Source organism: Oryctolagus cuniculus, chromosome 13 (assembly GCF_964237555.1).
Source record: "Oryctolagus cuniculus chromosome 13, mOryCun1.1, whole genome shotgun sequence".
Taxonomy (NCBI): domain Eukaryota; kingdom Metazoa; phylum Chordata; class Mammalia; order Lagomorpha; family Leporidae; genus Oryctolagus; species Oryctolagus cuniculus.
In genome coordinates, this window is record NC_091444.1 from 89,404,476 (window position 1) to 89,476,564 (window position 72,089).

Consider the following 72,089-nt stretch of genomic DNA (forward strand, 5'->3'; position numbering starts at 1 on the left):
AGTGGGACAGGAAGTGGGATGGCAGGAACTCGAACTGGCACCCATGATGTGGGCCCTGCAGGCTGTGGTTGCACCCCCATGCCACGGCACCAACCTTGATAAACCTTTCTTTAAAGTGGAATTAGGGGTAAAAGTGGTCTGAGGTACACATGCGGTTCCATTGTGAAAGGGGCTGAGGCCCCGTGGGTGCCCGGGGGCCAACAGGAACACCTGCAGCCTTGGCCCGCAGGTCCTGTGCATCTCCCCTCTGCTTCTGCCCCACCCACGGGCCAGGCCCAGGACCCAGTGGTGCCTCAGGGATTTCTGCCCTGAACTGGTCACTTTAGGTCACTTTGTGATCCCTGACCTCTGCCCAAGGAAGGAAGCAGGAAGTGGCCCAGCAGGCTTCCCCTGACCTCTGGAGCCCCATGTTGCAGTGCCGGCCCATGACCCGGGGAGCCCGTGACCATTCTGGGCCAGCCACTGGGACCTGCGACCCCCGACCCTGGGCCCCAACCCCTTCGACGTCACCACCGCAGCCTGCTATTTAGCTGGTTCTTAATCCTCAAGAAGGGATTTAGGTCAATGTTCTATTCTCATCAAAGACCTTGATGTTTAATAAAAGATTCTGTTAGTAATTTTAACCCTGGGTCGTTCTAAAGATGTGCTGTGACTTAGGTTTAGAAAAGAGCATCTTCCTTGCCACCCTCATCTCAGCTCTGGGGGCTGTCAGTTCTCCCTGCACAGATTCAGTAATGCATGCTTCTTCTCTACTACAAAGATCTTATGTTGGTCATATTTCCAGTTACCAAAATCAAATCAACTCACACCTGGACTCTGAGTATTCAATGACATTATTTATCAAAATAAATGTATTCAAATATTCAAAGACCACTTCAAAGCTTAGCTGCCTTCAAGAGTTTTTGGCACTTGGAACAGCCACTGTGGTTTTCTACACATGAGCACTCACTATTTTAAATACCATTTAACAATTCAAACATCACTTCCGGTTCAGCAATACACAACAATAGAATGGATGATTCTACATAATAAACAAGTTACATTAGTTTGGACTTAAAACCTAGAACTAAAACCATGTGGTGACATGGATGGATTTAAGGAAAGATGTAGAGCTAGGTAGCTAAGGCCACAGAATCCCAGACCTATTGATTTTAAGTGAGTCTAGATCAACAGCATTCCATTGCATTATCTTCCATCTCAGAGTCCTGCTTTTCCAGCGAGACCCACCCCACTCAGACCACATATTTCCTGCCTGTGTCTTCACGGTGTTGGAAGCTGTTCTGATACAGGTATCTCCTGGAGAGTCACCAGCTTCCTAATTTACTACCTGAACTGGAATCAACAGTTGTGAGGGATGTTTTTCAAACACCCAGGCTGAATTGAATGTCAGTCTCTGGCAGTCAAAATCTTCTGCCTTAGGAAACAGAACATGTACTCTACTCTGGGGCTCCTTTTTCTTCTCATGGGGTTCTGTGGTGATCTGTGGTTTTCAACACAAGTCCTGGTAGCATTCTGACTCAAAAGAAAGACCAGGGATAAGAGTTCTTTCTGGGGGCTGGTGCTGTGGCATAGCAAGTTACACTGCTGCTGCAGCACTAACATCCCACATGGATGCCAGTTTGACTCCCAGCTGCTCTACTTCCCCAGCTCTTTGCTGGGTAAAGCAGCAGAGAATGGCCCAAGCGCTCGGTCCTCTGCCCCCACATGGGAGACCTGGAGGAAGGGAGTGAACCTCTGTCTTTCCCTCTTTTTTTCTCTCTGTAACTCTGCCTTGCAAATAAATACAACTTCAAAAAGTTATTCTCCATCAAGCAATACACCCTTTTCCAGGCAGCTGTAAAGCTGGGAGTTGTAGCTTCTTGTATATTTTGGATAATAAGAGTTTTGGTTTGAAAGCATGTTCATCTGAAACAAAGATCACTCATTATCCTTTGTTAGAGAAGGGGGCTCTGCTCTTTGAAAGTGAAAATCAGAAGCTGTAATGTGTGATGAGCTTCACCTGCCAGGTAGGGGGGATACTTATTTGAAAGCCAGGACACCAGGAGAGGAAGCTTTTCAGATTCCCTGGCCCTTGCTTTAGTCTTATGCCTTTACTTCCTCTGTTGCTTCTTGATGTCAAGAGTGTACACTTTATGCTGAAATGAGGAATTGTGTCTTACCTCTTTTGGGCCTTTTTCTAAGAAGAGTGCATATATTTATCTTGGATATAAGGATAGCTTCTGGGGTGGGTGGATTTTTTTGGAAGTTTTCACAAGCCAGCCAGTAGCCTATATTTTCTTCACAGAATTCAGTTTTTAGAAAAGCCTTCAATACAGCCAGACCATCTGTAGGTAGGGAAGAGAAGGTAGGGTAGAAAAAGAAAAAGAAACATGAGGAATATGAGGAAGCTAATGATCAAATAATCCCTGTGCTTTTCTAGTACTAGGATTAGCTATTCTCTAGTTTTTACTCAATCCTGTAATCCTGCAGATTTAGCTCTTTAAAGACAAAGGTGCCAGTAGGCAAAATACTTAAGTTGGTTCCATACTACTAAAACATAAATACTTCAGTTTGTTTTAATGCCAAAAATGTATTTACAGGAGAGGCATAAATCCTCAGGGAACTAAGTCTCTTGCAAACACTGCATGCAATGAAAAGCATCCTCAGCCTCAACCAAGAGCACTGCCATTGCAGAGCTGAAGGGTGATTTATCTTCCCCACCTGGTGTGAATATGCTGAGGAATAAATGGAGATAAACAGAACTTCTAGTTTAAGTCGAATTCTCCTTGGTGAGCTGCTCATTTGAGGACACAGCCTTTCTGCACTCTTGTGATACTTGCAATGGATTAAATTCAAGTCTAATTCACATTTGCTGGCCAGCAGCTCCTGGAATGCTTCTGACCACAACAGTGCTTCCTTCAGGGAAGGTCTGCAAGAGCAGTTCTCTAATGAGTTGTGATCAGAGCAGTTGCCCTCCCAGTTCAGCAGAGAGCTGTTCAGATTGCAAACACAGGAATCTCAACTTACTTGATGAAAGCTTGCTACCTGCTTTTCTTGCCAATTGTGGCCTTCCCAGGAATGGTGGAGTTTTGCCATAGGTAGCTCAACCCAGTCTTCAATACTCTTAATCTTAAAAAAAAAAGATAATTCACTAAGTGGTCATCCTTGAGTACACTACTGAGCCTGAATGCATTTTTACCAAATAAAGTCACCTAATAGCTATAAACCAAAAGCCAACAACAGGCTTACCCACCTAATATTACACTCAGTCCCGAAGTACTGAGCAGTTTCATCAGTTCCTCAGAATGTAACTACACTGTGAGGACTAAAGATAGGACTGCCCAAATTTTAATTATCAATACACTGCACAGCTAATAAAGCAGATGCTGTCTCTGGCCCACAAAAGGAGACAGTTTCCCTGCAAGGTTTACCACAATCGGGAGACATTTTGCTCCTGATGGAACCCGCAGCGGGACTGCCTTGAGCCGGCTCCTCTGCTTCCCTTTCCACCTTCGGTCCTGGATGGGCCAGAGACCACTCACAGGAGGTGCCATCAGTCACCCATGTCCCCCTGTCCACCTGCAATGCTCCTGGGAGGCAGATGCCACAGAACAGTGATTTGTTCCATGATTGTCACTGTGTGAGATCAGCCCATCATGAGAAAATGACCATGGACTCGAATGAGATATCAACAGCAGAAGCACTGCCCCCAGCAGCAGTGCAGGAGGGTGGATGATGGAAGCACAGCACAGCCAGGATCTCTAGGGACCCCGCAGGACTCTGCTGCCCTGGATGCCTACAGCAGGCAGCTGCAAAAGGGCCCAGTGCGCCTCCAGAGCCCTCCTACCAAGCCCTTCCCCCTGTTTGCCCATGCAGACCACACAGATGCTGCGTCAGTGAGCAAATCAGCACCGCACACTTGGTTTTCCTGCTAAGACTCAGCCTTCATTGCTTCCCCAAGTGCAGCACGTTCTGCAAGCCTCAGCCAGCAGGGCTGGCAGGAGAGGTGGGTGGTCACACTCACCAGGTCTGTCTCTTCTTCTCCTGCCCCTCCTGACTCTCAGGTCACCACCTGCATTCTAGCCCCAAGGAACAAAATGGACAAGAACCTAACACCACCCACGTCACCCGCACACACTGCAACTACCATATGCCCACCAATGACCACCACCTTTATAGCCAGCCCGGCATGGGGCGCATCTGGCAGCCCTGGTCCTGCCCCAGGGCAGTGAGGATTGGCCCAAGGCCCCCCGCCAGGTCGAGCCTGAGCTGCCCTGCAGCAGATTCTGGAAGCAAGGGAGCTGCTGATGGCTGAGGCCCTGACTCAGAGCACACTTAGGGAGACCCCATGCCCAGCAAGGGCACTGGGGCCCTGGACTTTCCCAGGCTGCAGTCCTAGGGTGGAGGCTGGCTCGGCCCTTCTTCCCCCAGCCCTGCCTGCAGGTGGAGTGGGGTTCCTATGGGGGCATCTTCCTTTGTGGGAGAGCGGGTGAACCCCAAATGCCATGACTCCCGGTGCTGGGTGCTGGCCTGCAGCCTTCCGGGAGGGAGTAGGAGACAGTGACTTTGTGGGGAGGTGACACTTGAGCTGGGCCTGTATTTTGGTTTAGCTCTGGATGCACATCCCAGTGCGCCTGGACCTGCAGGGCTGCTGCAGGCCTCCTGGAGGCTCTGGGAGCCGGGCGTCCTGGTGGCAAGGGCAGGAGGGCAGGAAGTCAAGGCGCTGAGCTCCTGTTGGGTGCACCAGGCACTTTGGAGCTGTTCAGAGTAAGGAGTCGAGGTCACCTCCTGAACCACTCCTGGTCCCAAACTCCTGGTTTGGGGTTTGCCAGAACCCTGAATTAGGGGTGTGGTGGGGGTGGTAGTGGTTGGCTTCAATGCACTGTATTTGTGAATTCTTCAAACACAGCTTCTCCCTACTCCTGCAGGCTTTCAGGTGATTGACAGGACAGTGTCCCTCAGCTGCAAAGTGACTGAATTTTGGAAACTACGTCCAGAACTTCACAGTGTGTATTCAGTTGGTTATCCTTCAGGCCTGCAGGTGGACAGCAAGAGCAACAGTAAGATATTAATCACTATAGACACTCTCCTTTCTTTCTGGTAGACCCACCAAAAGAGAATGGGAGATGAGTACTTGAACATTGGAACCAGTCACCATGCTAAGGTGAGCTGCCAGTACTTGGAGCTTAGGAGTGGACATGGAGAGCAAAACATGCATTGCTACTAAAGAGGACAGCTAGGTATTTTACTGTGAAAAGGAAAATCATTTAGATGTGAGCAAGACACCTTAAGAAAATGTTTTTATATTTATTTTTGTTTATTTGCAAGCAGAGAGAGCCCTTCCATTTACTGCTCATTCCTCAAATGTCTGCACCAACCAGAGCTGGGTCAGGCTGAAGCCAGGAACTCAGTGTGGGTCTCCCACATAGGTGGCAGGGACTCAAGTACTTGAGCCATCAGCTGCTGCCTCCCAGGGTTCTGTTAGCAGGAAGCCAGAAGCAGAAGCAGGGCTAGGGCTTGAGCCCCGGGCATTCTGACTGGGGTGTGGAAGGCTTTCCCACTATGCCAAACACATGCTCCAGTAAGGTGTTTCAACACATTTGCAAAATTTAAGAATGTGGTTTTAAATATATGCTCTTCATCTTAAAAATTTGCATAATCTTATATTCAGTTTCATATGATTCAATACTTATTATTAAATACAAGTAACATTTAGACACATGCTTTACTCACCAATACAAACCTCAGTAATTTTTTCACTTAGAACCTTGAATATTAGCATTCATTCAGACTGAAGTTCACTCATAGGCTGGGAATTCTGACAAAGAGACAGTAGGGGAAAAAATCTAGATGTGTATCTGATACCTAATAAGATTCTGAACCTGACTGATAGAATCTGAGTAACTGTTCAGAGAGTCACTTCATACCTCTCCCCTCAGTAATGAGAAGACTGTGTCCTTTGGCCACTTTCACATGATGTTATGTAAATCTTACCTGAAAAGCCTTTTATAAATTCTGAAGTACCATACAGAAGCATATTATGCATTTCCATATGTGTGAAAAAAGGCAATGTCAAAGGCATAGCTATTCCAGAGAGAAGTTAGGAGGATTAGCTCAGTTTGTAAGTGTGTAAGTACCATTAAATACCAACATATTTGAAACAGATTTATAGAGTGTGAAGTTCATGATAGATATTTAATGAATGCACTCTGGATAATAAGCAAATATCAGAAATAATGCCACACCCTCAGTGTTTAAACTCTTCAGACAGCTCCATGCCAGGGAAGTGCAGTGATCCCTGTAAATTAACAAAAATCAATCTGTATATACCCATGGAAGCAACTGGTTTATATGCAGCCTATACTAGAGGTTTTTGTGTTTAGTAAAATTACTTGATTTTTTTAATGAATGCTTTCAGACTGATACCTGATACTGAATGGCAGACAATTTTTTCTGAAAAGTATGTGGTTGCAAAATATAAATATAAATCAGTTTATAATTTTTGTGTCTGAATATTTTTATGCATTGAGACAATACCTACAATAATCAGAAGACTTTTCCTCAAAAAGTTGCTATATGGATGCATTTTCATTTATTTATGTAATGTATGTTTAGGTAAAAGGAAGAGAGAGAGAGAGAGAGAGAGAGAGAGAGAGAGAGATCTCTGTCTTTCATCTGCTGGCTCACTTCCAGATGGCCACAATAGCTGGGGCTGAGCCAGGCCGAAACCAGGACCCTGGAACTCTGTCCCAGTCCCCCATCTGGGTGCAGGAACCCAAACTCTTGGGCAATCTTTGCTGCTTTCCCAAGCAAAGAGCTGGATGAGAAATGAAGGAGGTGAGTCTCAAAGCAGTGCCATAAGGCATGCTGCTGTTACAGTTGGCAACTTACCCCTTTGTGCCACAATGCTGGCCCTGGATTGATGACATATTTAAGTGCTGCCACTGGCTTTTGGCTAAATAGGATGACTTAACATGTTTTCCACTCTGTGGAAGAGGAACAAATAAGGCAGTTGGTTGTAAAAGTTGCCCATGGAAACCACAGCCTGAGAAGGATGAATCAACTCACCTTGCATTTTCCACGTTGCATCTACACCACCCTTTTCTGGACAAACATCTGATTGTATGCCCTTGTGATGGAGGTTCTCAGGGTGCTGGAACTTTTTGTAATTTTTTGAAAATATAGATTAAGAAGAAGGCAAATAAACAAAAAATTATAAACTGCTGCCAATACCAAGAAGAGATTATTGAGAGTAAAAGGTCACCTGTTGGAGCCAGCACTGTGGCACATCAGGTTAAAGCCCTGGCCTGAAATACAGGCATCCCATATGAGTGCTGGTAGAGTCCCAGATGCTCCACTTCCAGTCCAGCCTCCTGCTAATGCACCTGGGAAAGCAGTAGAGGATGGCCCAAGTCCTTGGGCCTTTTTGCCCAAGCTCCTGGTTCCTGGATTCAGATCAGCTCAGCTCTGTCCATTGTAGCCATTTGGGGAGTGAACCAGCAGACAGAAGATTCTCTCTTCTCTCTCTCTCTCTCTCTCTCTCTCTCTCTCTCTTTCTCTTTACCTCACTCTCTACCTCTCTATATAACTTTTTCAAATACATAAAATAATTTTTTTTAAAAAAGGTATCCTGCCATACTTCTTTCTTCCCTGTTAATTACTAGGAATTAAAAATTGTTACAGGGCAGCACTGTGGCAAAATGGGTTATACCAGCACCTGCAGCACTAGCATCCTCTATGGGCACCAACTGCATGTTCTACTACTGATCCAGCTCCCTGCTAACATACCTGGGAAAGCAGAAGAATATGGTACAAATCCTTGGGTCCTGCACCCAAGTGAGAGACCTGGATGAATTTTCCCTGACTCCTGGATTTCTTTTAAAGATTTGTTTATTTGAGTTACACACACACACACACACACACACACAGAGAGAGAGAGAGAGAGAGAGGGAGGTCTTCCATCTGATGGTTTACTCCCCAAATGGTTGCAATGGCTGGAGCTGCACTGATCTGAAGCCAGGAACCAGGAGCTTCTTCCATGTCTCCCACTTAGTTGCAGGGGCCCAAGGACTTGGGCCATCTCCTACTGCTTTCCCAGGCCATAAGCTGAAAGCTCAATCAGAAGTGGAGCAGCCAGGTCTTGAACCAGTGCCCTTATGGGATGCCAGTGCTTCAGGCCAGGGTGTTAATCTGCTGTGCCATAGCACTGGCCCCTACTCCTGGCTTTGCCCTGGCCCAGCCCCAGGTTTTCAGTAATTTGGGGAATGAACCAGCAGATGGAATACCTTTCTCAAGTAAATAAAACAAATCTTATAAATATATAAATATATTTATGTAATAATCATGTTCATGGTTTAGAAATTTAGGGACTAAAATATATGCTTTTCTGTATATTGCTCTTTTCTTTGATTTTTTCAATCATTAAGATGTTTTAGGTCCTGAATTTATCAGTGCTGTAAGCTTCTTTCTTGTATACCTTTGAAAGCTTAAGTGGTTTTTATTTTTATTTTTTAAAGGAAGATTCATGCATGTATTTGAAAATGTAGCAGAGTGGAAGAGAGGTTATCTATCTGCTGGTTTACTCCTCGGGTGGCTGCAGTGGCCTGGGCTGGGCCAGACTGAAGACAGGAACTTCATCTGGGTGTCCCATGTGGGTGGCAGGGCCCCAGTTATCTTCTGTTGCTTTTCTGGGACCATTAGCAGGAAGCCAGTTTGGAAGGGGAGCTGCAGGGACTCAGCTAGCACCCATATGGAATACCGGCATTGCAGGCAGCGTCTTACCTCATGCTACAGCATTGGCACCAAGTGGTCACATTTTACCTAGGGAAAAGAAAAATTAAAACCTAGGAAATTAAATGTCATGGGAAAAGGATGTGGTGAGTGGAAAAAAATGAAAACTTTTAGTACCTAGTGGTTGGTCATATGAAAGAAGTGGGACACTTACCTATATTATCACCTTTAGTCCAGTTTGAGTTTCTTTAATTTTTTTTTACTTAATTGGGAGGCAGAGGGAGAGAGAATGAAAATGCACTCTGATTCTCTGCTTTACTCCCCAAAATGCCTGCAACAGCCAGAACTGGGTCAGGCTGAAGCCAGGAGTGTGAACTCAATTTTTTTTTTTATTTATTTGACAGGTAGAGATAAAGATAGTGAGAGAAACAGAAAGAAAGGTCTCTGTCTGCTGGCTCATTCCCCAAATGGCCACTACATCTGGCACTATGCCAATTCAAAGCCAGGAGCCAGGTGCTTCTTCCTGGTCTCCCATGAAGGTGCAGGAGCCCAAGCACTTGGGCCATCCTCTACTGCCCTCCCGGGCCACAGCAGAGAGCTGGACTGGAAGAAGAATAACCAGGACTAGAACCCGGCACCCAAATGGGATGCCAGTGCTACAGGCAGAGGATTAACCAAGTGAGCCATGGCGCCAGCCCATGAACTCAATCTTAATCTCCCATGTGTGGGCAGAAACCTGAATACTTGAGCCATCAGTGCTGCCTTATAGGATCGGTATTTGCAGGAAGCTGGAGTTAGGAACCAGAGCTAGGCACTGAACCCCAGTACTCTGATGTAAGACTTGGACATCTTTTTTTTTTTTTAAATATTTATTTATTTATTTGAAAGGCAGAGTTACATAGAGAGAGAGAGAAGTCTTCCATCTGCTGGTTCACTTTCCAGTTGGCTGCAATGGCTGGAGCTGGGCTCATCCAAAGCTAGGAGCCAGGAGCTTCAAGGTCTCCCATGCATGTGCATGGGCCCAAGCACTTGGGCCATTTTCTACTGCTTTCCCAGACCATAGCAATTAGCTGGATCAGAAGTGGAGCAGCAAGGACTCGAACCAGTGCCCATATGGGATGCCCATAATGTTTTCTTTAATTGGAGAAATGTTCCTTTGATAGAATGAGCGTATGACCCCACAATATTCTCTACTTACTCATAATAGGGTCTGAGATGTAAAAGTCATGATTAATTTCTTAGAATAAAATTTACATACCCAGAAGCAAAGAGAAAATTAACCTTTTATTTTTCTCATGAATGAATCAAAGTTTAAAAACTAACACTTAACTTGTATTTTAGAGGAGTTAATGACTTAACCAACTCTTCTATTAGAAATACTACATTGTGGCCAGTGCTGTGGCACAGCGGGTTAAAGCACTGGCCTGAAGTGCCAGCATCCCATATGGGCTCCGGTCCTAGTCCCTGCTGCTCCTCTTCTGATCCAGCTCTCTGTTATGGCCTGGGAAAGCAGTAGAAAATGGCCCAAGTCTTTGGGCTGTTCTGAGGCTCTTAGCATAGTGAAGATATCTTAGATTCTCATTAGTGAAATCTTTAGAAATGTCAAAAAGCATGTAACTTTCTTTAACGATCTGAAACAGAGATGAGATCCATAAGGGCAGAACTGCTCAGCAGCCACACTTCAGGAATATGTATCTTTCTGATGATATCTTCATCTGCTTCTTGCAGTTGCAGCCAGTCTATGAGCTCTTGGTCTGTTTCCTGCCCTTGGGAGGGCCTAGGGTGCTCTATATTATCTGTAAGGATTCAAAATTTGTCGTATATTAGTGTCTAATCATAAAATTTCCAAAGTGACAAGCTGGATGTAATAAACTAAGCCGGAATGCAAAAAAAAGAAAAGAAAATACAAACATGGTGTACTGTCTATAAAGTACAGCGGTAAATCTGTATTATAGAGATACACATCTCTACACAATTCTCTGTTTCTTTCACTCTGAAAGTCTACATTCAGCTCTTGATGTTATGATTACTTAGGAATAGATTTCATATACTTTCATAATCACTGAACTCAGAATTATTATTGTAGTATTGAGGATTGTACTGACTAAAACACTATGTTTATTCCACGTTAAATAACATCATCGTATCTTTGGATTCCATTTGTCCTGCTACTGATGTATTCACAGGAGAGGGGAGGTGGGAGGAAAACCCAAAATCCATCAGGGTGGAGGAGGAATGTCAGAGGCTGTGGTTCTATTGTACTGCAGCTTTGGTTCTGGAAGAACACATTAATGGACCCAGATGGCTTGAAGCTAACTGAGGGCCTATGTACTGTACGCTTGTCTGTGGTACTGCATTTTCATTTATGTAAAATTTATTTTCTTCAAATAATCTATTAATTTGGATGGAAATGAAGATGTTAAGGAATTTTCAGAATGGGTCTGTTTCACCCTCATTGGCTTTGTTTTTAGTCACTTAACTCAGAAAAGATAGAAAAATACATTTTGGGTTCTCTTCATCTCTACCATGGCACTCTTTGGTTAAGATTTGTCATTTTGTCATATTTGATTCTCTAGACTCCCTGAAAAATCCCCTACTTCATTAGATGGAGTCCGTGTCTCACCATGGCAGTGAAAAGTTTAAAATGTTCCAGCTTTGCATTTAGCTAGGTCATGGACACATGCCATGGCACTTGCCAACCAATTGTGTCAGGGACATCATCTGAATCAGAATTACTTGCATGAAAAAAAGGAGTTGCAGATTCTTCCAGTGAAAGTGGAGAGGAGCAGAAGCTGCAGAACACTGCCAGGGGTGAGTGTGCCATGGGATGCCATGTGGTGGCTGGTGTCTGGGGTGCTGGTTCTACAGAAGATAGGGCTTATGGGGACTGGTGCTCTGGCGTAGCAGGTAAGGCTGCCACCTGCAGTGCCAGCATCCCATATGGTCACCGGTTCGAGTCCTGGCTGCTCCACTTCCGATCCAGCTGTGCTATGGCCTGAGAAAGCAGTAGAAGATGGCCCACGTCCTTGGACCCCTGAACCCACATGGGAGACCTGGAAGAAGCTCCTAGCTCCTGGCTTTGGATCAGCTCAGCTCTGGCCATTGCATCCAATTGGGAGTAAACCAGCAGATGGAAGATTCTCTCTCTCTCTCTCTCTCTCTCTCTGCCTCTCCTCTCTCTGTGTAACTCTGACTTTCAAATAAATAAATCTTTTCTTTAAAAGAGCTTATGCTTACGGGTAGTGGTCATGGAAAATGTATGGGACATTTTGCAGCAAGATTTTGGATGAATTTTCCAACTCCTGAACCTCCTAGAGATTAGAATAGACTTCTAATGCATAACTTCCTCTTATGCTTAATTAGGTTTTTGTTTTGAATTGTTTTGATGAAAGAGCAAGGGATTCTGAGTTATAGACTTCCTATTTCAGAGACAGGAAAACACTGATGCCTGCATTATAATTAAATAATGCCTATCACCCTTTCTTAAGCAACAAATGATCACAGATTCTCTCTTTGCTGCTAATTAATGAGCATGGTGATTCTTCCCACCGTAACCACCTTCCCACCTACACTCCCCCCCTCTTCCTCCTCCCTCTCCTAATGACATAGAATGCCTTACATAGCTAGGGTGAACATTTAACCCGCTTGGCCCTAGGTATTCATACACTTCAACTCTGTGTAATTATTAATATGCCCTTTTTATGACCAAGCTTATGTCAGAACAACAAATTATATATTCACCTAATACTGAGAGTCATCAAATTGATTTCTATTTCCTTCTCTATTAGGCAGTTATTGAGAGGCAGAAATATTTATTTTTATATCATTTATTTATTCAACTAAATGACTGTCAAGATGCTGAGTTTTAGTGTCAAAGCAAATATGTTTCTAGACCCCATGAAGTTTACAGTCTGGCAAGAAAGAGCAATCTACCCAAAGAATATTGTTTAACATAGTGAATGCTGGTGTGAAGTCAGTGGATAAAGATTTAAGCATTCTTAATCTAGCACCAACTCTAATCCCATGATCTCTAATTGAGAGAAGTAATCAGAAACACAGAACTCCATGTTACCCAGTTATCTCTTTGAATTTCTGCTTAAAAAATAAAACATATCAAACAACACAAATACCTAGGAGTGCGTAATATTTATATACCACCTTGATATTAAAAATAAGAAAAATAACCATGAAATAATAGCAACTTTGAATCTCCTTTGTTTTCTAGACGTTATAATCCTATGTGGTTCTTTATGGTAAATTATTACAGTAATTATAGTAAATCATTACAGTAAATTATTACAGTAAATAATTACAGTAAATTATTTTTAGGTACTCTTCATCTCTCTCACATTTTTCCCTTTGAGAAATCAGATTTTAAAAACTGAGACCCAAGACAAAAGAAAGATTTTTAAGCTAGTATTATATGTTGATTAGCTCTCTAAAAAAGATTTATTTATTTATTTGAAAGTCAGAGTTACACAGAGTAGAAGGGGAGAGAGAGAGAGAGAATCTTCCATCTTTTGGTTCACTCACCAATTGGTCACAATGGCTGGAGCTGTACTGATCCAATGCCAGCAGCCAGGAGCTTCTTCTGGGTCTCCCACACAGGTGCAGCTGCCCAAAGACTTGGGCCATCTTCCACCACTTTCCCTGGCCATAACAGAGAGTTGGATTGAAAGCAGAGTAGCCGGGACTCAACCTCCACCCATATGGAATGTCAATGCTGGCGGTAGCTTTACCTGCTATGCCACAGTGCTGGCCCCTTGATTGGCCTTTAACTTAGTCTTTTTAATGATATTAAAAAACACCATGTTTTTCTAATCTCTTTCCATTCAGTTTCTACTTTGTAAACTCCAGATAATACTGTCCCCAGAATTAATCTAAGGTATAAATGATATGATATAAGGCATTTAACCCCTTAACCTGTCTCCTTGAATACTCAGCTATGTAAGCTCTGTGTCCATTCTTCTGTCTCTGTACTAGATGAATAAAAAGACAGTGTAAAATGATTTGAAAAGAACTATAAGGGGTCGGCGCTGTGGCGCTGCTGCCAATTGGGGAGTGAACCAGTGGATGGAAAACCTCTCTCTCTCTCTCTCTCTCTGCATCTCCTTCTCTGTAACTCTGACTTCCAAATAAATAAATAAATAAATCTTAAAAGATCTATAAACATCAATAAAGCACAAATGAAAATTGTATTCTCAAAACTGGATATTAAACCGTGCCTTCTACACCTCTGTTAAAAGTTACATTCTATCATAGCCATTTATGATTTCTAGGGCCAAAGTAGTAAATAAGATTTTTCTGGAAGAGACAGAGGTTATGAGGGAGCCAGGATTTGGGGTCAGTTAGCAGCAGTGTCACTCTTTAAGATTTGATTCAGGAAAGGAAGAACAGCAACTGATCCTTGAGATTTTGGGGTGGGAAGGAAAGGAAGGAGGGACTTAACAAAAGCAAATGCCCTCTGGTTGTGGACACCCACCCCAGACTGCAGCCCTTGGGGAGGGCCAGCTGGTGTCTCTAGGGATGCTGCGGCCTGGACTCCATTACCCAGAGTTCCCAGGAGCTCCAATGTATTCTGCCTTCCGAATGCCTGTGTGCATGTGCGTGCTAGTGCCAGTCCATGGGGCTCTGAGTTGGACCAGAGGGAGTTCATTCCCTGCTCAAGGTCAGCCCTGGGGGCTGTGCTGCTCCTTCTCTGGCATTTACTGCATCTCCTGCTCTGCACATGCGATCCCAGGCAGTTTCCGAGTGCTCACCCCAAGCCTGCCTCCTGCTGCTTCTTCCCTCTTCATCCTCCGCCTGTGGGTCCCACGTGCCAGGGACTCTCTTCCCTGCACTCCCCGCTTCACTCCCCGTGTGTCCACAAGAAAGGGTACCTGCTCCCAGGACTTTCTGCTGCAGGTTTGGCATGCAGGAAGGGGCGGAGATGCGTGTGGGAGAAGGGTGGGTGCCTGGGCACCAGAGATCATGGCAGTTTCCCCCGAGGTCAGGGCTGGGACCCGGCTGTTCTGTCTCCCACCTCTGCTTCCCAGGCTCCCAGCGCCCAGACTCTCCCCTGCAGAACCTCACCCAAACTGTCCCTAATGTACTTTATTTAGTGGTTACAGGAGAGAAAGGGCACCGTTCTGGGAACCTGCACATGCAGAAAAGGAAGGCAGAAAGATTCCGCTCTCCACAGTTAAATAAGCCGGGTTCCCACTGTGGGTGGTCTCAGAATGCAGTCTGGCCAGGTCTCTTGATGTTTCCTGGGCTGGTTCCTGCAGGGTGGGGCTGAATGGCCTTCAGCAGGGAGCCTGGGGCAGCAGAGGGGTGGGAAGGAGGATCTGACTAGGATCTGCCCCACTGCTCTCATTCTGCACCTCATCTTCCTGGTGGGGTCCCTGTGGACACACCTGCCGGGTGTTTCCCTGAGTGTTCAGATTTTTCCCAGAGGGAGCAGTGTGAAGCATGAATAGCTGCTTTGTGCATTGATCCCTCTCAAGTATTAATTATCAGATTTTTCCAATCTGGAATTTGAAGCTGTTACAGAAACCTGGGGTGGGAAAACTCCCTTCTTTCAAACAGGCACAGAGACAGTGGAGAATCCAAGGAGTTTGTATTAATGGCCCTAGGCTCAACTGGAATGATTTCCTGAGAATTGAGCATCAAATTCAAGTTTCTAAGCTGTTACAGCATTGGTGAGTTTAAATGGCAGCCTACATGACTTAGGACCACATTTCCAATGGTCAGTGGGTCCAGTATGTTTGTAAAAGAGATGCCAGGGACAGATTTATTAGGACAGATTTATGACTGGAGTTTACAGAAGCAGAACTTAGGACATCTTCCCTCCCTAGAAAAGATTTCAGTGGGCAGCTGTTTCACTCGTTAATTGTGAGCATCCACTTTTAAAGGTTTGTGTTGGATGGGGTCCACTTCTCTTTCTTTGATGATTTATTTGGCTGCTTTTCATTTTCTGTCTTCAACTATTTCTTCTCCTGTTAGCAAGGCTGTCAACTGTTTTTACCTGCCACTGATCCCTTTGCAAAGTGAGAAGGGAACTAAAATCAATGCAAGTCTACTGTGTTGTCAATAACTGGAGCTACTTTTTTGAAGATTTATTTATTCATTTGAAAGAGTTACACAGGGAGGAGAGAGAGAGAGAGAGAGAGGTCTTCCATCCGATGGTTCACTCCCCAATTGGCTGCAACAGCTGGAGCTGTGGCAGTCTGAAGCCAGTAGCCAGGAGCTTCTTCTGGGATGAAGCTGTTTTTTAAAATAATTATTTATTTATTTGAAAGGCAGAGTTACAGAGTGGCAGAAGCAGAGATAGATGGCTGGAGCTGTTTGGATCCAAAACCAGGAGCCAGGAGCTTTTTCCAGGTCTCATAGGTGGGTGCAGGAGATAGGGGATTTGGGCCATCTTTGACTGTTTTCCCAGGCCACAGCAGAGAGCTGGATGGGAAGTGCAGCAGCCAGGATCCCAACCGGCACCCATATGGGATGCTGACACTGCAGGCAGTAGGTTTACCCACTATGCAACAGTGCTGCCCACTAACTGGAGCTCTTTTAATCTGAGTTTGCATAAAGTGGAGAATTACAGCATCATAAATACAGATAAGTAACAGTTTTCCTCTGCCCAGTACTTTACAGTTACCCAGTGAGCCACTGAGAATCTTACATTCCACACTGTGTAATTAAGAAGGCCAGTTACTTGTCTTATTTTGGGTTCTGTGTTTAAACCCATAACATTTTTGACATGGGAGGATATTAGTTCTACAATTTCATAGAGACTTGTCTGTGGAAGCATCTATAGAAGTTATAACTGTGAGAGTGGTAAGAAAGAAGAGGGGAAGAAATAAGTGCCCCTTTCCCCCCACAGAGATGTCCGCAAGTGGAGTAGAAGATGTGCCCTTGAAAACTATGGCTGACTTTCTGGGACAAACTGTGTTTGAATGCTTCACATGTTCTGATAGAAAGGTATTGCCACCAGGTTATTACTATATTTATTTAGTTAGTTTTTAAAGATTTATTTATTTATTTGAAAATCAGAGTTACACAGAGAGAGGAGAGGCAGAGAGAGAGAGAGAGAGAGAGAGGTCTTCCATCAGGTTCATTTCCCCAATGGCTTCATCATTGTGAACTTTGCTCAGTTCCTGACCTATACCTTTCCTTTAACCTAGTACTTTGCCATGTAGTAGCCCATGAAAACTGCAGACTGCATAAATGAATGAATACTTTGAGGGTTGTGATTTCTTAGAGGAACATCATGAGACAGAAGGAATAAAACAAAACAAAAGTATCCTCAGTATATAGAAGGTATACTGGTTTTGCAAGCCACAGAGAAGAGGAAGAAGGAAAGTAGTGAGACTGGAAAGTATGTGGCAAAGGTAATAGGCACTGGTCAAGAATTTAACAAGCCCATTAGGAAAACATTAAGGTTTCCTTACTTCCATGTAGACTCTGCCCTCTAATGGTGAACAGGGTCCTCTAAACCCACTTGTTGCACAAATGAAAACCCAAGCATTGTCTTCTCCCACAGATGGAGTCTGCTATTGGTTTTGGTTTACATTTCCCTAATGGCTAGTGATATTGGGCATGTTCATATATGTCTTGACCATTTAGATTTCTTCTTCTGAGAAACATCTATTCTGATCATTGCCCATTTCTTAACTGTACATTTTGCTTCTTGTTTGGAGTTTTTCCAGTTCTATATATGCATGTTCTGGCTATCAATCGTTTGTCATATTCAGAGTTTTCAATGTTTTCTGCCATTCTGCCCATTGTATCTTCACTCTGTTGATTACTTTGTTGTGAAGATGTATCTTAATTTGATATGCTCAAATTTGTATATTTTATTTTTGTTACTTGTGCTTTTGGAATCTTACCCAAAACTGTTGTCTATGCTAATGTTTTACAGTTTCTCATATGTTTACTTAGTTTTTGGTTTTATATTTAGACTTTTAATTCACCTTGAGTTGCTTTTACATAGTGTATGAGGTATTGGGGCATATTTTCAGGCTTCTACCTATGGATAATCACTTTCCTTTAAACCATTTGCTAAAGGGATTCTTCTTTCTCCTGTTTGTTTTATTTCCTTTGTTAAATAGGAGTTGCCTGTAGAAAAGTCAGTTTATTTCAGCTGCCTATTCTTTTCCATTGAACTATGTGTCTGTTTTTCCAACAGTGCTAACACTGCTTCTATTTTTTTAAGATTTATTTATTTATTTGAAAGGCCAGATGCTTCTTCCAAGTCTCTCATGTGGGTGCCAGCACCCAAGAACATGGGCCATCTTCCACTGATTTCCCAGGTGCATTAGTAGGGAGCTGGATTGGAAGTGGAGCACCTGGTCTCCTAGCAGCAATATATGGGATGCATGCACAGCAGGTCAAGGCTTTAACCCACTACACCACAGCACCAAACCCTTCCTCATTTATTTCTGCTGTGATCTTTCATTATTCACTTTTTTCTACTGCCTTGCAACTTGACTCATTCCTGTTTTTTTCTGGGTCCTGGAGGATGGTAGTAGGTTGCTTCTGGGATATCTTTTTTGTGTTAGTAGATACTTGGTAATCTAAAATCATAGTTTTTAGTTTCTATGTGTGTCTGCTAATCACGAGGACCTTCTAGATGACAGCAGAACATGCTGGCAGAAATGAGGATATATTAATTTGCTAAGAAAATACCACAGAGAATATGATTTAAATCATGGAATTTTACTTCTCAGAGTTGTGAGGTTGAAAATATCAGATCAAGGTCCTAATAGGCTCAATTTTTCCAGAAGACTTTCTCCAATGAGGAAGACACATCTATCATTTGATCTGCTTAAAAGCACTTTCTTCAGGTAGAGTCATGTTGGTGGTTAGCACTTCAGTGTTTGAGTTTTAGGGAGGCACATTTCAGTCTATAACAGCAAAAGGGGGCCCTGTGGTCTACTTCAATGACAGCCATCTCTGCGGAGGACAGAAAGTATGAAATCAGCGTTAGGATTTCTCACAGTATTACTGTCAGTGCTATCTCCATCAAATGTGCATTCATGTACACACAAACAAAACTGCCTGTACACATAAACACATTCAACAGTGGAAATGCCTGATGGTTGTGTACAGGTAACATCAATATAATAATCCATAAGATGGCCTATTAGCAGACATTAAAAAGAGAATTAGAAAGAATGACAACAAAATCTGCAGTTACCTATATTTATGTATATATGTATGATATTCAGTATTTATAGTTGCTAAAAGATGAATACTGATGTGTGGGAATAAAAGCTAAACCTTACCTTGCAATATTGCAGCCTAGTCTACATGAAAGATGTCTTCCTAAAACCTTTCACTGGGCCCACTCTGTGGCATAGTAGAGTAAGCATCCACCTGCAGCACCAGCATCCCACATGGGCACCAGTTTGAGTCCCTGCTTCTGCACTTCCAATCCAGCTCTTTGCTAATGGCCTAGGAAAGCAGTGGAATATGCCCTGAGTGCTTGGGCCCCGGCACCCATGTGAGAAACCTGGAGGAAGCTGCTGACTCCTGGCTTCTGGCACCTGGCTTCAGATCGGCCCAGCTCCAGCCATTCTGGCCATTTAGGGGTGAACCAGTGGATAGAAGATCTCTCTTTCTCTTCCTCTCTCTATCTGTAACTCTGCCTCACAATAAATAAATACATTTTTTAAAAACCTTTCACATTTTAAATTTCTTAATTTTTTTAAAGATTTATTTATTTATTTATTTATTTACAAGTTGAGTTACAAACAGAGAGGAGAGCCAGAGAGAAAGAGAGAGGTCTTCCATCTAATGTTCACTCCCTAATTGATTGCAACTGCCAGAGCTGTGCTGATCCAAAGCCAGGAGCCAGGAGCTAGTTCCAGGTCTTCCAGATGGGTACAGGGGCCCAAGGACTTGGGCCATTTTCTACTACTTTCCCAGGCCATAGCAGAGAGCAGGATCAGGAGTGGAGCATCTGAGTATTGAACCGGCCCCCATATGGGATGCTGGCACTTCAGGCCAGGGTGTTAACCTGCTCCACCACAGCAACAGTCCAACATTTTTAATTTCTGATACTCTAAAGTAGCACAGGACTGCATTACATATAGGAAAGATGCATTTAAAATTATAAATCTAGTGCATTTTAGCAGAAGTTTTAACAAATACTTCTGATTTTCTCAGCATTATGTACTAAATAAATGATATAATGAGTCACTGTCAGATTTTTAGCTCTTTGACAGCCACTTATAATATTTAACAGCATTTTGAAATTTATTGCTAGTGTGTTTTTCTCAACACATGCACTGGATTTTACGTTTGGTGAACATGGAGTTGCCTATTATAGGATTTGCATTTTAATGGGTTTTCATGGCACATGTAATCAACATCTGCAAAGCCTCTAAAACACATAAATAATAACATGAATCAGGTTTTTTTTTCTTAAAGATTTATTTATTTATTTGAAAGAGTTGCACAAATAGAGGAGAGGTAGAGAGAGAGACAGACAGACAGACAGACAGAGACAGTGAGGTCTTCCATCTGCTGGTTTACTCCCAGTTGGCCGCAATGGCTGCTCTGTGTCGATCCAAAGCCAGGAGCTTCTTCCAAGTCTCTCACATGTGTGCAAGGCCCCAAGGACTTGGGCCACCTTCTACTGCTTTCCCAGGCCATAGCAGAGAGCTGGTTCAGAAGTGGAGCAGCCACGACTTGAACTGGCACCCATATGCCTTGCCAGCACTGCAGGCAGCAACTTTATCTGCTATGCCACAGCGCCAGCCCCGCATTGCATCTTTTTAAGATGATATGGATTTAAGTACATGAAAAATTATTAGCAGAGTGGGAACTGATAGATATGGATGAAGCAGGATGGACTTGTTAGGAATGGTGATGTTAATTTTCTTATAAAATAAATAAATAAGAAATTAAATATGGTCAGACATAAATGAAGACTAAATTTTATTAGTGGTGATCCAGAAAACATTGATCTCAGGTCTTTTTCTTCTAGTGTTAAGTTTATATTTTTAAATGCATATTAAGTGAACAAATTTCATGTAATTTATATATACAGATTTAAGAGCAAACTGATAACATCCTACCCTATCTTCCCTTGGTCTCATATTTCCAACTCCCTCCTTCTTGTTTTATTTTCTTTTAATTTTTACAGCTGCATGCTTTGATTTTATTTTAGAATCACAAGCTTTAACCCTCTACAAAATAAAGAATTCAGCGAGTAGTAGCAGAAATATCAATGAGTATATGTTGTATACTCTATCAAAGAGTACAGAAAAGTGCTATGAACAATATTCAAATCTCAAAATGTCAATTTAACTCCTATGCTACTTTTTGTTGTCTATATATTAATTACCACCAGCCAGAGAAAACATATGGTATTTGTCTTTTGGGGACTGGCTTCTTTCATGAAGCATAATTGTTTCCAGTTCATCCATTTAGTTACAAAAGATAGGATTTCATTCTCAATTGTGGCTGAGTAGTATTTTACACTGTATATATAGCTCATATTCTTTTTCCAGTCACCAGTTGATGGACATCTGGGTTGATTCCATGTTAGCTATTGTGAATTGAGCTGTAATAAACAAGAGGGTACAGATAACTCATGCCTATGCATATTCTATTTCATTTCATGTGGATAAATTCCCAGGAGTCAGATGGCAGGATCATATGGTATGTTTGTTTTCAGATTTCTGAGGAACTTGTATACTACCTTCCATAATGGCTGTACTAGCTTCATTCCCACCAACAGCAGGTTAGGGTACCTTTTTCTCTACCTCTCCACCAGCCTTTATTGTTTGTTGACTTTTTCAAAAGAATTATTTATTTGAACGGTGGAGCTACAGAGAGGGAGAGGCAGAGGCAGAGGCAGAGAGACATAAGTATTTTCTCTCCTTGTTTATTCTCCATATAGCCCAACAGGTGGTGCTGGTCCAATCAGAAGCCAGAGTTAGGAGCATCTCCCTGGTCACCCAAGTGGGTGCAGGGACCCAGGCACTTGGGCCATCCTCCACTGCCCTCCCAGTCCAGAGCAGAAAGCTGGAAGAGAAGCAACCGGGACCAGAACTGGCACCCATATGGGATGCCGGCTCCACAGGTGGAGGATCAACCCAGTGTGCCACAGCACTGGCCCCCATCAGGGATATTTTTCTATAGTTCTCTTTCTCCACTGTATCTTTTTCTAGTTTAAGAATTAAGGTGCTGCAGGGTCAATAGAAGGAGTTTGAGAGGATTGTCTCTCTTTCAATTGCTTTGAATAGTTTGAGAAGAATTGGAATTAGTTCTTTAAAAGTCCTGTAGAATTCAATAGTGAGGCTGTCTGATCCTGGACTTTTCCTTGTTGGGAGGGTCTTTATTACTCATCCAATCTCTGTCTTGGTTTTTGATTTGTTTAGCTTTTCTATGTGTCTTCATGACTCAATTTTGGTATATTGTGTATGTCCAGGAATCTGTTGATTTTTCCTCTAGGTTTTCCAATTTGTTAGCCGTCACAACAGATGCCCACATCCTATATTGCAGTGCTAATCTGAGTTTTGGGTACTCCACTTCCAAATCAGTTTCATGTTAATATCCCTGGGAAGCAATGGATGATAGCTCAAATTCTTTCATTCCTGTCATCTAATTTGGAGAACTGTAACCTAAATGGGGACTTGAGAACCTGGTCTTGCACAGTTGTAGCCATATAGAAAGTGAACCAGCAGATGGGAGATCTCTCTGCTTCTCTTTCCTTCTTGCTTTGTCTCTGTGTCTCTCTGCCTTTTTTATCATATTAAAATATTTAATTACTTATTTGAAAGAGTTACAGAGAGAGGGAGAGGCAGAAATCTTCTACCACCTAATTCATTTTTGAGATGACTTCAATAGCCAGAGTGTGGCCAGGTTGAAGCCAGGAGCTTTCCTCCGATGTGCGTGGCAGCATCCCAGGCACTTGGACCATCTTTCACTGCTTTTTCAGTCCATTGGTAAGGAGCTGGATCAGAAATGGAATAGTTGGTACTTGAACTGGTGCACATACAGGATGCCAATGAAATAGATAGCAGCTTTGTCCACTTCACCACAACCACCAGCTCCTCTTTCTGCCTTTCCAATAAATAAATCTTTTGAAAAAGAACTTAAGATAGTAAAAGTCATCATGACTGAGCAATGGCAAATTTATTGAAGTGATCTACTTTCTAAAAGATCTATTTAAGAACTTGAAAGGCAGCACTAGAAAGAGAGAGTGGGAGAGATTGATCTTCCTCCTGGTTTGTTCACTCCTCAAATGGCTGCAATGACTGTGGCTAGGCCAGACTGATATCAGGAGCCAGGGGCTTCTTCCAGGTCTCTCACATGGGTGCAGGAGCCCCAATATTTGAATCATCCTGTGCCGCTTTTCCAGACACGTTAGCAGGGAACTGGATCAGTTTGGAGCATTAATGTCTATGATACTCTCCTTGCAGTTAAAGGATTTAGAATCCATTTCATTTATGGGTGGGCCAAATACAACAGCTTCCAATTGTCCAAGGTTTGGATTAGATGGGTTCTGAGAAATTTTATTAAAATAGTTATTAATCATAACTCTCAGTTTAAGCTTTTCTTACCAAATTTTCATGTTTGATGATGTTTATATCTATGGGAAAATTGGGTCCTGGATTACAACCAATGAAAGCATCCAGACTAACAGTAATAAGGTCAACAGTCAGCAGAATGATGTCCAGCTGAACTGAAATAGCTTTTCTTATTTGGTAGAGGGGTTACCTCCTGCATTATACTGACATACAGACATAGACAGTAGATATTGGAGCCTGTCCCTTCTGCCAAATGGAGAATGCCACATTTTGGTCCATCATATATATATATATATATGTATGTATATTATAATATATTATATTATATAGTTCTTTATATAATATATTATATTACATTATATATTATAATATAATATATATTATAATATATCATATTATATTATGTGTTTCAATTCTGTTCCATTGGTCTATCCATCTGTTTCTGTAATGTTTTTTTGGATTCAGTCCTGTTAATTTCTTCTCTGATTTTAATTATTTCTCTTCTTCTACTAGATTTGGGTCTGATTTGCTGCAGTTTTTCTAGGTCCTTGAGATGCGCTGAAAGCTCATTTATTTGGTGCCTTTCCAAATTCTTGATATAGGTCCCTATTGCTATAAACTTGCCTCTCAATACTGCTTTTACCGTATCACATAAGTTTTTATATGTTGTGTTGTTATCCTCACTTACTTCCAGAAAGTTTTTGATTTCTCTTTTGATTTCTTGAATGACCCAGCATTCATTCAGGAGCATATTGCTCAGTCTCCATTTGTTTGCATACTTTCTGGGGTTTCCTGAGTTGCTAATTTCCAGCTTCATTCCACTGTGGTCTGAGAAGCTGCATGGTATGATTCTAATTCTTTTAAATTTGCTGAGACTTGCTTTATGACCTAGTATGTGATCAATCCTAGAGAAGGTTCCATGCATTGCTGAGAAGAATGTAAAATCTTTAGATATAGGATTGAAAGTTCTGTAGATATCTGTTAGATCCATTTGGGCAATAGTGTCGATTAAATCTGCTGTTTCCTTGTTGATCTTCTGTCCGGATCATCTATCTATTTCTGAGAGTGGAGTATTGAAGTCCCCCAGTACAATTGTATTGGAATCTAAATCTCCATTTAAGTCCCTTAACATATCTTTTAAATAGACCGGTGCCTTGTAATTAGGTGCATATACATTTATAATAGTTATATCTTCCTGTTGAATTGAACCCTTAATCATTATATAGTGCCCTTCTTTGTCTCTCTTAACAGTTTTTGTATTAAAGTTTATTTTGTCTGATATTAATATGGGTACACCTGCTTTTTTGGTTTCTGTTGGCATGGAATATCTTTTTCCAACCTTTCACTTTCAGTCTGCATGCCTCTTTGTTAGAGAGAGATGTGTTTCCTGTAGGCAACAAATAGTTGGGTGTTTTTCCTTAAGCCAACCAGCCAATTGGTGTCATTTAACTGAAGAGTTAAGTCCATTAACGTTTAATGTGACTATTGATATGCAGTGACTTTGCCCTGCCATTTTCCCAGAGATATTTTCTAGTATATGCTTTGAGCTTCCCATGCTCTTTTACTGGTAGGTGTTCTTCCTTTACCTTCTTTCATATTGATGGCTGTGTTTCTGTGTTTCTGAGTGTAGTATCTTTTGCAGGGCCGGACGACTGGCGGCAAAGTCTTTCAATTTCTGTTTGCTATGAAAGGTCTTTATTTCACCTTCATTCACAAATGAGAGCTTAGCAGGATATAATATTCTGGGCTGGCAGTTTTTCTCTCTTAGCACCTGTGCTATGTCTCGCCATTCCCTCCTAGCTTGTAGGGTTTCTGATGAGAAGTCTGCTGTGAGTCTGATTGGAGATCCTCTGAAAGTAATCTGATGTTTCTCTCTTGCACATTTTAGGATCTTTTCTTTATGTTTCACTGTGGTGAGTTTAATTACAACATGTCGTGGTGAGGATCTCTTTTGGTCATGTTTATTGGGGGTTCTATGAGCTTCCTGTACTAGGATGTCTCTGTCCTTCTTCAAACCTGGAAAGTTCTCTGCTAGTATCTCACTAAAAAGGCCTTCTAATCCTTTCACTCTCTCCATGCCTTCAGGAACTCCTAGAACTCCAATGTTGGTGTTTTTAATAGTATCCTGTAGATTCCCAACAATATTTTTTAGATTTCTCATTTCCTCTTCTTTTCTTTGGTTTGACTGTATCGTTTCCTGTTCTCTGTCGTCTAAGTCCGATATTCTCTCTTCTGCTTCACCCATTCTGTTTTTAAGGCTCTCTAATGTGTTTGTCATTTGATCTATTGAGCTCTTCATTTCATTTTGATTTCTCTTCACTATCACACTTTCCTGTTCTACTAGTTTCTGTGTTTCATTTTGATTCTTCCTTAAAATTTCATTTTCACGAGAGAGATTTTCAACCCTGTCCAATAAGGATTTCTGTAGTTCAAGGATTTGCTTTTGAAAACTTCTAAATGTTCTTATCATAAATTTTTTGAAATCCATATCTTGCATTTCTTCTATCTCATCATCTTCATAATCTTGGCTTGGGGTGTTTTGTTTATTTGGAGGCATCATAGTGTCATTGTTGATCTTGTTCCCTCGATTTCTGTGTTTATTGCTTGGCATGGTTAATTCTTTTTCCCTCACTGTGAGGTGTTTTTTTTTTTTATACTATGTCCGTGTTAAGTGGACTGCCTGCTGTTGGAGGAGCCTTGGAGGCTTGAGATGGGTGTGGCCTGAGAGCTCTGCTTGGTTCTTCAGGGTTACAGGTGTGCAAAGGTGACACCCTCAGGTTATGCATGGTAAATCTCTCTTTATTTATTTATTTATTTATTCATTTCTTTATTTTATTTTATTTTATTTTTTATTCAGGACGTAAGTAATACTGCAAGGCTGAGCAGAATGGATGGTATTTAGCTTCCGATCTCTGGCTTCTACCCAAAGAGTCTGTGCAGGCTCCATTTCTCCTGCAGCTCCCACTGGGTTGCCTATGCTACTGAATTGTAGCCTTAACTCTCCTCTTTTATTATGTATATCCCAGCTCTTTGTCTCTTGCTTGCCTTTGCAAGGTTGGGGGAGAGAGGAACTTGTCTGTACCAGTACACCCCCACCTTTTTTTTTCCTTCTCTCCTGTAGTCAGTCTGTTGAACTTTCCCGCTTCAAAGCCTGCTTCCCTCTAAAATTCTGTCCGCCGTTTCCCCGCCAATGTCTCCGGTTACTGAGCTCACCTCCGCTTCCAGCACTGATGTGTGGACTCGGAGCCCTGAGCGTCCCTCCTCTCCCCGCTGGTGTCTGTGTCACATTGACCCCCCTTCCCACACTGGCGCTCAGATTCTGCGGCTCCCACACTTTGGCTTCCGTGCGGTGGGTGACCCTGCTGTCCCAGTAGGTCCTCTGAGTCACAGCCACTAGCTCCGGAAGAGTTTCCTCTGCAATTTTTTTCCTGATCCTTTTTCTGAGGCTACTGTAACTCTGCTTTTATTAAACTAAATTTTCCCGGACTATCGGTGCACGCCCTCACTATTCCACCATCTTGGATATTATCTGTTTATAATTATTATATATCAAAAGGAAACCTGTTAAAGTGAAATGAACACTATGAGAAATGGTGACTTGATCAGCCCTTGCCCTGACTGTTGCTGAACAACTTAACACGTTATCCCTCTCAGTATTTTTGTTGTTTATTTGTTCTACTTAATATTTTTGGTTGAATACTGTAATCAATACACAGTTATTCTCAAGTGTTGAAACTTAACTGAAAAGTGATCTCTGTTAAATATAAGAGTGGGAGTAAGAGAGGGAAGAGATGTGCAATTCGGGACATGCTCAAGCTGACTTACCTCAAACGATAGAATATATATGAATATATTTATATACATGCAAATATAAATAAATGTACACATATATATATAAAGAATTTATTTATTTATTTGACAGGTGTACTTACAGACAGTGAGAGGAAGAGACAGAGAGAAATGTCTTCCATATGCTCATTTACTCCCCTAATGACTGCAATGTCTGGAGCTGGGCCAATCTGAGCTAGGAGCTTCCAGGTCTCCCACATTTTGGCAGGGAGCAAAGCACTTGGAACAGCTTCTACGGCTTTCCCAGGCTATTGCAGAGAGCTGGATGGGAAAAGGAGAAATGGGGACTAGAACTGGTACACATATGGGGTACCAGCACTGCAGGTAAAGGATTACACCACTGCACCACAGTGCTGGCCCCAATCTATCCTTTATTAAGGAGATCTCAGTAATCATGTTCAGGTATTGCTGTCCTATATTCATGGCCAAAGTCCTAGCAGACAACATGATTTGGAGAATCAAAAGCACAAGGTGTGTAGGAGACTTCATTTCTCATACAGCACAGTTAATAACAAGGTTCCAAGAGGGGAAATTACTTGCATCTTTGAGAACAAATGGACATCACAGGTGATCTAAAGAATTCAGAAGGTTTGTGATACCCTAGAGTGAAAAAGTCACTGGGAGCACAAGGACAGTGCCTAGAGTTTATTTTGATGGATTTTAGCCCCTTTCATTGGAGGGAGGCCCACCTGTGGCTCAGGCACACTGAGTTCTAGTCCTGGTGGGAGCACCAGATTCTGTCCCAGTTGCTTCTCTTCTAGTCCAGCTCTCTGCTATGGCCCAGGAGTGCAGTGGAGGATGGCCCAAGTGCTTGGGCCCTGCACCTGCATGGGAGACCAGGAGGAAGCACCTGGCTCCTGGCTTTGGATCAGTACAGTGTGCTGGCCGCAGCACACTGGCCGCAGCAGCCACTGGGGGGTAAACCAACAGAAAAAGGAAGACCTTTCTCTCTGTCTCTCTCTCTCACTGTCCACTCTGCCTGTCAAAATAAAAGATAAGTTTTATAAAAAGACTTATTGGAGCCACTCTAGTGATTATACCCATGAAACTTTGTTAATAAATGCAAAGAGAACCTGGGAAAATTGATGTTTATCTTATGCTGTAGAGACTTAGATTGAACATCTTTTTTATCTTTTTTAATTATATAATTTAAAAACAAATTTTAGATTTTTTTTGACTTTACTAAGCCACAGCTATGGCCCCATTAATATGTCTTAACAATGTTTTTTCCTCTCAGACTTATCTCTATTGTTTCAGTTAACTGCATGCCTTTTCTTTACATTCATATTCTCTCAGCTGTCAAAGCTTATTCATCTTAATTCTGTTGTTCCTATTTCCCTCCCTTTTATTCTGTCCCTAGGCTAATTGAGGTCATGATTCTCCATTCCTTCTGTGTGGTGTCACAGTAGCCTTGAAGTGTTGTTTTTCTCTTCTGATTTCTAAAGAAAGAAATTATGTATTCCCCCAGTTTAGATATTTTAATAATTCATTCTAAAACAAAGGTTAAATGTTCTTAATTTGACAAGAATTTTCAGGGCCAGCAGTGTGGTGTAGTGGGTAGAACCACCACTTGCAGTGCTGGTATCTCATATAGATCCAGATCTCTGCTATAGCCTGGGAAAGTAGTAGAAGGTGGCCCAATTCCTGGGCCCCTGCACCCATGTGAGAGACCTGGAAGAAGCTCCTTGCTCCTGGCTTTGGATCAGTGCAACTCTGGCCATTGCAGCCAACTGGGGAGTGAACCAGTCGATGGAAGACCCCTCTCTCTTCTCTGCCTCTCTCTGTGTAACTCTGACTTTCAAATAAATAAATAAATCTTTAAAAAAAGAATTTTTTCTAATTTTAGATTTGTTCTACTTCATTGCCACTTCAGGATGTGTGTAAGGAGTGCATATCCAGTTATTCTATTTTGGATTTTTGGGATTTTGTATTAGCTCTGCTGTCTATTCATTTTTCTCGAGCATTGGTTATATCTTCTCCTTAGTTGTATTAAGAGAGAGAGCAATAGCCCTCATGTCTTTTTAGGTAAGTAAGACATATTAAAAACAGAGCATTCAGTATACATTCATAGTATTTTGACTTGTTCAATTGGTTTTCCTGACCTCCCTTGGATATTCTTGGTCTCTGCTGTACAACTTTCTATACTCATTAATTCTTTGATATTCCCAAATCCAGAAAATGAATGATTCAACAGCTGTGTTCCTGTATTTGCTGGGACTCAGGGTAAGAAGCAAAGTGGAGGTGTTCAGGAATCTAAAGTTACATGCTACATAGCAAAGCAAATCATTTCCTATACAAAGTGACTGGGAAATCCAGAATCTTTTGCACACTATATTGGATCCTGAACTATTACTGAACTATTCAGTAAGATTTTAATGTATTTATTTTCTGTGTGTGTGTGTTTGTATTTCTAAATAAACTCTGCTGGGCTACTTAACATTAACGTGTATTGCAGAATTCTTTCATCCGTTTTTACTTTTGAAAAGTTTCTCTTTCAGTTTTATGGGAGAGGGTAGAAGTTTTCTGCTATGTAACTGAAAATTCATTCATTCATTAAAGTTAAAAATATTTGTTGGAAATTTGTGGAATACTACTAATTCTCATGTGATTTGCATGAAACTAAATACATTCTCTATTTTGTTTTGCTTAACATTTCTGCATGTGTGGACTTCTTTTTTCCTTATTGCCCCAAATCCCTTTGTGTATTGGGATGGCAAATGGGTTTTACACTGGACAAAACATGTTATTTTGGCAAAGAAGTACTTAGCCTTCCTGCTTCAAGTATTCAAATATTACATTAGAATATATTAGTATATTTGTATACTGTACAAATGTCCTTCATATAATTTTGTAATATTCTGGGATGGGAGAGGGAGCAGGAAATAGGAGGGTTATGGGTGGGAGGGAAGTTATGGGGGAGGGGAAGCCACTGTAATCCAAAAGCTGTACTTTGGAAATTTATATTTCTTAAATGAAAGTTAAACAATTTTGTAATCTTCACCTTCCTTTTTATTTAGTCCTTTTTAAAAAAAAGATTTATTTATTTTACTTGAAAGTCAGAGTTACACACACAGAGAAGGAGAGAGAGAGAGAGCAGTCTTCCAACCACTGGTTCACTCCTGATTTGGCCACAATGGCTGGAGCTGTGCTGATCCAAAGCCAGGAGCCAGTAGCTTCTTTTGGGTCTCCTATGCAGGTGCGGGAGCCCAAGGGTCTGGGTCATCCTCTACTGCTGGATAGTAAGTCTTACTTGCCTAAAAAGCTGGATAGTAATTTGAGTAGCCAGGACTTGAACTGGCACCCATGTGGGATGTCGGCACTGCAAGCCACAACTTTACTTGCTATGCCACAGCATCAGCCCCTTTATTCTTATGACTATTGCTATGCTATTGGAATTTATAATTGATAATGCTGAACAATTGAAACTGTCTTATTTACAATTGTAGTACTGGATATGGCAGTTTTACTTGAAGTAAAGTATGTAGCCTGCTTATTGTATGATTTTTGGTAAAGCATGCATTTATATGTAAAGCAGATCTGTTAATCATTTAAAAGTGAATTATCATGATTACCCAGATATAAAGAATGCAATATGTGCTAATGAGTTAGCAGTCACAGACATTTAGAATTAGAGGGATTTTAGAACCTTTTCAATACTGCAGTTTTTATGAAAAACTAATAATTTTTTTATTTGACAGGTAGAGTTATAGACAGTGAGAAAGACAGAAAGGTCTTCCTTCCGTTGGTTCACTCCCCAAATGGCCACCACAGTTGGAGCTGTGCCTATCCAAAGCCAGGAGTCAGGTGCTTTCTCCTGGTCTCCCATGCGGGTGCAGGGCCCAAGCACTTGGGCCACCCTCCACTGCCTTCCCAGGCCATAGCAGAGAGCTGGACTGAAAGAGGAGCAACCAGGTCTAGAACCCTTTGCCCAGATGGGATACCAGCACCACAGGTGGAGAATTAACCAAGTGAGCCACGGCGCTGGCCCCCGATAAATTTACTCTTAACAAAATATCAAAATATCTTATTCAGTATAAAGTTAGTAGTGAAAAAGAGACTACCTTGTTGAACACAGAAATTTGAGATTATATTTCTTGGTATTAATTTGCATCTTAAGGCTTATTGCCTAGTTTACTTCAATATTTCAATCTAATATTACTAATAATATCTTGTACTTAGTGGTTCACTGTGTGCAAGACAATATTCTTTTGATTTTTTTAAAAAGATTTATTTATTTATTTGGAAGTCAGAGTTACACAGATAGTGAACAAGAGGAAGAGAGAGAGAGAGAGGTCCTCCATCTGCTGGTTCACTCCCCAGATGGCCTAAAAGGTCAGAGATATGCCAATCTGAAGCCAGGAGCCAGGACCTCTTCAGGGTCTCCCATGCAGATTCAGGGGCCCAAGGACTTGGGCCAACTTCCTACTGCTCTCCCAGGCTCTAGCAGAGAGCTGGATGGAAAGTGGAGCAGCCGGGACTTGAACCGGCCTCCATATGGGATGCCCACACTGCATGCAGTGGCTTTACTGGCTACACCACGCTGCTGGCCTCAAGACAATGCTCTAAAATGATGCATTAATTATTCCCAAATATTGAAAAGTGGCATGGTACACATTTGAATGTGTTGTTTTGTACTAGTTGTAGAAACAGTTTAAAATATATTTATATTTAAAAATGTAAGCTTTGATCTAAAGTTTTACTTTCCCTTAAGGTGCCTGTTTGGAAACTGAGAGATCGTTGAAGTCTATCTTGAGTACAACTGATATTATCCAAGCCTCCTTTATCACATGAGGATGCTAAATGCCAAGGCCCAGAGAAGTAAAGTGAATTGTTCAAGGTCACATAGGTAAGTTGTAGCAGGGATAATTCTGTATTAGAATTAGGTATCCTGATACATAGGCCACAGTTCTGTCAATTTAGTACTCCTTCTGGAGTTAAAGATTCTAAGTTGTGGAAAATTAAGTTTGGAAATTTAGTGGTTGCTATGTTGTTATGGTGAGAAATTTCTGTGTATAGCTATGAGTTGCTTAAATTTTATTCAATATATTTTTCTATTATGTTTGCTATTTATTTGAAATGTATAACAAATAGCTTCATCTATTTGCCAAAAGAAGTTTTTTAAGATTTATTTATATTATTTGAAAGTCAGAATTACACAGAGAGAGAAGGAGAGGCAGAGAGAGTGGTCTTCCATTCACTGGTGCACTCCACAGTTGGCCTCCATGGCTGGAGCTGTGCCAACTAGAAGGCAGGAGCCAGGAGCCTCTTCCTGGTCTCCTATGCAGGTTCAGGGGCCCAAGGACTTGGACCATTTTATAGTGCTTTCCCAGGCCACAGCAGAGAGCTGGATAGGGAGTGGAGCAGCCAGGTCTTGAACTGATGCCCCTATGGAATACCAGCACTGCAGGTGGCAGCCTCACCCACTATGCCACAGTGCCAGCCCTTGCCAAAAGAATTTATAGAAGCTATTACGTATATACACTTAACAATTATTTAGTTACTTGACACGAACTATCCCTGCATATTTGAAAATTTTGAATGGTATCACTTGGGTTTTAAGAATGTTATATTTTAGGTCTCTTAATATTTTTAGTGATGATGTTTTAAAGGCCCTTTCTGTTTTATGAAAAATGATAAGGATTTTGTTTTACAATGGCCATAGTATTACCACTTAAAGCAATAGATTAAATAACACTTTTAAACAAAGTCATTTAATACTGAATTCTAATACACTGGTATATTTTAAAGTGAGAAACCGGATTTCTTTCAGATAGTCTAAATAAGAATGATAATCAAAATTGAAGGCATCTACAGTTTTTAATCACTTGTTTTAAATATTGGTCATAATGGTCCAACTTAGAGTTTTAATTTTAATTACCTTTTAAAAGATTCAATATGGTTTATAGAAAGAATTCAGAGAACATAATTATATACTCAACCTCCCTCCCTTCTTTTTCCTTCTTTGTCATTTTTTTAGCTTATGAAATGACATTTTCAGTTTACATTACATTAAAAAGGGTTGTTGAATCAAGGGCAAGTTTAACAGGCAAAAAGCAAAAAGATCCTAATTTAGAGGGAATACAGACAGTGGCTCTAAACAATATTTGAATATCACATCTAAACAATATTTGAAGAAATTGATAAAATAAATATTTTAGTTTCTCCTACTAAAATGCTCAGGGAAAGTCTTTCATTATTTATCAAATATTAGTGCAAAAATATGGATTTAAATGATCCCAAAAAGTGATCAAGTTTTGTGTAATAAAGTCCAATTTTTGTCAAGGCTTTTTGACAGTCTCACAGAAAACTTGTGTTTGTGAATGGGAAGAATAATATCAAAATGTCCATACTACCAAAAGCAATTTGCAAATTCAATGCAATCCCAATCAACATACCAACGATGTTCTTCTCAGAGCTAGAAAAAATGATGCTAAAATTCATATAGAAACATGAGAGATGCTTAACATCTAAAGCAATATTATAAAGCAAAAAAAAAGCTGGAGACATCACATCATATTTTAAGACATATTACAAGGGTCAGCACTATGACAAAGCAGGTAAAGTCACCGTCTGCAGTGCCGGCATCTCATATGGGTGCCAGTATGTTTCCCAGCTGCTCCACTTCTTATACCCCTCTCTGTTATAGCCTGAGAAAAAAGTAGAAAATGGCCAACGTCTTTGGGCCCCTGCACCTGCATAGAGACCTGTTAGAGGCTCTTGACACTTGGATTCAGATCAACACAGCTCCAGCCATTGTGGCCATTTGGGGAGTAAACCAGTGGATGGAAGACCTCTCTCTCTCTGCCTCTACCTCTCTGTAACTCTGCCTTTCAAATAAATAAATAAACTGCAAAAAAAAAGAAGAGGTGTTAGCACTGACATAATAACAGACACATAGTTCAATGGACAAGAATAGGTAGCATAGAAATAAACCCAAATTTCTACCAGCAACTCATATTTAACAAAGGAACTAAAATGACCTGGAGAAAGAAGAATCTGTTTCACAAGTGGTGCAGAGGAACTTGATTATCCATATGTAGAAGCCTGAAAATAGACTCCAACATCTCTTACACTATGTGAAAGTGAACTCACAGTGAATTAAAAATCTAATCATAAGACCAAAACCCAAGTAAACATAGGGAAACTCTAAATATTGTCAACAGACAATAGCTTTTGGGTAAGATTCCAATAGCAATAGTAACAAAAATAAAAACAGAGACATTTGAGTATATCAAACTAAGATACTTCTTCCCAACAAAGTAAACATCAGAGTGTAGATACAGCGAAGAGAATGGCAGGAAAAATTAAAACTCTGAATGTTTACAGATTTCCAGAACATTTACATAAATTGGAAAAACTCCAAAAAATACACTAAAGAAACAGGCAAGGATCTGAATAGACATTTTTCAGAAGAAATGTAAATGGTCAAAACATGTGAATATGCCTGATGTCACCAGCCATTATGTAAATATAAATTAGAACACAATATCAGTCTCCAACACCTGTGGGAGAATACAATGCTTAGGTTTTTGTGTGTGCAGCAAGTGGGTTTAGAGGACCCTGTTCACCTCTGGAGAGCAGAGTCTACAGGGGGGTAAAGAAACCTTACTGCTTTCCTAATGGGCTTATTAAGTTCTTGACCAGTGCCTGTTAGTCTTGCCACAAACTTTCTAGTCTCACTACTTTCCTTCTTCTTCCTCTTCTCTGTGACTTGTAAAATAGTATACACTCTATATACTGTGGATACTTTTGATTTATTTTATTCCTTCTGTCTCTTATGAAGTTCCTCCATGAAAGCACAGACCTCAAAATATTCATTCATTTATGCAGTCTGCAGATTTCATGAGCTACTAAATTCCAAGTAGTATGTTAAAGGCAAGATCTAGGCCTAAGAGAAAAGTGGTCTGAATTCTGTGCCTAGAAGAGGATTTGGGACATAGTAGAACTTCAATGAAGTGCTGTGTGAATGACATGCACTCAGTAAATGAGTAATCTAAAGCATACACTGCATTTAAGCAACACAGCAGCCCTACTCACCTCAGGTAGAGCAATTGAGAGGAATAATGTGAACAAAAATAAGACATCAATAAGTTGAATAATAACAGAAAAAATGAGATGGATGCCAACATTACTGAACTATTTTTGAGGAATTAAATTGATAGAGGGGCTGGCATTGTGGCTAAAGTGGGGTAAGCTGCAATCTGTGAGGCCAGCATATCATGTGAGTTCCACTTTGAGTTTAGGAATCTCCACTTCCAATTTAGCTCACTGCTAAATACCTGGGAAACCAGCAGAAGATGGACAAAGGACTTGGGTCCTTGCCACTCACGTGGGAGACTTGGATGAAGCTCCTGACTTCAGCATGCCCCAGGCTCAGCTGTTGAAACTCTGGGGTGTGAGCCAGCAGATGAAAGCTATCTCTGTCTTTCCCTCTCTCTTAAATCCACCTTTCAAATAAACAAATATTTAATAAACAAATTGTCTGATTTAAAAATACACAAAACCATGAACAATACTATATCAACTTTATGCCAAAATGATAAAAAATAACAAATGCTAGAGAGCATATGGGAAAAGAAAACCTTCATATATGGTGGGTGAAAACACAAATTAGTACAGATGTTATGGAGAACAGTATGGTCATTCCTTAAAAAGGATAAAAATTGGGGCCGGTGCTGTTGTGCAGTGGGTTAAAGCCCTGGCCTGAAGGGCCATGGACAGTGCATCTAAAGGGGCAGACCACCTTTCACAACCTCTCCACTTACAGCTAAAAGGGTTTTTTTCCTGTATGTGTTGTCCTGGGGACTATCGCATGAGAGTTTTTTAAAGATTTATTTATTTATTTGTTTGTTTGAAAGTCAGAATTATAGAAAGCAAGAGTGAGATAGAGATCTTCCATCCACTGGTTCATTTCCTAAATGGCCACAATGGTCAGGGCTGGGCCAGGCTGAAACCAGGAGCCAGGATCTTCATCTGGGTCTCCCATGTGAGTACAGGGGCCCAAGTACTGGGGCTATCTTCCACTGCTTTTCCAGGTATATTAGCAGGGAGCTGGATCCAAAACAGAGCAGCCAGGACTTGAACTGGCACCCATAGGTGATGCAGGCTATTGCAGACAACACAGCTGAGGTCCCACATGAGAAATTTTAAAGTAGGTCTTGTCACATCCCGGATAACTACAGATGGGACTTCTTATTCTGGAAGAGTCAATCTGAGAAAAGACTTTAGCTGCTAAATGGGAAAACACAGGAATGGAGGCAATGGGAGAGCCTGATATCATCTGAGCTCACCATTGGCATCTATGGGCTTTGTAAAAAGCACTGAGGTACAAGAGATATGACCGCTGCTTTGGGCACCTGAGAACCCATCATCAGCTTTTGTCCTGAGGACATGGGCCAGCTGATATCCATACATGACTGTCTCTGAGGTAGGCACAGAAAAGTGAAAGTGAGCACCCTCTTTTTCATCAACTTCTGCCACTTTTTCACTCACATCTCTGTTTGGTGACCCAGCTGCACAAGGTATGTTTTCCCCTTGCAGTGTTACATTTAGGTGGATTCTTTGAAAGGGGTTGTCCTTAACACTTGGAGATGCTGGCTGCATTTACTGGCAGGATCGGTGGCTACAAAGGTGGGCATCAGCTGCAGGATGCAACACACTGACTGCATGAGCCTTGGGCAACTTGGAGGAGAGACATTGGGATGTTTTCTTCCTCTGAATGGTGCAGCAATGTGCAGCTTCACTGGATTGGAAAATGACTTGAGGTATTTTACTTGAAGCAGATGGTGCAATCAGATTGACAATAGGGTTCAAATTCTGAGTGGCTGTAAGGTAGAGTCAACAAAATGTGGAAATGAAAATAGGATGTCCTCAGAGTCAGATTCTCTCACTCTGATGTGTCAGATACTTATGCAATGGGTCTGTTTTCAAGGAATTTTGTAAAATCAGACACCCAGTTGCAAGTCACTGACTTTGAGTGTCTTAAAAGTACTTTGCAGTTTTGCTCCAGAAATTCAAACTCTTCTGACCTTTGAGAAATTGTTTCCTCCATTACTTATGGCTATGCTGCGTGCCATCTTCCCTCTCCTCATTCAGGTAGTTGCTCCACCTGATCTATGCTGTGGGCACAGGCAGAGCCTGCAGCCAGCCAACCAGTGGAATGTGTGTGTGAGGCACTGGCCACTGAGCTGCTGCTTCCCAACCATGAGAATCTGCATCAGTGGTATGTGCTCCCAATCACCAGCAGCAGTGTGATCCACCAGCCTTGCCCAGAGTAATTCCACAGTCACCTGATTTAGTGCTGCCCTGGTCCTCACCACCCCTCTCCACTCATGCCCCACCATGGGCTAGGGGACTGTGCTGCATGAGGGGGTCTACCCAAGAGGCCTGGGGTCAGTGGTGACCCAGAGTGTTCTAGACAACCAGCCCACCCTGAGGGAGGGAGACAACTAGTTCCTATAGTTCAACTCACAGTCAAACTTACAAAAAGGATGCAGGTATACCTTTTTTTCTAATGAAGATAACATTGGGAAGGCATTGTGCTTAGCAGTTAAGATGCCATTTTGGGGGGATGGTGCTGCAGTTTAGTAAGTTAAGCCTTCACCTGCAGCCCTGACAACCCATATGGGTGTCAGTTTATGTCCTGATTGCTCCTCTTCTGATCCAGCTATCTGCTTAAGGCCTGGGAAAGTAGTTGAAGATGGCACAAGGATTTGGGCCCCTGCATCCACATGGGAGACCTGAAGGAAGCTCCTGGCTCCTGGCATTTGATTGGCCCAGTTCTGGCCATTGCAGCTATTTGGAGAAAAACCCTGAGGATGGAAGACCTCTCTCTCTCTCTCTCTCTCTCTCTCTCTCTCTCTCTCTTTCTGCCTCTCTCTGCCTCCTAAATAAAGGAATAAATCTTTTTTAAAAAGATGCCATTTGGGAACAGTGTCCCATGTTGGAGAACTTGGCTTCACATCTTGGCTCTGGATGCTTACTCCACTCTCCTGCCAGCACAGACCCTGAGAGGCAGTGCTGACTGGTCAGGTAGTAGGGTTCCCCACTCATGTGGGAGCCTTGCATTCAGTTCCAGCTCCTAGCTTTAGGCTGACTCAGATCTACGTTGTTGGTGTTTGAGAAGTGAACCAACTGATGAGAGCTCTGCTACAGTCTCTCCCTCTCAAGTAATTTTTTAAATGTTTTTCTCATTGTAAAACAAGGCAGCATGGAAAACAAGAATATTGAAAGTTTCAAAAAATCTATAATTCTATCATACAATTAACATTATGGGCATTGATTTCTACACATTAAATGATTGTCAGTATAAATTATTGCCCTACACTTTTTATAGACACTATTCAAAGCATATCCTCAACTAATTCAATTAATTTAAAGGATTTATTAAATGATAGACTACATTAAATTTATGGATGAATTTTATCAAGCATCATCCAATGTAAATGATTACCATATGTTTGCACTTTTGGGAATCATTCTATTGTGAATATTTTGGCATCAATATAATTCTGTTTAAAATTTCTTTATAAAAATATCTGGACTAGAAATCAATTGAATAGTATTTCATGGTTTTGTTACCTAATGACAAATTGCCTTCATTGAGGTTTATAAGTATTTATTCTTTCAACACTAATGTTATGTGTTTATCAAATACAGTTATATTAAGATACATTTGGGGTTGGCACTGTGGCATAGTGGGTAAAGCTGCAGCCTGGCACTGCTAGCATCCCAAATGGATGCTGGTTCGAGTCTCGGCTGCTCCACTTCTGAGCCAGCTCTCTGCTAAGGCCTGGGAAAGCACTGGAAGACGGTCCAAGTCCATGAGCCCCAGAACTCACATGGAGGACCCAGAAGAAGCTCCTGGCTCCTGGCTTTGGGTCAGTGCAGCTCTAGTCATTGCAGCCAATTGGGGAGGGAACCAGCAGATGGAAGACCTCTCTCTCTCCTTTCTGCCTCTTCTCTCTCTGTGTAAATCTGGCTTTCAAATAAATAAATAAATAATTTTTAAAAAGATACGTTTGTTTGCAAACAATATGTGACATCAATACAACTACTTAAATTTTCTCATACAAGTAGTTTAATTTGGGGGCCTGAATTATGGCTGATTGGTTCTATAGTCTAATGATATCTTTGAACCCAACCATTTTCCCCTTCTGTATGAATTTCAGTGTTGTATATTACTAGAATTCTGAAAAAAATTCACAGGAACTTTTTAGGCATCATCTAAACATCATAATCTCCAAAGAGTAAAAATTATTGCAAACCATGATTTTCTAGAATTATTTCTTTGTATAATGCTACAATTTTAGTGTAGCTTTAAATTGAGCACACACACACATACACACACACACACCCATGTACCCTACATACATTCATAAATGCACATACACAATTAGCAAGTCTCCAATGCATTTACCAATGTGCATCAATATGCTAGTTTAAGATTACTGCCAAAGAATAGTCCCTTTCTTTAAATACCAATTTACTCTATTTATTTATTTATGACCTAAAATGATGCAGTTTAGTTACTGTTTTGAAAAAGAAGCAGGTATCATCACAAAGCACAAATGAGTGAATAAGTTATGTTATCTAGGGAATTAGATAAGAAATGGCTCACTCATCAAATTAAAATGAATTGAGTTACAATGTTTGAGTTACAATGTCAAGCAAAATATGAAGTTTTACAAAAATTGAATGTATATAATTTCAAATAAATTTTGAGTTGTATCTAAATGTGTACACTACAACATTAAGCATAAAGGCACAGATATTTAAATACCTTTATTTAGGAAAATGTGAATAGATAATAATAATAATTGCTAACATTTATTTTATTCCAGGTGATGTTTCCAGAATTTTATGTTTCCAGAAAAATGGAGGTAGCTCCTGTTATCTTAACTTTAAAGAAAATGCAACTGAGGCATGAAGAGGTAAGTAACTGGTTTGCCCAAGGGTATATAATCATGAAGTGGCAAAGCCTTAGACTTGGCATGATCTGAATGGCAGCATTTTTTTTTCACAAATTCAATGTTTGATCTATTTCATATATTCACTAAAAGGATTTACTATCAAATACTTTCTGATAAAACCTATGAAAACTGAAGATGAGTATTGCTCCAAACCAAATACTTAAGCCTAGCATTAGGTGTAGCAGGTAAAGCCATTGTCTTTAAATTTAGCAAAGATATGCCTTGTTAGATGAGTGTACTTTGTGTAATTCTTCTTGTCAGTGTATACACTTTAGAAATTGAATTCAGAGGCCAGTGCTGTGGCACAGCATGTTAAAACCCCGGCCTATGGTCCCAGCATCCCATATGGGTGCTGGTTTGAGTCCCAGTTGCTCCAATTCTGACCTGGCTCCTTGCTAATGCACCTGGGAAAGCATCAGAGGATGGCTCAAGTCCTTGGGCCCCTGCACCCATGTGGGAGACCTGAGAAAAGCACCCAGCTCTGGGCTTCAGATCAGCTCAGCTCTGGCTTTTGCAGCCAATTGGGAAGTGAACCAGCAGATTGAAGACTTTTCTCTCTGTCTCTACCTGTCTATGTAACTCTGTCTTTCAAATAAATAAAAATAAATCTAGAAAAAAATTGATTACATCAGGCAACACATATGAACTTTTTACAGAAAGATTGACCTTTAGAAAAATTTTAGACCTACAGAAAAGAAATTGGTACAAATGTGAACTTTTGAATAAATATCTATTTTTCATGAATGCATGGTGTTATAAAACACAGCAATACATCACTGAGAACCAAAAATAATTGGACTATCTCATTCTGTGATTTGAAATCTATTGACAAATATCCTTTATTTTTCTTACAGAGAATGTAAATAGTGTTGTGATATCAAACTCATTCTAAGTTTAGGTACCCCATGGAAAGTTTGATCTAATGAAAACAAATCTGTTGGATCATTTATCTCATACATTCCACTACCATTAAAATAATATATCTGTCATAATACATCAAGAATAAAACATATTTATGCCTAAAAATACAAATTCAACTATTACAAACTGTTCAGCAAAATTTAAAATTGTATGTTTTTAATATTCTAAAATGAAACATTTTTCTTTGCTTCTCAATAAAAATGTGATACACTTTAACATCTTCAGAATAAGAACTGAGAGTGTACAAAGCATTATTTATTTATTTATTTATTTTTTGCCAGGCAGAGTTAGACAGTGAGAGAGAGAGACAGAGGGAAAGTCTTCCTTCCATTGGTTCACCCCCCCAAATGGCCACCATGGCCTCCCGATATCCCATGTGGGTGCAGGGCCCAAGCACTTGGGCCATCCTCCACTGCTCTCCTGGGCCACAGCAGAGAGATGGACTGGAAGAGGAACAACCAGGACAGAACCAGCACCCCAACTGGGACTAGAACCTGGGTGCCAGCACTGCAGGCAGAGGATTAGCCTTGTGAGCCACGTCACTGGTGAAATATATTTTAAGGAGAGAATTTGTAATGTTCATTTTTAAAGGAACAAAAACATTTTTCACTTCTTGGTTTGCATTTTAAATTTGTATTTTAGCCATCCTTACTGGTTACTGCAAATTACCACATACTAGAATTAATTGCTTCTCAAGATTTACAATTTGTTTCTTCACTTTAAAGGAAAATATTTGTGTCTCTTGAGTAAACAAGTAAATATTATGACTTGGCATCATTTTATAAAACTCAAATCTGTAAGAAATCAAAAACCACTGCTGAAATATTCTATAAGAATGTACTCATGCATATTGTTCTTACAATAGATTCACCCGTGTCATAGGAGAGCAACTCCTTGCTCAACATTCAAAATTTTCACATTCTTCTAAATATTCCTTTTAACATAGTGACCACAGTTGAACACAAGAGAGTCTTTAAAATTAAAAGAAATAATTTGGGTATGCTGACTTTCCTAGTCTTCTTGTTTTCCTGGGACAGAGTATCTTTTTTGAATGTAAGCTGACAAGGATACAACCCCCTCCACAAAGTAAAATTCCTTATCATTAGAGCACTGCTCCTGACCCCTGCTCACTTGTTCCTCTATGTGGGATTTATGAATGACTTGCATGAATGGAGATATTGGAAAGAGGCAATGAGCTACCACCCCCCCTTTTCTTTATTTAGCACTTTTCTAGGATGCCTATGAGAGAACATGAGTTCTTGTCTGCCCTGTTTTATACTGTAAATTTAGCAAAAAACCTGTACTCTGTAAGTGACTAGGTAACGATGCAATGTAATGTACTAGGGCAATGGAAGGGAATCTTTGTTGCTAAGCACCAAGACCAACAACTCTGTGGGCTAGAAAGCTTACATTTTGACTTCTTTCCATGTCCAGCTTGAATCATTCAGAATTCAGAGAAAGTAGGAATGTAAGTTATGAACACACTTCACTGCCACAAATGTTATGATACTCATCAGTTTGCAATCAGAAATGATTTAAAATTTAACCAAAAATACCACAGTAAACTATGGCAGATTCATCAACACCTACACTTATAATTAACATCCACATTTATAATTGTATCTTTCTATGAATGATCTGACAGGAATTATTATCTGGGATGGATAATTAACAACTCCTTTTATAATTTTTATAATGTACCAAAAAAGTGAACTTTGAATCCTTTGGGAATTGGATAAGCTAAATATATTTGTATATGATGAGTCCAGGCTGAGAACTTGTAAGCACAATACCAACCATAATACCTACTAAAAAATTAAATACCTTGGAATAAATGTAACTAAGAATTTGAAAGATTTTAACAATGAAAATTACAAAACATTAAAGGAAGAAATAGAAGAACACACAAAAAAATGGAAAAATATTTCATGTTTGTGCACTGGAAAAATTAATATCATCAAAATGTTTATACTACCCAAGGTGATTTATAGATTCAATGAGATCCCAATCAAAACTCAAGAACATTCTTCTCAGATCTAGAAAAAAGAATGCTAAAATTTGTGTAGAAACACAAGAGACCCCCAAATAACTAAAGCAACATTAAACAAGAAAAAATTGGAAGTATCAGAAGACCAGATTTCAAGACATACTACAGGACAGTTACAAACAAAATAGCCTGCGACTGGAAGAAAAAAAGACATGTATACCAATGAAACAAAATATAAACCAAAAAAATTAATCCATGCAGCTACAACCAACTAGTCTTTGACAAACCAGCTAAAATCAATCCCTGGAGAAAGGACAGTCTCTTCAACAAATAGTGTTGGGAAAATTGGATCTCAACATGCAGACATATGAAACAAAACCTGTACTTACACCCATACAAAAATCAACTCACAACTCATCATGAATCTAAATCTATGACCTGATATCAACATATTACTAGAGGAAAACATTGGGAAAACTCTGCAAGATATTGGCATAGGAAAGACTTCTTGGAAAAGACCCCAGAAGCACAGGCAATGAAAGCAGAAAGAGACAAAAGGGATTACATCAGGCTTAGAAGATTTGTGCTGCAAAGGAAACACTAAGCAAAGTGAATAGTGGTAGAAAATATTTGCAAACTATATAACTGATAAAGCGTTAATATCTTGAAGTAACACCTTAACAGTAGGGACTCCAGTTTGGAGCACTTGAGACTCCATTCTGGAAAGGTGCCCCCCCACACACCATGAGATTCTGCTCTGAAACTATGATCTAAAACAGTTGAATAATAGCAGCCCACTACATCACACTTGGCAGAGCACAGAAACCCCCTAGCAGGATCGCTCAAGCTTGGAAACAGATAGACTAAACATAGATTAATGATAAAAATGCAATTTGTCTATGTTCTACGTATGATTAAAATCAATACCTGGATTAATGTCAAGATTATAATTGGAATTGTTAAGATTGTAACTGGTATTGTCAATATTATAATTGATACTAGTTTACTGATACTAGATTATTGATACTAGCTTATAATTGATACCAGTTTCACATAGGTTTTAAGTCAGTAACCAGTAACCAGATCTTGGATTGAGATAGCCACAACACACCAGATATTTCTGCATTCCTCCAGGCATATCCAGACAAAGTGGTGTGGAATTTGGGTGAAATTTAACCAAAAAATCACCATCACAGTTGTTTTGGAGAAAAGCACAATCTTTCTCTTAGGCAAGTGGAACCACTGACATGTTTACAAACACAAATATCATGTTTCCTCGGGTTTCTGAAGCTTTCTGCCAGGAGAACTTGAATGTGTGGAGGATGTGACTCCATGTGGAATCAATTAGTGTTGTGGGCAGAAAACAAAAAGTTACATGGTAAAATTCACTCAAAACCAAATGTCCCTATATAATGTCCAGAACACACATACAAATGCAACGGTTGTAGCAAGACTTAGGATTGACATAGCCACAACTCAACAGATATTTCTGCTTTCCTCCAGGCATATCCAGACAAACTGTTGTGGAATTCAGGTGAAATTTCACCCAAAAATCATCATCAAAGTGGTTTTGGGAAAAGCACAATCTTTCTCTTCAGCAAGTAGATCCAATGTCATGTGTACAAACAAAATATCATGCTTACTCAGGTTTCTGAAGCTTTCTGCTAGGAAAACTTGAATGTACACAGGATTTGAATCCATGTGGAACCAATTAGCCTTTCCTAGCAGAAAACCAAAGGTTACATGCTAATATTCTCTCAAAACTGTAAAGTCGGTAGATAATGTCCAGAAAACACAAACAAACACAGAGGCTGTAGCAAGATATGGGATGTATCCACAACAGACCAGATATTTCTGCATTCATCCATGCATATCTGGACAAGGTGTGGAATTTGGGTGAAATTTAAGCAAAAAATCACCATCAACATGGTTTTGGAGGAAATTACAAATTTTCTTTTTTGTAAGTGGATGCAAGGTAATGTTTACAAAGACATATACCATGTTTTCTCGGATCTCTGAAGTTTTCTGCCTAGAAAACTCAAATGTGTGGAGCATTTGACTCCATGTGCAACCAATTAGAGTTTGCCAGCAGAAAACCAAAACTTACATGCTAAAATTCTGTCAAACCCGTAAAGTCGGAAGATAATGTCCAGAAAAAAAAGAAAAAAAAAACAGAGGCTATAGCAAGATTTTCAGATTGAGATAGCCACAACACACCAGATATTTCTGCTTTCATCTAGGCATAGCCAGACAAGGTGGTGTGGAATTCAGGTGAAATTTAACGAAAAAATCACCGTCAAAGTGGTTTTGGAGAAAAGCACAATCTTTCGCTTTCACAAGTGGAACCATTGTCATGTTTACAAACAAAAATATCATATTTACTCAGATTTTTGAACTTTTCTGCCAGGAAAACTCGAATGTGTGGAGGATTTGACTCCATGTGCAAGCAATCAGCGTTTGACAGCAGAAAACAAAGAGGTTACATGCTAAACTGCATTCAAAACCATAAAGTCCGTAGATAAAGTCCAGAAAACAAAAACAAACACAGAGGCTGTAGCAAGATCTAGGGTTGAGATAGCCACAACACACCAGATATTTCTGCTTACATCCAGGTATATCTGGACAAAGTGTTGTGGAACTCAGGTGAAATTTAATCAAAAAATCACCGTCAAAGTGGTGTTGGAGAAAAGCAAATCTTTCTGTCCAGCAAGTGGATCCAATGTCATGTTTACACAGACAAATATTAGGTTGAAATTTAATCAAAAAATCACCATCAAAATTGTTTTGGAGAAAAGCAAAATCTTTCTCTTCAGCAAGTAGATCCCATGTCATGTTTGCAAAATGTGTGGACGATTTGACTCCATGTGGAAACAGTTAGCTTTTGCGGGAAGAAAACAAAAAGTTACATGGTAAAATTCAATAAAAACCTAATGTTACTAGATAATACCCAGAATACAAAAACAAACGCAGAGGCTATAGCAAGATTTGAGATTGACATAGCCACAACTCACCAGATATTTCTGCTTTCCTCCAGGCATATCCTCACAAAATGTGGAATTTGGGTAAAATTTAACCCAAAAATCATCATCAAAGTTGTTTTGGGAAAAGCACAAACTTTCTCTGGCTTGTGGATCCAATGTCATGTTTACAAACAAAATATCATGTTTGCTTAGATTTCTGAAGCTTTCTGCCTAGAAAACTTGAATGTGTGGAGGATTTGACGCCATGTGCAACCAATTCGTGTTTGCCGGCAGAAAAGCAAAAATTACATGCTAAACTTCACTGAAAACTGTAAAGACCATACATAATGTCCACAAAACACAAAAAAACACAGAGACTGTAGCAAGATCTGGGATTGAGATACACAAAACACAGCAGATATTTCTGCTTTCATCAAGGCATATCCAGACAAACTGGTGTAGAATTCGGGTAAAATTTAACCAAAAAATCACCATCAAAATTGTTTTGGAGAAAAGCAAAATCTTTCTCTTCAGCAAGTAGATCCCATGTCATGTTTGCAAAAAGAAATATTATGTTTTCTCGTGTTCCTGAAGCTTTCTGCCTAGGAAACAAGAATGTGTGGAAGATTTGACTCCATGTGGAAACAGTTAGCTTTTGCGGGAAGAAAACAAAAAGTTACATGGTAAAATTCAATCAAAACCTAATGTCACTAGATAATGCCCAGAATACACAAATGCAGAGGCTGTAGCAAGATCTGAGATTGACATAGCCACAACTCACCAGATATTTCTGCTTTCCTCCAGGCATATCCTCACAAAATGTGGAATTTGGGTAAAATTTAACCCAAAAATCATCATCAAAGTTGTTTTGGGAAAAGCACAAACTTTCTCTTTGGCTTGTGGATCCAATGTCATGTTTACAAACAAAATATCATGTTTGCTTAGATTTCTGAAGCTTTCTGCCTAGAAAACTTGAATGTGTGGAGGATTTTAGTCCATGTGCAACCAATTAGCGTTTGAGCGCAGAAAACAAAAAGTTATATTATAAAATTCGTTCAAAACCTAAATTTCGTAGATAATGTCAAGAAAACACAAACACAGAGGCTATAACAAGATCTCAGATTGAGATAGCCACAACACACCAGATATTTCTGCTTTCTTCCAGGCATATCCGGTCAAAGTGGTGTGGAATTCAGGTAAAATTTAACAAAGAAATCACCATCAAAATTGTTTGGAGGAAATTGGAATCTTTCTTTCAGCAAGTGAATCCAGTGTCATGTTTACAAAAGCAAATATCATGTTTGCACAGGTTTCTGAAACTTTCTGCCTAGAAAACTCGAATGTGTGGAGGATTTGACTCCATGTGCAACCAATCAGCGTTTGCCAGCAGAAAACAAAAAGGTTACATGCTAAACTGCATTCAAAACCATAAAGTCCTTAGATAATGTCCAGAAAACACAAACAAACACTGAGGCTGTAGCAAGAACTAGGATTGACATAGACACAACTCACCAGATATTTCTGCTTACATCCAGGCATATCTGGACAAATTGTTGTGGAATTTGGGTGAAATTTAACCAAAACAATGACTGTCAAAGTGGTTTTGGAGAAAAGCACACTCTTCCTCTTCGGCGAATGGATCCTAGGTCATGTTTACAAACACAAATAGCATGTTTGCTCAGGTTTCTGGAGCTTTCTGCCAGGAAAACTCGAATGTGTGGAGTATTTGACTCCGTGTGGACCAATTAGCGTTTGCCAGCAGAAAACTAAAAGATTATAAAATTCACTCAAAACTGTAAGTCCATAGATAATGTCCAGAAAACACAAACAAACACAGAGGCTGTAGCAAGATATGGGATTGTGACAGTCACAACCCACCAGATATTTCTGCTTTCATTCAGGCATATCCAGACAAACTGGAGTAGAATTCGGGTAAAATTTAACCAAGAAATCACCATCAAAATTGTTTTGGAGGAAATTGGAATCTTTCTTTCAGCAAGTGAATCCAGTGTCATGTTTACAAAGGCAAATATCATGTTTGCACAGGTTTCTGAAGCTTTCTGGCTAGATAACTCGAATGTGTGGAGGATTTGACTCCATGTGGAACCAATTTGGGGTTGCTGGCAGAAAAGCAAAAATTACATGCTAAAATTCACTCAAAACCGTAAAGACCATAGATAATGTCCAGAGAACAAAAACAAACACAGAGGCTGTAGCAAGAACTAGGATTGACATAGACACAACTCACCAGATATTTCTGCTTTCATCCAGGCATATCTGGACAAAGTGTTGTGGAATTCGAGTGAAATTTATCCAAAAAATCACTGTCAAAGTGGTTTTGGAGAAAAGCACACTCTTACTTTTCGGCGAATGGGTCCAAGGTCATGTTTACAAACACAAATAGAGTGTTTGCTCAGGTTTCTGGAGCTTTCTGCCAGGAAAACTCCAATATGTGGAGTATTTGACACCTTGTGGAACCAATTAGCATTCCCCAGCACAAAACTAAAACATTATAACATTCACTCAACACCATAAAGTCCATAGATAATGTCCAGAAAACACAAACAAACACTGAGGCTGTAGCAAGATCTGGGATTTAGACAGTCACAACCCAACAGATATTTCTGCTTTCCTCCAGGCATATCTGGACCAAGTGTTGTGGAATTTGGGTGAAATTACCCCAAAAATCACTGTCAAAGTGGTTTTGGAGAAAAGCACACTCTTCCTCTTTGGCGAATGGATCCAAGGTCATGTTTATGAACACAAATAGCATGTTTGCTCAGGTTTCTGGAGCTTTCTGCCAGGAAAACTCGAATGTGTGGAGTATTTGACTCCTTGTGGAACCATTTAGCATTTCCCAGCACAAAACTAAAACATTATAACATTCACTCAACACCATAAAGTCCATAGATAATGTCCAGAAAACACAAACAAACACAGAGGCTGTAGCATGTTCTGGGATTGAGACAGTCACAAGCCACCAGATATTTCTGCTTTCCTCCAGGCATATCCAGACAAAGTGGTGTGGAATTCAGGTGAAATTTAACCAAAAAATCACCATCAAACTTGTTTTAGGAAAAGCACAATCATTGTCTTTGGCAAGTGGATCCAAAATCATGTGCACTAACAGAAATATTATGTTTTATTTGGTGTCTGAAGTTTTCTTCCTAGAAAAATTGAATGTGTGGATGATTTGAATCCATGTGCAACCAATTAGTGCTTGCCATCAGAAAAACAAATATGACATGCTTCAATAATCTCAAACCCGTAAAGTCCGTAGATAATGTCTAGAACACCAAACAAACACAGAGGCTGTAGCAAGATCTGGGATTGACATAGCCACAACACACCAGATATTTCTGCATTCCTCCAGACATATCCTGACAAGGTGGAGGTGGAATTCGGGTGAAATTTAACCAAAAAATCACCTTCAAAGTGATTTTGGAGAAAAGCAAATTCTTTCTATTCGGCAAGTGGATCCAATGTCATGTTTACACACAAATATATAATGTTTGCTTTGGTTTCTGAAGCTCTCTGTCTAGAAATCACAAATGTGTGGAGGATTGACTCTATGTGGAACCTACTAGTGTTTGCCAGCAGAAAACAAAAAGTTACATTATAAAATTCATTCAAAACCTAAGGTTTGTAGATAATGTCCAGAAAATACAAATACAGAGGCTGTAACAAGATCAGGATTGAGATAGCCACAACACAGAATATATTTCTGCTTTCATATAGGCATATCCGGACAATGTAGTGTGGAATTTGGGTGAAATTTAACCAAAAAATCAAGGTGAAAGCGGTTTTGGAGAAAAGCACAATCTTTCACTTCGGCAAGTGGATCTAATGTCATGTTTATACACACAAATACCATGTTTTTTCAAGTTTCTGAAGCTTTCTGCCAGGAAAACTTGAATGTTTGGAGGATTTGACTCCATGTGCAATCAATTAGCATTTGGCAGCAGAAAACAAAAAGTTACATGCTAAAATGCATTCAAAATAGTAAAGTCCTTATTAATGTCCAGAAAACACAAAAAAACACAGAGGCTGTAGGAGGATCAGAATTGAGATAGCCACAACACACCAGATATTTCAGCTTTCATCCAGGCATATCCAGAAAATGTGGTGAAGTTTTCTTCCTAGAGAACCCAAATGTGTGGAGGATTGACTCCATGTGGAACCTACTAGTGTTTGACAGCAGAAAACAGAAAGTAACATTATAAAATTTGTCAAAACCTAAAGTTCGTAATAATGTCCAGAAAACACAAACAAACACAGAGGCTGTAGCAAGATCAGGAGTGAGATAGCCACAACAAACAAGATATTTCTCCTTTCATCCAGGCATATCTGGACAATGTAGTGTGGAATTCGGGTGAAATTTAACCAAAAAAATCACCGTGAAAGTGGTTTTGGAGAAAAGCACAATTATCTCTTCTGCAAGTGGATCTAATGTCATGTTTACAAACACAAATATCATGTTTTCTCAGGTTTCTGAAGCTCTCTGCCTAGAAAACTTGAATGTGTGGAGGATTTGACTGCATGTGGAACCAATTAGTGTTGGCCAGCAGAAAACAAAAAGTTACATGCTAAAATTCACTCAAAACCTTAAGTCCGTAGATGATGTCCTGAAAACACAAACAAACACAGAGGATGTAGCAAGATCTGGGATTGAGATAGCCACAACACCCCCGATATTTCTGCTTTCATCCAGGCAGATCTGGACAAAGTGTTGTGGAATTCGGGTGAAATTTAACCAAAAAATCACCGTCAAAGCGGTTTTGGAGAAAAGCCCAATCTTTCTATTCAGCAAATGGATGCAATGTCATGTTAAAAAATAAAATATCATGTTTGCTCAGGTTTCTGAAGCTTTGTGCCAGGAAAATTCGAATGTATCTAAGAGTTGACTGCATGTGGAACCAATTAGCATTTGCAGGTAGAAAACAAAAAGTTACATGCTAAAATGCATTCAAATGCGTAAAGTCCATAGGTAATGTCCAGAAAACACAAAGAAACATGGAGACTGTAGCAAGATCTCGGATTGAGATAACCACAACATACCAGAATTTTCTGCTTTCCTCCAGGCATTTCCGGACAAAGTGTTGTGGAATTCGGGTGAAATTAAATCAAAAAATCACCGTCAAAGTGGTTCTGGAGAAAAGCACAATCTTTCTCTTCAGCAAGTGGATACAATGTCATGTTTACAAACAGAAATAGCATGTTTTATCAGGTTTCTGAAGCTCTCAGCCAGGAAAATCTAATGTGTGGAGTATTTGACTCCATGTGCAACAAATTAGCAATTGCTGGTAGAAAGCAAAAAGTTACATGCTAAAATGCATTAAAAACCGTCAAGTCCATAGATAATGTTCAGAAAACACAAACACAGAGGCTGTAGGAAGATCTGGGCCTGAGATAGCCACAATACACTGGATATTTCTGCTTTCCTCCAGGAATATCCGGACAAAGTGGTGTGGATTTCGCATGAAATATAAACCCAAAATCACCATCAAAGTGGTTTTGGAGAAAAGCACAGTCTTTCTGTTCGGCAAGTTGAATCAATGCCATGTTTACAAACACAAATATCATGTTTGTATGGGTTTCTGAAGCTTTCTACCAGGAAAACTCGAATGTGTGGAGGATTTGACTCCATGTGCAACCAATTAGCATTTGCCTGCAGAAAACTAAAAGTTACATGCTAAAATGCATTGAAAACCGTAAAGTCTGTAGATAATGTCCAGAAAACACAAACACAGAGACTGTAGCAAGATCTCGGATTGAGATAGCCACAACACACCAGATATTTCTGCTTTCTTCCAGGCATATGCGGTCAAAGTGATGTGGAATTCGGGTGAAATTTAACAAAAAATCACCATGAAAATTGTTTTGGAGGAAATTGGAATCTTTCTTTCAGCAAGTGAATCTAGTGTCATGTTTACAAAAGCAAATATCATGTTTGCACAGGTTTCTGAAGCATTCTGCTTAGAAAACACGAATGTGTGGAGGAATTGACTCCATGTTGAACCATTTAGGGTTTGCCGACAGAAAAGCAAAAATTACATGCTAAAATTCACTCAAAACCGTAAAGACCATAGGTAATGTCCAGAAAACACAAACAAACACTGAGGCTGTAGCAAGATCTGGGATTGAGATAGCCAAAACACATCAGATATTTCTGCTTTCATCCAGGCATATCCGGACAAAGAGTTGTGGAATTTGGGTGAAATTTAACCCAAAAATCACTGTCAAAGTGGTTTTGGAGAAAAGCACACTCTTCCGCTTCGGTGAATGGATCCAAGGTCATGTTTATGAACACAAATAGCATTTTTGCTCAGGTTTCTGGAGCTTTCTGCCAGGAAAACTCGAATGTGTGGAGTATTTGACTCCTTGTGGAACCATTTAGCGTTTCCCAGCACAAAACTAAAAGATTATAAAATTCACTCAAAACCATAAAGTCCATAGATAATGTCCAGAAAACACAAACAAACACAGAGGCTGTAGCAAGATCTAGGATTGACATACCCACAACACACCAGATATTTCTGCTTTCCTCCAGGCATATCCAGACAAAGTGGTGTGGAATTTGGGTGAAATTTAACCGAAAAATCACCATGAAAATTGTTTTGGAGGAAATTGGAATCTTTCTTTCAGCAAGTGAATCCAGTGTCATGTTTACAAAAGCAAATATCATGTTTACACAGGTTTCTGAAGCTTTCTGCTTAGAAAACACGAATGTGTGGAGGAATTGATTCCATGTTGAACCAATTAGGGTGGGCCGACAGAAAAGCAAAAATTACATGCTAAAATTCACTCAAAACCGTAAAGTCCTTAGAAAATGTCCAGAAAACACAAAAATACACAGAGGCTGTAGCAAGATCTGGGATTGAGATAGCCACAACACACTGGATATTTCTGCTTTCCTCCAGGCATATCCGGACAAAGTGTTGTGGAATTTGGGTGAAATTTAACCCAAAAATCACCGTCAAAGATGTTTTGGTGAAAAGCACAATATTTCTGTTCGGCATGTGGATCCAATGACATGTTTACAAACACAAATATCATGTTTGCTTGGGTTTCTGAAGTTTTCTGCCTATAAAACTCAAATGTGTGAAGGATTTGACTCTATGTGCAACCAATTAGTATTTGCCAGCAGAAAACTAAAAGTTACATGCTAAAATGAATTCAAAACTGTCATGTCTGTAGATAATGTCCAGAAAACACAAACAAACACAGAGGCAGTAGCAAGACCTAGGATTGACATAGGCACAACACACCAGATATTTCTGCTTTCATCCAGGCATATCTAGACAAAGTGTTGTGGAATTTGGATGAGATTTAACCAAAAAATCACCATGAAAGTGGTTTTGGGAAATGCACAATGTTTCTCTTCAGCAAGTGGATCCAATGTCATGTCTCCTAACAGAAATATTATGTGTTATCTGGTGTCTGAAGCTTTCTGCCTAGAAACATCAAATATGAGGATGATTTGAATCCATGTGCAACCAATTAGTGCTTGCCAGCAGAAAAACAAAAGTTACATGGTAAAATAATCTCCAACCCGCAAAGTCCGTAGATAATGTCCATTACACACAAACACAGAGGCTGCAGCAAGATCTGTGATTGACATAGACACAACACACCACATATTTCTGCTTTCATCCAGGAATATCTAGACAAAGTGTTGTGGAATTCGGGTGAAATTTAACCAAAAAATCACCTTCAAAGAGGTTTTGGGGAAAAGCACAATCTTTCTCTACGGCAAGTGGATCCAGTATCATGTTTACAAACAGAAATGTCCTATTTTCATGGGTTTCTGAAGCTTTTTGCCAGGAAAACTCGAATATGTGGAGGATTTGACTCCATGTGGAACCAATTAGGGTTTGTCAGCAGAAAACTAAAAGTTAGATTATAAAATTCACTCAAAACCTTAAAGTCCGTAGATGATGTCCAGAAAACACAAACAAATACAGAGGTTATAGCAAGATCTTGGATTGAGATATCCACAACACACCAGGCATTTCTGCTTTCATCCATGCAAATCTAGACAAAGTGTTGTGGAACTCGGGTGAAATTTAACCAAAATACCACCTTCAAAGTGGTTTTGGAGAAAATCAAATTATTTCCATTCGGCAAGTGGATCCAATGTCATGTTTAGACACATAAATATAATGTTTGCTTGAGTTTCTGAAGTTTTCTGCCTGGAAAACCCAAATGTGTGGAGGATTGACTACATGTGGACCTTCTAGTGTTTGACAGTAGAAAACAGACAGTTACATTATAAAATTCGTTCAAAACCTAAAGTTCGTAATAATGTCCAGAAAACACAAACACAGAGGCTGTAGCAAGATCAGGATTGAGATAGCCACAATACACAAGATATTTCTGCTTTCCTCCAGGCATATCCGGAAAAAGTGGTGTGGAATTTGTAGAAATATAACAAACACCGTCAAAGTGGTTTTGGAGAAAAGCACAATTTTCTCTTCAGCAAGTGGATCTAATGTCATGTTTACAATCACAAGTATCATGTTTTCTATGGTTTCTGAAGCTTTCTGCCAAGAAAGCTTGAGAGTGTGGAGGATTTGACTGCATGTGGAACCAGTTAGTGTTTGCCGGTAGAAAACAAAATGTTACATGCTAAAATTCACTCAAAACCTCAAGTCCGTAGATAATGTCCAGAAAACACAAACAAACACAGAGCTGTAGCAAGACCTAGGATTCCAATAGCCACAACACCCTTGATATTTCTGCTTTCATCCAGGCAGATCTGGACAAAGTATTGTGGAATTCGGATGAAATTTAATCAAAAAATATCCTTCAAAGTGGTTTTGGAGAAAAGCACAATTTTCTGTTCAGTAAGTGGATCCAATATCATGTTTGAAAACAGAAATATTATGTTTTCTTGGGTTTCTGAAGCTTATTGCCTAGAAAACTCGAATGTGTGCAGGATTTGACACCACGTGCAAAAATTAGTGCTTGCCAGCAAAAATCAAAAGTTACATGCTAAAATACATTCAAACCCCTAAAATCGGTGTATAATGTGCGGAAAACACAAGCAAACACAGAGGCTGTAGAAAGATCTGGGACTGAGATAGCCACAACATACCAGATATTTCTGCTTTTCTCCAGACATATCCGGACAAAGTGGTGTGCAATACAATAGAAATTTAACCTAAAAATCACTGTCAAAGTGGTTTTGGAGAAAAGTACAATCTTTCTGTTCGACAAGTGGATCCAATGTAATGTTTATAAACACAAATATCTTGTTTGTTCGGGTCTGAAGCTTTCTGCCAGGAAAACTCGAATGTGTGGAGGATTTGACTCCATGTGGAACCAATTAGATTTCCCGCTGAAAACAAAAAGTACATGCTAAAATGCATTCAAAACAGTAAAGTCCGTATTAATGTCCAGAAAACACAAACAAACACAGAGGCTGTAGCAAAATCTGGGATTGAGATGGCCACAACACATCAGATATTTCTGCTTTCCTCCAGGCATATCTGGACAAAGTGGTTTGGAATTCAGGTGAAATTTAACCAAAAAATCACCGTCAAAGTGGTTTTGGAGAAAAGCACAATCTTTCTTTTCAGCAAGTGGATCCAATGTCATGTATATAAATGCAAATACCATGTTACTTTGGTTTCTGAAGCATTCTGCCAGGAAACTCGAATGTGTGCAGGATTTGACTCCATGTGGAACCAATTAGCATTTGCCTGTAGAAAGCAAAAAGTTACATGCTAAAATGTTTCAAAACCGTCAAGTAAGTAGATATTGTCCAGAAAACCAAACAAACACAGAGGCTGTAGCAAGATCTGGGATTGAGATAGCCACAACACACCAGATATTACTGCTTTCCTCCAGGCATATCCAGACAAAGTTTATGGATGTTGGGTGCAATTTAACCCAAAAATCACCGTCGTAAAAGTGGTTTTGGAGAAAACCACAATCTTTCACTTCAGCAAGTGGATCCAATGTCATGTATATAAATGCAAAATCATGTTTGCTCAGGTTTCTGAAGCTTTCTGCCAGGATAATCTAATGTGTGGAGGATTTGACTCCATGTGCAACCAATTAGTGTTGCCGGTAGAAAACAAAAAGTTACATGCTAAAATGCTTTCCAAACCGTCAAGTCCGTAGATTTTGTCCAGAAAATACAAACAAACCAAGAGGCTGTAGCAAGAACTCGGACTGATATTGCCACAATACAACAGATATTTCTGCTTTCCTCCAGACATATCCTTACCAAGTGGTGTTTAATACAGGTGAAATTTAACACAAAAATCATCGTCAAAGTGGTTTTGGAGAAAAACACAATCTTTCTGTTCCTCAAGTGGATCCAATGTCTTGTTTACAAACACTAATATCATGTTTACTCGTGTTTCTGAAGCTTTCTGCCAGGAAAATTCGAAAAATCTAGAAGTTGACATCATGTGGAACCAATTAGCTTTTGCCGGTAGAAAACAAAAAGTTACATGCGAAAATGCATTCAAAACCGTAAAGTCTACAGATAATGTTCAGAAAACACAAACAAACCCAGAGGCTGTAGCAAGATCTGGGAATGAGATAGCCACAACACACCAGATATTTCTGCTTTCCTCCAGGCATATCTGGAAAAACTGGTTTGGATTTCGGGTGAAATTGAACCAAAAAAATCACAGTCAAATTGGTTTTGGAGAAAAGCACAGTTTTTCTCTTTGGAAGGTGGATCCAACATCAAGTTTATAAACACGAATATCATGTTAGCTCGGGTTTCTGAAGGTTTCTGCCAGGAAAACACTAATGTGTTTAGGATTTGACTCCATGTGCAACCAATTAGCATTTGATGGTAGAACACAAAAAGTTACATGCTAAAATGTATTCAAAACCATAAAGTCTATAGATAATGTCCAGAAAACACAAACAAACATTGAGACTGTAAAAGATCTGGGACTGAGAATCCCACAACTCACCAGGTATTTCTGCTTTCCTCCAGGCATATCCGGACAAATTGGTGTAGAATTCAAGTGAAATATAACCGAAAAATCACCGTCAAAGTGGTTTTGGAGAAAAGCACAATCTTTCTTTTGGCATGTGGATCCAACGTCAAGTTTATGAACACAAATATCATGTTTGCTCGGGTTTCTGAAGCTTTCTGCCAGAAAAATTTGAATGTGTGGAGGATTTGACTCCATGGGAACCAATTTGCATTTGCCTGTAGAAAACAAAATGTTACATGCTAAAATGCATTCAAAACCATCAAGTCCATTGATAATTTCTAGAAAACTCCAGAAACACAGAAGCTATAGCAATATCTGGAATTGAGATAGCCACAACAGACCAGATATTTCTGCTTTCCTCCAGGCATATCCGGACAAAGTGGTGTGGAATTCTGGTGAAATTTAACCAAGAAATCACTGTCAAAGTGCTTTTTGAGGGGGGCAGAGCCAAGATGGCGGAATAGTGAGGGCGCACACTGATAATCTGGGAAAATTTAGTTTAATATAAGGGTAGTTACGGTATCCTCAGAAAAAGGACCAGCAAAATATTGCAGAGGAAACTCTTCTGGATCTAGTGCCTGTGAATCGGAGGACCTACTGCAAGAGCAGGGTCGCCCACCGCACGGAAGCTGAACTGCAGGAGCTGCAGAGTCTGAGTGCCAGTGCGGGAAGGGGAGTCGATGTGACACAGACACCAGCAGGGAGAGGAGAGATGCCCAGGGCTCTGAGTCCACACATCGGTGCTGGAAGGGGAGGTGAGCTCAAAAACCTGAGACATTGGTGGGGAAACGGAGGTCAGAATCTAGAGGGGAGCCAGAAAGTGCACCAGACTCACTACCGGAGAGAAGGAAAAAAAAGGTGGGGGGTTTCTCTCTCCAACAACCTTGCAAAGGTTGCAAGGCATCAAGGCTTGCAAGAGTTTCCAAGAGTTTGCAAGAGACAAAGAGCAGGCCCCCTCTCTGGATTTACATAACAACAGGGGAGAGCTAAAGAACTGAGTCACTACAATTCAGTAGCCTAGGCAACCCAGTGGGAGTCCAGAGGAGAAACAGAGCCTGCACAGACTCTTTGGGTAGAAGCCAGAGATTGGAAGCTAAATACCATCAATTCTGCACAGCCAGACGGTGTGGCATTACTTACCCCCTGAATAAATAAAATAAATAAATAAATAAATAAAAAGAGAGAGATTTACCACGCATAAACTGAGGGTGTCACCTTTTCACACCCGTAACCCATAACCAAGCAGAGCTCTCAGGCCACACCCATCTCAAGCCTCCAAGGCTCCTCCAACAGCAGGCAGTCCACTTAACACGGACATAGTATAAAAAAATTAAAAAATGCACAGTGACGAAAGAAGAATTAATTATGCCAAGCAACAAACACAGACATCAAGGGAACAAGATCAACGATGACACTATGATGCCTCCAAATAAACAAAACACCCCAAGCCAAGATTATGAAGATGATGAGATAGAAGAAATGCAAGATATGGATTTCAAAAAATTTATGATAAGATCATTTAGAAGTTTTCAAAGCAAATCCTTGAACTACAGAAATCCTTATTGGACAGGATTGAAAATCTCTCTCGTGAAAATGAAATTTTAAGGAAGAATCAAAATGAAACGCAGAAACTAGCAGAACAGGAAAGTGTGATAGTGAAGAGAAATCAAAATGAAATGAAGAGCTCAATAGATCAAATGACAAACACATTAGAGAGCCTTAAAAACAGAATGGGTGAAGCAGAAGAGAGAATATCGGACTTAGAAGATAGAGCACAGGAAAACATACAGTCAAACCAAGGAAAAGAAGAAGAAATTAGAAATCTAAAAAAATATTGTTGGGAATCTACAGGATACTATTAAAAACACCAACATTGGAGTTCTAGGAGTTCCTGAAGGCATGGAGAGAGTGAAAGGATTAGAAGGCCTTTTTAGTGAGATACTAGCAGAGAACTTTCCAGATTTGAAGAAGGACAGAGACATCCTAGTACAGGAAGCTCATAGAACCCCCAATAAACATGACCAAAAGAGATCCTCACCATGACACGTTGTAATTAAACTCACCACAGTGAAACATAAAGAAAAGATCCTAAAATGTGCAAGAGAGAAACATCAGATTACTTTCAGAGGATCTCCAATCAGACTCACAGCAGACTTCTCATCAGAAACCCTACAAGCTAGGAGGGAATGGCGAGACATAGCACAGGTGCTAAGAGAGAAAAATTGCCAGCCCAGAATATTATATCCTGCTAAGCTCTCATTTGTGAATGAAGGTGAAATAAAGACCTTTCATAGCAAACAGAAAGTGAAAGACTTTGCCGCCAGTCGTCCGGCCCTGCAAAAGATACTTAAAGATGTGCTACACTCAGAAACACAGAAACACAGCCATCAATATGAAAGAAGGTAAAGGAAGAACACCTACCAGTAAAAGAGCATGGGAAGCTCAAAGCATATACTAGAAAATATCTCCGGGAAAATGGCAGGGCAAAGTCACTGCGTATCAATAATCACATTAAACATTAATGGTCTGAATACTTCAGTTAAAAGACACCGATTGGCTGATTGGCTCAAAGAACACAACCCAACTATTTGTTGCCTACAAGAAACACATCTCTCTAACAAAGAGGCATGCAGACTGAAAGTGAAAGGTTGGAAAAAGATATTCCATGCCAACAGAAACCAAAAAAAGCAGGTGTAGCCATATTAATATCAGACAAAATAAACTTTAATACAAAAACTGTTAAGAGAGACAAAGAAGGGCACTATATAATGATTAAGGGTTCAATTCAACAGGAAGATGTAACTATTATAAATGTATATGCTCCTAATTACAGGGCACCGGTCTATTTAAAAGATATGTTAAGGGACGTAAAGGGAAATTAGATTCCAATACAATAGTACTGGGGGACTTCAATACTCCACTCTCAGAAACAGACAGATCATCCAGCCAGAAGATCAACAAGGAAACAGCAGATTTAATCGACACTATTGCCCAAATGGATCTAACAGATATCTACAGAACTTTCTTTTTTTTTAAACTTTTATTTAATGCATATAATTTTCCAAAGTACGACTTATGGATTACAATGGCTTCCCCCCCATACCGTCCCTCCCACCCACAACCCTCCCCTTTCCCACTCCCTCTCCCCTTCCATTCACATCATGATTCATTTTCGATTATCTTAATATACAGAAGATCAGCTTAGTATACATTAAGTATGGATTTCAACAGTTTGCTCCCACACAGAAACATAAAGTGAAAAATAATAGATGATTTTTTTTAAATGATGATGAAATCAGAGCAGACCTATTGTCATGTTTAATCCCAGTGAGAGTCAAGCTGGGAATTGATAATTTCTTTTTTTTTTTTTTTACAGAGGATCAGTTTAGTATGCATTAAGTAAGGATTTCAACAGTTTGCACCCCCATAGAAACACAAAGTGAAATATATTGTTTGAGTACTTGTTATAGCATTAAATCTCAATGTATAGCACATTAAGGATAGAGATCCTACATGAGGAGTAAGTGCACAGTGACTCCTGTTGTTGACTTTACCAATTGACACTCCTGTCTATGGCATCAGTAATCTCCCTATGCTCCAGTCATGAGTTTCCAAGGCTATGGAAGCCCTCTGAGTTCTCCAACTCTTATCTTGTTTAGACAAGGTCATAGTCAAAGTGGAGGTTCTCTCCTCCCTTCAGAGAAAGGTACCTCCTTCTTTGATGACCTGTTCTTTCCACTGGGATCTCACTCGCAGAGATCTTTTGCCAGAGTGCCTTGGCTTTCCATGCCTGAAATACTCTCATGAGCTTTTCAGCCAGATCCGAATGCCTTTAGGGCTGATTCTGAGGCCAGAGTGCTATTTAGGACATCTGCCATTCTATGAGTCTGCTGAGTATCTCACTTCCCATGTTGGATCACTCTCCCCTTTATTTACTCCATCGGTTAGCGTTAGCAGGTACTAGACTTGTCTATGTGTTCCCTTTGACTCCCAGTCCCTTCACCCTGACCAACTGTGAACTGAAACTGATCACCTGGAACAGTGAGATGGCATTGGTACATGCCACATTGATGGGATTGAATTGGAATCCCCTGGTATGCTTCCAACTCCACCACTTGGGGCAAGTCAGCCTGAGCATGTCCCAAATTATACATCTCTTCCCTCTCCCATTCCCACCACCATGTTCAACAGGGATCACATTTCAGTTAATTTTCAACACTTAAGAACTTTCAATCCTACATCTAAAGACTTCACATTCTTCTCAGCAATGCATGGAACCTTCTCTAGGATTGATCACATACTAGGCCATAAAGCAAGTATCAGCAAATTTAAAAGAATTAGAATCATACCATGCAGCTTCTCAGACCACAGCGGAATGAAGCTGGAAATTAGCAACTCAGGAAACCCCAGAAAGTATGCAAACACATGGAGACTGAACAACATGCTCCTGAATGAACACTGGGTCATTCAAGAAATCAAAAGAGAAATCAAAAACTTTCTGGAAGTAAATGAAGACAACAACACAACATATCAAAACTTATGGGATACAGCAAAAGCAGTATTGAGAGGCATATTTATAGAATTAGGTCCCTATATCAAGAAATTGGAAAGGTACCAAATAGATGAGCTTTCAGCGCATCTCAAATACCTAGAAAAACTGCAGCAAACCAAACCCAAATGTAGTAGGAGAAGAGAAATAATTAAAATCAGGGAAGAAATTAACAGGATTGAATCCAAAAAAAATTACAAAAAATCAGCCAAGTGAGAAGCTGGTTTTTTGAAAAAATAAACAAAATTGACACCCCATTGGCCCAACTAACTAAAAAAAGAAGAGAAAAGACCCAAATCAATAAAATCAGAGATGAAAAAGGAAACGTAACAACAGACACCACAGAAATAAAAAAGAATCATCAGAAATTACTACAAGGACCTGTATGCCAGCAAACAGGAAAATCTATCAGAAATGGATAGATTCCTGGACACATGCAACCTACCTAAATTGAACCATGAAGACATAGAAAACCTAAATAGACTGATAACTGAAACAGAAATTGAAACAGTAATAAAGGCCCTCCCAACAAAGAAAAGCCCAGGACCAGATGGATTCACTGCTGAATTCTACCAGACATTTAAAGAAGAACTAATCCCATTTCTTCTCAAACTATTCAGAACAATCAAAAAAGAGGGAATCCTCCCAAATTCTTTCTATGAAGCCAGCATCACCTTAATCCCTAAGCCAGAGAAAGATGCAGCACTGAAAGAAAATTATAGACCAATATCCCTGATGAACATAGACGCAAAAATCCTCAATAAAATTCTGGCCAATAGAGTACAACAACACATCAGGAAAATCATCCACCCAGACCAAGTGGGATTCAACCCTGGTATGCAGGGATGGTGCAACATTCGCAAATCAATCAATGTGATTCACCACATTAACAGACTGCAGAAGAAAAACCATATGATTATCTCAATAGATGCAGAGAAAGCATTTGATAAAATTCAACACCCTTTCATGATGAAAACTCTAAGCAAATTGGGTATAGAAGGAACATTCCTCAATATAATCAAAGCAATATATGAGAAAAACCCACGGCCAGCATCCTATTGAATGGGGAAAAGATGGAAGCATTTCCGCTGAGATCTGGTACCAGACAGGGATGCCCACTCTCACCACTGCTATTTAACATAGTTTTGGAAGTTCTAGCCAGAGCCATCAGACAAGAAAAAGAAATTAAAGGAATACAAATTGAGAAGGAAGAAGTCAAACTATCCCTCTTTGCAGATGATATGATTCTTTACTTAGAGGATCCAAAGAACTCTACTAAGAGGCTACTGGAACTCTGAGAGGAGCAATTTATAGATTCAATGCAATACCAATCAAGATACCGAAGACCTTCTTCTCAGATCTGGAAAAAATGGTGAAATTTCTATGGAGGCACAAGAGACCTCGAATAGCTAAAGCTATCTTGTACAACAAAAACGAAGCTGGAGGCATCACAATGCCAGATTTCAGGACATACTGCAGGGCAGTTGTAATCAAAACAGCATGGTACTGGTACAGAAACAGATGGATAGACCAATGGAACAGAATTGAAACACCAGAAATCAATCCAAATATCTACAGCCAATTCATATTTGATCAAGGGTCCAAAATTAATCCCTGGAGTAAGGACAGTCTATTGAATAAATGGTGCTGGGAAAATTGGACTTCCACGTGCAGAATCATGAAGCAAGACCCCTACCTTTCACCTTACACAAAAATCCACTCAACATGGATTAAAGACCTAAATCTACGACCTGACACCATCAAGTTATTAGAGAACATTGGAGAAACCCGTCAAGATATTGGCACAGGCAAAGAGTTTCTGGAAAAGACCCGGGAGGCACAGGCAGTCAAAGCCAAAATCAACTATTGGGATTGCATCAAATTGAGAAGTTTCCGTACTGCAAAAGAAACAGTCAGGAGAGTGAAGAGACAACCGACAGAATGGGAAAAAATATTTGCAAACTATGCAACAGATAAAGGGTTAATAAACAGATTCTACAAAGAGATCAAGAAACTCCAAAAAAAAAAAAACCCACTTAAGAGATGGGCAAAAGACCTCAATAGACATTTTTCAAAAGAGGAAATTGAAATGGCCAACAGACACATGAAAAAATGTTCAAGATCACTAGCAATCAGGGAAATGCAAATCAAAACCACAATGAGGTTTCACCTCACCCTGGTTAGAATGGCTCACATACAGAAATCTACCAACAACAGATGCTGGTGAGGATATGGGGAAAAAGGGACACTAACCCACTGTTGGTGGGAATTCAAACTGGTCAAGCCACTATGGAAGTCAGTCTGGAGATTCCTCAGAAACCTGAAGATAACCCTACCGTTCAACCCAGGCATCCCACTCCTTGGAATTTACCCAAAGGAATTTAAATTGGCAAACAAAAAAATGGTCTGCACCCTAATGTTTATCACAGTACAATTCACAATAGCCAAGACCTGGAACCAACCTAAATGCCCATCAACTGTAGACTGGATAAAGAAATTATGGGATATTTACTCTTTAGAATACTATACCGCAGTAAGAAACAACAAAATCCAGTCATTTGCAACAACATGGAGGAATCTGGAACACATCATGCTGAGTGAAATAAGCCAGTCCCAAAGGGACAAATACCATATGTTCTCCCTGATCGGTGACAACTGACTGAACAACAAATAGGAAACCTCCTGAAGTGAAATGGACACTATGACAAATGGTGACTTGATCAGCATAGCCCTGACTGTTAATGAACAACTTAATACATTATCCCTCTTAGTATTTTTTTTGTCTGTTCTACTTAATATGACTGGTTTAATTCTGTAATTAATACACAGTTAATCTTAAGTGTTGAAAATTAACGGAATTGTGATCCCTGTTAAACATAAGAGTGGGAATAAGAGAGGGAAGAGATGTATAATTTGTGACATGCTCAAGCTGACTTGCCCCAAATGGTAGAGTTAGAAACATACCAGGGGATTCCAATACAATCCCATTAAAGTAGCATGTACCAATGACATCTCAGTAGTCCCAGTGATCAATTTCTGTTCACAATTGATCATAAAAATGAAAGGACTAAGAGTCAAAGGGAGCACATAAACAAGTCTAGTACCTGCTAACACTAACCGATAGAATAAATAAAGGGGAGAGTGATCCAACATGGGAAGCGAGATACTCAGCAGACTCATAGAATGGCAGATGTCCTAAATAGCACTCTGGCCTCAGAATCAGCCCTAAAGGCATTCAGATCAGGCTGAAAAGCCCATGAGAGTATTTCAGGCATGGAAAGCCAAGACACTCTGGCAAAAAAAAAAAAAAAGACCTTAATGAAAGATCTCCTCTAGTGAGATCCCAGTGGAAAGAACAGGTCTTCAAAGAAGGAGGTACCTTTCTCTGAAGGGAGGAGAGAACCTCCACTTTGACTATGACCTTGTCTAAACAAGATAAGAGTTGGAGAAATCAGAGGGCTTCCATAGCCTTGGCAACTCATGACAAGAGCCTAGGGTGATTACTGATTCCATAAACAAGACTGTCAATTTGTTAAGTCAACAACAGGAGTCACTGTGCACTTACTCCTCATGTAGGATCTCTGTCCTTAATGTGCTGTGCATTGAGATTTAATGCTATAACAAGTACTCAAGCAGTATATTTCACTTTGTGTTTCTATGGGGTGCAAACTGTTGAAATCCTTACTTAATGTATACTAAACTGATCTTCTGTAAAAAAAAAAAAAAAAAGAAAGAAATTATCAATTCCCAGCTTGACTCTCACTGGGATTAAACATGACAATAGGTCTGATATGATTTCATCATCATTTAAAAAATCATCTATTATTTTTCACTTTATGTTTCTGTGTGGGAGTAAACTGTTGAAATCTTACATAATGTATACTAAGCTGATCTTCTGTATATTAAGAGAATCAAAAATGAATATTGATGTGAATGATAGGGGAGAGGAATTGGGAAAAGGGAGGGTTGTGGGTGGGAGGGACGGTATGGGGGGGAAGCCATTGTAATCCATAAGTCATACTTTGGAAATTTATATTCATTAAATAAAAGTTAAAAAAAATGTGATTTTGGAGAAAAGCACTATCTTTTTCTTCAGCAGGTGGATCCAATATCATGTTTACAAACACAAATACCATGTTTGCTCGGGTTTCTGAAGCTTTCTGCAAGGAAAACTCGAATGTGTGAAGGATTTGACTCCATGTGGAACCAAATAGCGTTTGCAGGTAGAAAACAAAAAGGTACATGCGAAAATGCCTTCCAAACCGTCAAGTCTGTAGATTTCATCCAAAAAACACAAACAAACACAGAGGCTGTAGCAAGATCTCAGGTGAGATAGCCACAACACACCAGATATTTCTGCTTTCCTCCAGGCATATCCGGACAAAGTGGTGTGGAATTCACGGGAAATTTAACCCAAAAATCACCGTCGTGAATGTGCTTTTGGAGAAAAGCACAATCTTTTTCTTCGGCAAGTGGATCCAACGTCATGTTTATAAACACAAATATCATGTTTGCTAGAGTTTCTGAAGCTTTCTGCCAGGAAAACTCGAATGAGTGGAGGATTTGACTCCATGTGGAACCAAATAGCATTTGCCGGTAAAAGAAAATAAAAAGTTACATGCTAAAATGTATTCAAAACCATAAAGTCCATAGATAATGTCCAGAAAATACAAACAAACACAGAGGCTGTAGCAAGATCTGGGATTGAGATAGCCAAAACACATCAGATATTTCTGAGTTCCTCCAGGTATACCCGGACAAAGTGTTGTGGAATTCGGGTGAAAAGTAACCAAAAAATCACCATCTAAGTGGTTTTGGAGAAAAGCACAATATTTCTGTTCGGCAAGTGGATCCAAATTCATGTTTGCGAACAGAAATAGCATGTTTTCCCGGGTTCCTGAAGCTTTCTGCCAGGAAATCTTGAATGTGTGGAGGATTTGACTCCATGTGGAACCAATTAGCGTTTGCCAGTAGAAAACAGTTACAAGATAAAATGCATTCAAAATGGTAAAGCTATAGATAACGTCCAGAAAACACAAACAAACACAGTGGCTGTAGCAAGATCTGAGACTGAGATAGCCACAACACACCAGATATTTCTGCTTTCCTCCAGGAATATCCGGACAAAGTGTTGTGGTATTCGGGTGAAATTTTACAAACTATCACCATCAAAGTGGTTTTGGAGAAAAGCACAATCTTTCTGTTCGGCAAGTAGATCCAATGTCGTGTTTATAAACATAAATATCATGTTTGCTCAGGTTTCTTAAGCTTTCTGCCAGGAAAACTCAAATGTGTGGAGGATTTGACTACATGTGGAACCAAATAGCGTTTGCCGGTAGAAAACAAAAAAGTTACATGCTAAAATGCATTCAAAACCATAAAGTCCATAGATAATGTCCAGAAAACACAAACAGGCTGTAGCAAGATCTGGGATTGAGATAGCCACAACACACCAAATATTTCTGCTTTCCTCCAGGCATATCCAAACAAATTGGTGTGGAGTTTGGGTTAAATTTAACCCAAAAATAACCGTCAAAGTGGTTTTGGAGAAAAGCACAATGTTTCTCTTCGGCGAGTGGATCCAAAGTCATGTTTATAAACACAAGTATCATGTTTGCTTGGGTTTCTGAAGCTTTCTGCCAGAAAAACTTGAATCTGTGGAGGATTTGACTCCATGTGGAACCATTAACGTTTGCAGTAGAAAACAAAAAGTTTCATGCAAAGATGCATTCAAAATCATAACGCCCATAGATAATGTCCAGAAAACACAAACAAACACAGAAGCCGTAGCAAGATCTCGGATTGAGATAGCCACAACACACCAGATATTTCTGCTTTCCTGCAGGCATATCCGGAGAAAGTGTTCTGGTATTTGGGTGAAATTTTACAAACTATCACCGTCAATGTGGTTTTGGAGAAAAGCACAATCTTTCTGTTGGGCAAGTGAATCCAATGTCATGTTTATAAACACAAATATCATGTTTGCTGAGGTTTCTGAAGCTTTCTGACAGGAAAACTTGAATGTGTGGAGGATTTAACTCCATGTAGAACCAAATAGCGTTTGCCGGTAAAAAAAAAAAAAAAAAATTACATGCTAAAATGCATTCAAAACCGTAAAGTCCATAGATAATGTCCAGAAAACACAAACAAACACAGTGGCTGTAGCAAGATCTGGGACTGAGATAGCCACAACACACCAGATATTTCTGAGTTGCTCCAGGCATATCCGAACAAAGTGGTGTGGAATTCAGGGGAAATAAAACAAACTGTCACCGTCAAAGTGGTTTTGGAGAAAAGCACAATCTTTCTGTAGTGCAAGTGGATCCAATGTCAATTTTATAAACACAAGTATCATGTTTGCTTGGGTTTCTGAAGCTTTCTGCAGGAAAACTTGAATCTGTGCAGGATTTGATTCCATGTGGAAACATTAGTGTTTGCAATAGAAAACAAAAAGTTACATGCAAAGATGCATTCTAAACCATAAAGTCCATAGATAATGTCCAGAAAACACAAACCAACACAGAAGCCGTAGCAAGATCTCGGATTGAGATAGCCACTACACAGCAGGTAGTTCTGCTTTCCTCCAGGCATATCCGGACAAAGTGTTGTGGAATTCACGTGAAATTTAACCACGAAATCACCGTCAAAATGGTTTTGGGGAAAATCACAAACTTTCTGTTTGGCAAGTGGATCCAATGTCATGTTTAAAACACAAATATCATGTTTGCTCAGGATTCTGAAGCTTTCTGCCTAGAAAAATCGAATGTGTGGTGGATTTGACTCCATGTGGAATGAATTAGCTTTTGCCTGTAGAAAACAAACAATTACATGCTAAAATCCGGACAAAGTGTTGTGGAATTCGGTTGAAATTAAATGAAAAAATCACCATCAAAATGGATTTGGAGAAAAGCACAATCTTTCTGTTCGGCAAGTGGATCCAATGTCATGATTATAAACACATGTATCATGTTTGCTCAGGTTTCTAGAGCTTTCTGCCAGGAAAACTCGAATGTGTGGAGGATTTGACTCCATGTGGATCCAATTAGCAATTGCCGGTAGAAAACAAAAAGTTACACGCTAAAATGCATTCAAATCCCTAAAGTCCATAGATAATGTCCAGAAAACACAAACAAACACAGAGGCTATAGCAAGATCTGGGATTGAGATATCGACAACACACCAGATATTTCTGCTTTCCTCCAGGTATATCCGGACAAAGTGGTGTGGAATTCAGGGGAAATTTAACCTAAAAATCACTGTCATGAAAATGGTTTTGGAGAAAAGCATAATCTTTCTGTTGGGCAAGTGGATCCAATGTCATGTTTAAAACACAAATATCATGTTTGCTCAGGATTCTGAAGCTTTCTGCCTAGAAAAATTGAATGTGCGGTGGATTTGACTCCATGTGGAAACAATTAGCGTTTGCTGGTAGAAAACAAAAAGTTCATGCAAAATGCACTCAAAACCGCAAAGTCCATAGATAATGTCTGCAAAACACAAATAAACACAGAGGCTGTAGCAAGATCTCGGATTGAGATAGCCACAACACACCAGATATTTCTGCTTTCCTCCAGGCATATCCAGACAAAGTGTTGTGGAATTCACGTGAAATTTATGCAAGAAATCACCGTCAAAGTGGTTTTGGAGGAAAGCACAATCTTTCTCTTCGGCAATTAGATCCAATGTCATGTTTAAACACAAGTTTCTTGTTTGCTTGTGTTTCTGAAGCTTTCTGCCAGAAAAACTCGAATGTATCTAGGAGTTGACTCCATGGGAAACCATTAGCGTTTGCAGTAGAAAACAAAAAGTTACATGCAAAGATGCATTCAAAACCATAAAGTCCGTAGATTATGTCCAGAAAACACAAACTAACACAGAAGCCGTAGCAAGATCTCGAATTGAGATAGCCACTACACAGCAGATATTTCTGCTTTCCTCCAGGCATATCCCGAAATAGTGGTGTGGAATTCCATTGAAATTAAATGAAAAAATCACCATCAAAGTGGTTTTGGAGAAAAGCACAATATTTCTTGTCAGCAAGTGGATCCAATGTCATGTTTATAAACACAAATATCATGTTTGCTCAGGTTTCTCAAGCTTTCTGCCAGGAAACCTCGAATATGTGAAGGATTTGACTTCATGTGGAAACAATTAGCGTTTGCAGTAGAAAACAAAATGTTACATGCTAAAACGCATTCAAAAGCTTAAAGTCCATAGATAACGTCCAGAAAACACAAACAAACACAGAACTGTAGCAAGATCGGGGATTAAAATAGCCACAACACAGCAGATATTTCTGCGCTCCTCCAGGTATATCTGGAAAAAGTGGTGTGGAATTCGGTTGTAATTAAATGAAAAAAATCACCATCAAAGTGGTTTTGGAGAAAAGCATAATCTTTCTTTTCGACAAGTGGATCCAATGCCATGTTTACAACAGAAATAGCATGTTTTCTCGGGATTCTGAATTGTTCTGCCGAGAAAACTCGAATGTGTGGAGGATTTGACTCCATGTGGATCCATTTAGCGTTTGCTGGCAGAAAACAAAAAGTTACATGCTAAAATGCATTCAAATCCCTAACGTGCATAGATAATGTCTAGAAAAAAACAAACAAATGCAGAGGCTGTAGCAAGATCTGGGATATTTCTGATTCCTCCAGGCATATCTGGACAAAGTGGTGTTGAATTCAGGGGAAATTTAACAAACAATAACCGTCAACCTGGTTATGGAGAAAAGCACAATCTTTCTCTTCGGCAAGTGGATCCAATGTCATGTTTACATACAGAAATAGCATGTGTTCTCGGGATTCTGAATTGTTCTGCCGAGAAATCTCGAATGTGTGGAGGATTTGACTCCATGTGGATCCAATTAGCGTTTGCCAGTAGAAAACAAAATTTACGGCCAGCACCGCAGCTCACTACTCTAATCCTCTGCCTTGCGGCGCCGGCACACTGGGTTCTAGTCCCGGTCAGGGCGCTGGATTCTGTCCCGGTTGCCCCTCTTCCAGGCCAGCTCTCTGGTGTGGCCAGGGAGTGCTGTGGAGGATGGCCCAAGTACTTGAACCCTGCACCCCATGGGAGTCCAGGATAAGTACCTGGCTCCTGCCAATGGATCAGCGCGGTGCGCCGGCCGCAGTGCCACGGCCACAACGTGCTGGCCATGGCGACCATTGGAGGGTGAACCAATGGCAAAGGAAGACCTTTCTCTCTATCTCTCTCTCTCTCACTGTCCACTCTGCCTGTCAAAAAAAAAAGAAAACAAAAAGTTACATTCTAAAATGCATTCAAAACCATAAGTCTGTAGATAATGTCCACAAAACACAAATAAACACAGAGGCTGTAGCAAGATCTGGGATTGAGACAGCCACAACACACCAGATATTTCTGCTTTCCTCCAGGCATATCCGGACAAAGTGGTGTGGAATTCAGGTGAAATGAAAACACAAAATCACCATCAAAGTGTTTTTTTTAACTTTTATTTAATGAATATAAATTTCCAAAGTACAGCATATTGATTACAATGTCTTCCCCGCCATAACGTCCCTCCCACCCGCAACCCTCCCCTTATTCACTCCCTCTCCCCTTCCATTCACATCAAGATTCATTTTTGATCCTCTTTATATACAGAAGATCAGTTTAGCATACATTATGTAAAGATTTCAACAGTTTTCTCCCACACAGAAAGATAAAGTGAAAAATACTGTTTGAGTACTAGTTATAGCATTAGATCTCAATATACAGCACACTAAGGACAAAGATCCTACATGAGGAATAAGTGCACAGTGACTCCTGTTGTTGACTTAACAAATTGACACTCTTGTTTATGGCATCAGTAATCACCCTAGGCTCTTGTCATGAGTTGCCAAGGCTACGGAAGCCCCCTGAGTTCACTGACTCTGATCATTTTTAGACAAAGCCATGGTCAAAGTGGAAGTTCTCTCCTCCCTTCAGAGAAAGGTACCTCCTTCTTTGATGACCCATTCTTTCCACTGGGATCTCACTTGTGGAGATCTTTCATTTAGGTTTTTTTTTCCCCCAGAGTGTCTTGGCTTTCCATGCCTGAAATACCCTCATGGGCATTTCAGCTGGATCCGCATGCCTTAAGCGCTGATTATGAGGCCAGAGTGCTGTTAGGACATTTGCCATTCTATGGGTCTGCTGTGTATCTCACTTCCCATGTTGGATCATTCTCTCCCTTTTTGATTCTATCAGCTAATATTTGCATACACTAGTCTTGTTTCTGTGATCCCTTTGGTTCTTAGTCCTATCATTATGATCAATTGTGAACAGAAATTGATCACTGGGACTAGTGAGATGGCATTGGTACATGCCACTTTGATGGGATTGAATTCAAATCCCCTGGTATGTTTCTAACTCTACTGTTTGAGGTAAGTCAGCTTGAGCATGTCCTGAATTGCACATCTCTTCCCTCTCTTATTCCCACTCTTATATTTAACAGCGATAACTTTTCAGTTAAGTTTCAACACTTGAGAATAACTGTGTATTTATTACAGTATTCGACCAAAAGTATTAAGTAGAACAAACAAAAAAAATACTAAAAGAGGGATCACATATTAAGCTGCTCATCAACAGTCAGGGTGAGGGCTGATCAAGTCACCATTTCTCATAGTGTTCACTTCACTTTAACAGGTTTCCT

At 40.1% G+C, this 72,089-nt stretch overlaps 1 long non-coding RNA gene across 1 annotated transcript; it reads right to left on the minus strand.

The window, feature by feature from the left end:
• Positions 1-18,384: 18,384 nt before the first annotated feature.
• LOC138845070 (uncharacterized) lies at positions 18,385-57,137 on the minus strand. Its single transcript, XR_011381797.1, has 2 exons — positions 56,860-57,137; positions 18,385-18,642 (listed from the first exon to the last, which is right to left on the minus strand). It is a non-coding gene; the product is annotated as an uncharacterized lncRNA (long non-coding RNA).
• Positions 57,138-72,089: the final 14,952 nt, after the last annotated feature.